The following is a 63,109-nucleotide window of genomic DNA, read 5'->3' as shown; positions in this document are numbered from 1 at the left end:
TTAATGAGAATCCCCATGGCACCTGAATTTCAAACTCAATCTTTCGTTTTTTTTATTTAAAAAAAATCTTATAATTCACAACTGAATTTATAATACTAAAAATGTGGACAAATATGTAAAAACATTTTTTGTATAAATATGCATTTTGTACTGTTGTGTTGTTACTAAATGTAAGTATGATAAACAGTACGAAATGCATATTTTTTCACAATTTTGGTATCATAATTTTTAGTTGGGAATTATAAGATTTTTTTTTCATCTAAAAAAAAAATGATTGAGTTTATAAATCCGGTTCAAGTGTGAGATTCAACTACTGTACCTACTGTACTTAGAGTTGAAAGTATCAGTCATCGCCATTGAAGAAATAACATACCAGTAATACCAGTAAAAGAATGCAGTTTTTCACAGGAGTGCATGAAATCAAATATTTATCTAGCGCTGTAAATGACAATGTTTCAGTCGATCAATGGTTTAAAGTGCTTTTAATATATGTATATAAGTACCCATTGAATGCAGCTCGAATTACAAAAAAATATGATTACTCTTGTAATTATACTGCCTACACACGATACAAAAATGCAGGCTAAATAGCAGATGTTTCTTTATAAATGTAGCTACGAGAAAGAAATTTAGTAGCAATCGATATTTTAACTATTTCTAGAATTTAAATACCTTTCAACTCTACCGGTAAATATTTAAACATTCCAGACGAAATGCTATAAATCGTAATAAGGCAGTTTAAAGGACCGCTATATCAACCGCCGTTGTTTTTTTAGAACATTTTGATTTCTAAACACTTGCACTAGAAATTGATGAGATCCAAGATAAATGTATATTTTGTCTTAACAAAAGTTTCCAATAAGTAAGTTACTCAGCGTGATTAATTTGTAACAAGTTATATGGTAATCCATCAATGCATAAGTAAGTTATAGAGCGGACACATGCAAGAGTACTTGACCTTTATATCTCTCGTGTTACCTTGACCTTTGAGGTATGAACCCGGGTCAAGGTCACTGCACATCGTCTAAAAAAAGGACAAAATGTGTAACTAGTTATATGGTTATCCATCAATGCATAAGAACGTTATAGAGCGGAAATGAGCATGTGTACTCTGACCTTTAAATATCTCGTGTGACCTTGACCTTTGAGGTATGGACGTGGGTCAAGGTTGCTGTACATTGTCTCAATAAGGACAACAATTGTACTAAGTTATATGTATCAATCAATGCATTAGTAAGTTATAGCCCGGACACCAACTGTTACGGACAGACAGACAGACAGACAGACGGACGAAGTGCATACCTATTATCCCCTCCTCACTCCATGGTGGGGGATTAGCAAGACAATGAATCATGCAAATACTACTGACTTCGGACAACTAAATGGGTCAATATGAAATAACCAGAACACTAACAAAGACTAAGAAAAATGCATAAAATATCAATTTTTGCGATCTGCTCTATTTGTCAGCAGTCTTATATAACTGGTTTCCATGGATTTACGCAAAAATTGGCTCGTTCCAAGACAAAAAAATAAAACAAAGTTGTCAAAACGTTCAATCTGTGAGAGTGCAGCTTTAAGAGAATTATAATGCAATATAGATATGTATATGACAAACTACAGAAACAATTCCACTCGTCGAAAGTTTAGACAAAAACCACATTTCCATATTTCCGTTTTCTAGCATTGTAACAGTTGTAATTGGTTAATTTGAAGTGATAAATCATTGGCCACTTTTACCAATGACTACCGTACATTTTGGTTCCACCCGTCTACATCACACCGTAATGACTAGACTTTTAGACTATAAGAATATCAAACTCAAAATGTTATTTAGTCTGCAGAAAGTTATACATGTATAACATAGTCTTATAGCACAGTAAACATCCTATACCCGAATATAACGGTAGTGTAGGTTGCCTTACTCTCTTTTGGGCGTTACAAACAGTTTCTTGTCTCATAAAACAACGATATTCATATTTATATAGATTGCGCCTTTTTCAGCGGTATGGAATTCATACAATTGTAATTTACCTTTAACATTCAAAATACTGATAACCGATAGTTTGGCATTTAAAAAACACCTTAAAATATTTTAGAGTTCATTGTTGATATTTTACCAATGGAGTAAACGTACCAGCATGTACGGGTTACATCAGAGATGTCTTAGTCGAGGCTCAATCGGCTGCATTTAGTATACACATTTGTTGTGACATCCTTGGGAGTAATATGTGTTCCTCAATACGTGCACGCACTTGTTATTGATGAAATGTCGTTGCATTTAAAACAAACTGTTAAAACGTTGCGAGACCATTTTCTGGAGAAGGGATTAACCTTTCCCCGCTCTTTTTAACAGTTGTAATGTACTTCTTTTTTTTAACCAAAAGCGGACCATTCCTACGATAAGAAGACTTCTTTTGGGGGGCATCTGAAAAGACGTCAATCTATGCAACACGCCCCTACCTTGTCCGTTGCTAGACATGTCATAATTAACTTTCCTTTCCTAGCCTGGTCATTTAGATATGATATAAAAAAGCTAAACAGGTTTTTTGGTGTGCATAAAGCACAAAATATTTTATATTCTATAAACGCATTTTAGTTTTAAAAAATATTGTAAGCATTTATGCAACACCTTATTTTTCTGACTCTGTGAGCAACAGCTTGTTTCCCGCGCCACAAATTGTCAGATCGATTTCACATTTAAAACCGATTTTGTTCGTCTTTTCTAGCGTTGTGGACTACATTTTATAGTTATTTCCCCATGGCTTTCAAAATACTGATAGCTGTCTATCAATTTAAAAATTTCAAATTACTACAGAATTACCATCTCCATTAATTTTGATATTTCCCAATGGACCAAATGTTCCGGCCGGTTTGTCAATTGTTGGTAATGCTATCATTATCGCGGAACAACTGACAGTTTTTATAACAAGTACCGCTGTTCCAGGAATTGTTTATAATAGTTCATTAATTCCTAATATAAAAACGTCGAAAGAAATCACCGAAAAAAAGCTATACTACAAGTAGAATTGAATATTCGTTTGTTTGATTTGAGTTCTAAGAATTAAATCCATGCTTATATATACTACTGATTGCATTTTTTTAACAAAACGCGTTCGTTAATAACTTACAAAGTAGGATAATGATGCAATTGGTGCACCGAATAGACAGCCAATTTGTACCGCCTCAACGGCGAATTCGGGATGTTTCAACGCGTCAACAAGATTCGTCTGTCACTGCTTTGTTTTTGCGAGCGTTATTGAATTGTCCGGTTCAAGTGAAACCAGTACAAACTGTACATGTGTTAATGATTTGTGCTGTGTGAGCCCGCCTCTGTTGTGATATATCAAATAATACGCCAAATCGCTGACCCAGGCGGTGTTTCTTTGATACGAAATTCGATTGACTGGCCATAGGTGGTTTTGGTCGGGAAAACGTTCAAGTTGATTCAATGCTTCAAAACCTTGAAATTCTAAGTTCGTAAATTTTTGTGAATAGCAGCAGTATCACGCTCAATCAACGACTAACCAGTCATCTAATAGTCCTTAAAATATTCAATATTACCACAACACCATTACACACATAAAGGGTACAAAATATTTTGATACAAGTTTGTGGGTTTCTAGACAACCTCCCCCCTGCCTCCGACCCTCTCCCACGTCGGAAGTTATTACCAAGCGATACAGTATATGCCAGATCATCGCAGTGGAGGTCGGATATTTTGATCAGCCCGATGTATCGTTTATAGGATAAAGCCATGGGTGGAGTAGACGCCAACATCGCTCATCTACCATTCAAAGGCTGGTATGGCTTAAAACTAACTGACTGTTTTGTTCAACTCAATTCTTTCTTATTTTATGGATGAGCACGTGCCGAATTCGATATAATTGAAGAGTACATCTTTTAATAGAAATTATCATTCATTTTACGTTTTAGATTAAACCCCAACTTTCTTTCACGGAAAAACGAAAATTGCTTGTTATGTAAAAACTGCATTTATGCGCTATTTGCAATTTTCGATTAAGAGCTAGCCCTCCAAGACAAATGTTGGATTTAGTTGTTCTTTAGTCCGAATTTTAATACATTGTGTCTGAGTTGAAGAAGAGGTCACACCCTGCTCACCCAATTGCCATTTTTAATGTGAAAATGAGAACTGTATGATTACATTCTTTAAAAAAAAACTTGCGATCTAGTTTCGTCCAACACGACGAGCATTTGTTTACATTACGAGCATTCAATACTCAGTGTGTGCTATGTTTGTTATTTATTTAATATTCCTCCTCTGCGGCTAGTCACAAAAAAAAATACAATCCATTTATCAAGTTCTCATATCTCCCTAGCAGAAAATTTATAGTGTATCAAATGAAAACAGTCAAAACACGACTATATGAAGAAATTGATGGCACCAATAGTATGTGATTAAAATACAATAACGAAAAGATATACATATCACGAACATCAGTAAAATTAATAGAGATATTTGAGACGTCCATAACGACTTTTACGACGACATAAGACTATAAATCAACAGAAGCTTCCTGGGCAGGCTTTAAACAATTCAAATATGTATATGTTATACTTATGGCGTCACTGAAAAACATTCAATAATCAATAAGTCGGGTTTTACGACATTTTCGGTTTCATTTTTTTCTAGATTTCACGACATATGAATAGAAGGGCTTAAGCTGCTTTATGGCAGTAAATAATAATAGGACAATGATGCATGAATGGTATTCGGGCAAAAAGGTATGAATAATGAGACTAGAAATAAGCGTATTAGTAAATATGGTTTATCCTCTAACAGGACATATTGTTTAGAAGTGGTGAATATGGGCATCATCGCTCATCTACCATTCAAAGGTTGTTATGGCTTAAAACCAACTAACTGTATTGTTTAACTCCATTCTTTCTTATTTTATGGATGATCACTTGCCGAATCTGATATGACTGACAGTACATCTTCTAATAGAAATTGTCATATATTTTACGTTTTGAATTCAAACCCAATCTTCTTGCAAGGAAAAACGTAAATTGCTTGCCATGAACAAACAGCATTTATGTGCTATTTGCAATTTTCGATTAAGAGCTAGCCCTCCAAGACACACAAATGGTGGATTTTCTATAATTTGGACAGTCTGCAGGCTGTTTTATACTGTATGTTATCTTTATGCCATTGGATAAGACCATAGGAGATTTTACCACTAAATTGTCTGTCTAGTTTATATTGCATAACTGTGAGCCATAACCAAAATAAACCCCGATACGTGACTGTAATATTTTTTTCGTAATTAAAAAGATATACTGGTCTATGGTTAGCAAGACGAAACAATGTTTTCGTCCATTCCTAAACAATCCAGCAACAATCACAATAATTTAGATGAAACGAGTTCCCTCACAAATCCAATATAGCCCTCAATACATCTGATAGTGGACGTATCTCAGCGCATTCAACATTTCATATTAGGGAGCTTAATCCGATCGATTGCCCTCATCTGAGACAAACTTCAATTAATTGAACCCATATTCCGTTGTTCTCAAAAAGAAAACCCTGGAAGTATCAATAAAATGAACGGGAAAAGTAATTAGATTTGGACAGCTCTGAGACCTTTGGACAATATAACCAATTCTGTGATAAATCCTTTTAATATCTGAACCGTAACGCCTAATGCATTTTACTACTCGACCACGGCTCAACCGAATTAAGTATTTTACGCGAATGCAAAACTGTGATTAAGGGTTTTGTAAGCAAATTATCTACAACAAACTTCTCTTCTTATAAGTATAATATAGGACAAATGTTAAGTTATTCACATTTGGTATAGTCTTGGTATAAAGCTGATTCCGTTTGCTGTCATGAATTTGGATGATTATTGTTTTATTCCTTTTTAGTATCATCTAGGTTTCAGGCTACTTCATAAAATTGAAATATTCATATTATTAAAAATAATTACGAATTTGAAAATGCATTATGGTTTAATAACACCTTACCCATATTGCCTAATTAATATGTACATGAATAACAAAACAAATATTAGCCATCACTCCTTTTAATAGTTTCATCTATCATAGTATATATCATATAACATAGATCGAGATAACATTTTGTTTTTGTATCAGGCCAATTATAAGCCTTTACATTTAGCGAAATTGCTAGGCAGTGCGATGTCTCCCACACCAGGGCCAAGAATAAATGATTCCCAATACTGCCTTACCGAGGCACAGCTGGAGATGGCAATAGGGAAGCTGGTATTGGAATGCAAATCTCCCTTGGTCCTTATCTTTCTCCCGGCCTGTTTCATTAAGACACGACACTTCGTCTTACACATCCATTCTGGGAATAGCCTCATAAATTGCCTGGAAGTACAGGAGAAATCGTTAAATACGTATGTGGCGCTTCATGGTGTTAAAGCCTTCGAACGGAACATAAAACTCGGGTTTCTGGATTAGTGTTCTTTTATCTGAATGTAATATGACTTATGGTCGAGACTAGCAAGTGATACAGGCGTTTATCTTGTTCACGAAATGTAAGTTGAGGTTGCTAAAAGTAAACGTGTGTTCGATGTTTTGAATGTTTGTCAAATGTAGGACAACGAGCAAATGTAGTCAAATACGTTAACAAATATGGTGTTTTTGTCATTATATTTGAATTCTTTCATTCCACATTTTCAAAAGATATAAAAAGATATTGATGAAAGAACGTCTAAACAGATGTGGCGCTAGCAAAGCAAAACAAAGAGAAATACCAATAGGGCAATGATTTCTTACATAGAATGTAATTTTGATAAAACAATGTTTCGATTCCAATATATCTGTGCTAAGGTGTATGGTACAAGTTGTGATAGCTGAAATGATGGAAATTTTGTGTTTAATATAAGGTATAAACGGATGCTTCAAGGAGACACATAGTCACTTGTTAAGGCTGCCAATTTTATTGCATTGTATTCAACGATTTGATTTTTAGCTTTGCAACCGAACAATCTTCTTTTTTCTCTTTTCCTTCTAGTTTGCAGTAGATACTTGCAGTTTCTCAGCGGCTGCTGACTGTCTGTCGTCAAAGCTATTTGATGTTTATCAATATGTATATTGAATTGGGCTGTTTTTTCATTCTCTTTAAACAATGATAGGTAAACGCTATTTAAAGAAATTCTGACGGTCGTCAAAGCTATTTGATGTTTATGAATAATTATTTTTAATTGGGCTGTTTTTTTCATTCTCTTTAAACAATGACAGGTAAACGCTATTTAAAGAAATTCTGACTGTCGTCAAAGTTATTTGATGTTTATGAATATGTATTTTTAATTGGGCTGTTTTTTCATTCGCTTAGAACCATGATAGGTAAACGCTATTTAAAGAAATTCACTATGAAAATAAAGATACAGTCATGTTTTTAAATTTGGTTTTTAAATACAGAATTCTTTACACAGAACATACATCAAATATCAAAAATAAAATGTTAACACATATTCGATATTGTAAATGTACTCTCGTCTTGAAAAAAAATGCTGCTGCTACGCCATGTGCTTTACACTGAAAAGTGTTATTTGAGGCTAACATGATCTGATTCGCTAATGAAACACATTCGGTCTGATTGCCAGCAGGTAATGCTTATATAAAGTCAATGTTGTAGTGTCGTCATATGTTGAAGAGCTCTATTTCTGCAATACGATTCATCTAATAATCTTCAATTCATATCGTTAATGCAGCCATCAATAAATAGCAGTTGAACAGTTATCACTTCATGAAACGTGCTCGCAGGAAAATATCATTTTCTTTGTCTTTATTTTCAGCGGATAAATCTCCTTCGATCACCATATTGTGACGGATTTATTATCTTCTAATCTGGCTGCCTCATCTGCAAGGTAACAAATCCATATAAAATTCATTTTGCTAGCTCGTTATTAATATGTATGTTGATGTTGTTGTCAAGTTGTTTTTTGTTGTTGTTATTGTTGTTGTTCCTGTATATAAGATATCTTCTAAAATATGTTAAGCGCAAAGTTTGGTATGGGTAGCATATTTTAAATCTAGATACCTCGGCGTAATACGATCACCTTATTTATATACATATATTGAATAACATAGGTCCTTAAACAAACTTCAACATAGATCATAATATTTGAAGCACACAACAGTCAGTATTCTATCTTATACGGATTCGGTATACGTGAGTGATTGATTGATTTTGTGATTGGTTGATTGAATGATTGGTTGAACAATTTAAACACACTAGGTATACATATGGTAATACATAAAAAGATAAAATGACAGCATAAGAATACAGCTACAATTTACAATATTGAAAATATATTATACTCTCAGGATCGCAAAAACTTATCACATAATGCTAACTTTTTTACCAAAACTATTGTTGATTACTTAATTTACGTTGAGTGTGATATAACAAAGGCTATTGTTGATTACTTAATTTACGTTGAGTGTGATATAACAAAGGCTATTGTTGATTACTTAATTTACGTTGAGTGTGATATAACAAAGGCTATTGTTGATTACTTAATTTACGTTGAGTGTGATATAACAAAGGCTATTGTTGATTACTTAATTTACGTTGAGTGTGATATAACAAAGGGCGAACAATGAAAGCCCCGGAGCTTGTCCGCAATGATCTAGCGAATGACTTAGTAAAGATATAGCAGCTGCGTGACATTTCTTACCATTTATTTATTCTGAAAACATGCGATAATTAGTTGCAATCATTGATATCGTGGCATTTTACTGTTTCAGCGTACAGAAGGTGTGTACGCTTATTTATACTCGCACAAGGCGAGGCGCATTTCCGCGAGTTCTCCCATAAGATTGATTGTCATTTTAGTTTTTTTAGCATAGACAGAATGTAAACCTGGTAAGAGCTACCCTGGTTCTTTAACGTGCACCAGTGCATACAGTGTCACACAAAACCCACATTTAACGCCACTCTCGGAAGACGATTAGTATTTTTAGTGGTGCGGCGAGGATTCGAACCTGCGACCCCTTGAGTGGCAGTCAAGTGTGTTACATCTAGACCACGGATCCGCGTACATTATAACAAGGTTATTGCATTTATATCAACATATCTGCACTAGTTCCGGCGCGGATAATTTTTCAGAGGATACACGTATTTCGAGTCTGCAACAGTCTAAATAAGGATTTTGAATCTGAGCTGCAAGATGGCGGCGAGACGTAAATAATAATATGATTTTTGGAACCTGTTTTCGGTAGTATAAATATTATATTTCCTAAAAATCATGACGCGCATTACAAGCTTTTAGGTTACGTAAAAAATAGTTATTGGAAGGAAAACCTTCAACAAGTTTGATGTTTACAAATGTATGAATCGAAATCTGATACTTTAAAGGTCATTAAGCTAAAAATACATTATTTTTGCAATGGTTTCCGCTTTAACATAATTTAAATGTAGTATTGAAATTTTCTGGCGCCTTTTTTGCTGTACAATAGCCTTTATGGTCGTTATCTTTGTTAACCACCTAAATGTGTGCTGATAACAGTTTAACCACGTTTGGGTATCTGAGCTCTATGAAATTTGATAGATTCAGGTTCAATTGTTGTTGCTAATTCTTATTTTTTGTTGCAGAGATCTTGACCTTTACGTTAGGGGCGCCAATTGCAGCAGTCCTATGAAAGTCAATAAACTATTCCCACATACCAAGTTCGGTCACAAAATGTCAACCCTAACTTAAGTTTGTTCAGTACAAAACGGTTATCTATTTTTAGTAACAGTAACTTTGATCTTTACCCTAGAGCCCCCAAACGCAATGCCATGAAAAATCTCCATAAACTATTCATATCTATCAAGTTTGGTAGCTATTTGTCAACCATAACTAAAGTTTTACAGTACCAACCGATGTTTTCTATTTGTAGTGACATTGACCTTGCGTTGCAAAAGTTTCATACCAAAAAGAAGCAAGAAACGTTTTAAATATGATTTACAGGATATAGCGTCAGACGTATCTGTTAAAACATCAATCAAACTTTCTGTACGAAAGCCTTACTCAGCCTCTCTAAAGAAAAGAAAGGTAAACGGAAGATTTCTGACAGTTTTAACAACGAGAAGAACAATGAGCAGATATATAGTCTACTGAATAATACTCTCGCTTTACCAATGCTTATATTATTATCATTTAAAGTATTGCCACCTCCCCCTCCCCCAAATTAGCAAGTGATATGTTTAGTAGATTTCATCATTACCTATAGGACATTCCTCAATGCCAACAACGATTCTATCTACGGATTGAGATCAATCTGATGTCAGTTTATGCAAACAGGAAATTTTAGCCGGACAGGGTTAATATCAATAAAGTTACCTTTTCAATCAGACCATTTGTGTTCCTAAGGTCATACTGGCAAAGGCGAGCAAACGTGTATAAGAAGCTTGTTTTAAAAACATTTATAGAATACGGACTGACAATCAAACACACAAACCTATATACAATTATATAGAAAGTATTCAATATGTGGTGGTATAATATCATAAAGTGCTCACAAGTTCAATTTGTCGCACAGATTGCTTTCATTTATGAATGTTTGTCAAATTTCATTCAGCTGAGATGCCCAGACGTGGTTAAACTGTTATCAGAATGTATATTATTACAGTATAGCTAAAAGACACAGAAGACAGTGACTTAAACAAGATTAACATTGGATAAGTCTTAGAATTTTAAAGATAATCTTTAAGTCGGCATCTTTTTAAATCAGTTTCAAATCTGTATTTTTTTTTAAAGAAGAATATCTTTGAATTGAAAATGCAATTTCACAATACAAATTACTTTTAGCTTTAATAAAGTTGTAACTTTATCCATAACATGCCTAGCAGCTGTTTACTTGAAGTATTCTTTATTATGCACCTCGAAAATCATTCCCTTCTGACATATTTGATTTTCCATCTCTTACATAACTAGATGTTGTGTGCAACAAATTGAAAAAGTCTGGCATATAAATAATCCGACTGTTTTGTTCCTCAGGGAGTTTATTATATATTTACACCATATATCCCAATAATAGCATGTTTGCGATATATGTCCTCGTTGCATTCTCTTGTCAAATACATTATATAATGAAATTGAGGTTTGTCTAAGCTTTCAAAAATATGTAAATGGCGGAAGATGTGGCTGCAACCATAACAACTAGCGAAAATACTTTTAATACATTTGTGATCTTGTGTAACTGCATGTGTGTATATCAGTTGTGCGATTACTTACTAGTTTCATCTAAACACCGAATTGCTGAATGTTATTAACTGGTTTTACAAACTGTATACAAACAAATATGTTTACCTGTGAAAAGAGTTTTTCCGACTGCTGTGTTCGCTCAGTATTTTTACTATTTTGTCAAATCGCAAGAATACTCAGCTTGAGTGGTGATGATGATGATAATGATGATGATGATGATGATGTAGTTCCATGGGAAACCTGAAGTATTTTATAATTTAATCTGATTGTAGAACTGAATTAATGTACCTAGGATTACGCATTATACTAGCAGTATCAACTGGGTATTTTGATGTTTAATTCCAAAGCAAAAAAATCCAATCTGCTCTGTTCTGCTGTATTCTTCTGTTCTGTTCAGTTCTGTTCGGACGATGAGTTAAAAAAGAAAAATAATTTTGACTGCCTATGAACTTTCTTTATGATTTAGTGTTATTTAATTACTAAAACGGTCCATATCAAAGCCCATTATGATATACTTGATGATGTAATTTAGGATAATTTTGTATTACTTCATATTTGTTTTTATGTTTTTGATTGTTTTATCAACTCCGATTCAATTTTGCTAGAGCAGTTAATTTAGTTTGATTGTGGAATTTCATAGACTAACTGGTAGGTTTTATGTTCATACCAATCAATATATTGCCTTTTTAGAAATATATGATCCCAAAACATAAAATATGGCTTCCTTTGTCAAGTGTTTATCTAGAATGCATCGCGTGACCACAGGCATAATGCTTTGTTTGATGATGACGAATGGACCATTAAGTTTCTGTTTCAGGGGAGACTTTGCTACAATTTGGATCTGGATTAAATGCCGTATGATTGATGGTTGAAAGAAACGTTATTTGCAATTATATCTGACCTTTTATGTAAATAATGATCTGTGGCCATATTTTCAACACAGTTTATATTTATTACAATGCAAATGATATGTTGGTATTTTTGAGAACGTAGTTGTACCTGAATCCGAATTTGTTTGACAGAGATATACATGATTATATTTTGTAATGAGAGAGTTGAGTAAAAAATAATAATTGCATGTGGTACTATGGTAAAGTTAGTTCAGCGTGAGGTTGCGAATTGACTTAAGTGTTTTTGTAGTTTTGAAGTCCGTTCTGTTTTTCCAATTTATCTAATGTTGATACATGTAGTATGTGTGTTCACAGTTTGATGTCGGTAATTGTATTGGTCTTTACATTAACAGATTCTGCATACTAGAATTAGTATTTAAAGTAAGTACTTTTCTTGTTATTGCAGGATTTTTTTTTTCCAAATGATTTACTTGAGTGTTTGTTATCTTTACCAAGATGTTTTGATGACACAAGGTCGGAGAAATATCTGCATTCTATGATATCGAAGCAAAATGAAGTTTCGTTTAGTATATAATAAATGTTTTACACTGAACTGTTATAAGCAAATGGTAAAAAGAAGCTTAGTAGAGTGCTAGGTACATTATATTTACAGAGATATTTTTTGAGAAAGAGTCATCATATTGTTCTGGCTATTAGCAGTCTTAAATTGCATGCTTCGGAAATGTTAATTTCCATTGACAGATAGGTCAATATTTCTATTTATTTTACGGCTTCCTATAGTATATCACATAACAGTTTTGAATATTATTGATTGTTTAAAAAATTATTTTGTTTAATTATGTATTCTTACGTTTTATTTCATTAAGTAACAGGCTTATCAGATAGAAATATTATAAAGCTTTATTTTATAACTTTTCAAATTTACTAAACTGTATGCTCAGAAAAAATCATGTTTATAAATTACTCGAACATGTACATATTTCAATTAAAACTTCAAATTTCAAATCGAATTTGTGGTTTAAAGTTACGCGGTTATTTATGTTATGATACTTGCTTCCAACAGTATTCTTAGCAACAGAAGAAAATCACTCGGAAATATAATGTACCTGATACAGTATTTTTGCCGGTGCCCTGTATACTTTTTTAGCAACTTAGTACTATTATACTTATATTATCGGAAAATTTATTAACATACTTATCGAAAATATTTATTAATGTCATGTTATAAAACACTAATTGAATTGTTTGTTGGTCAATAGTCAATAATCGAAATTTACCTATTTACCTATTTAATGGAATATAACCACTCACTATCACCCTCTGACGTCATGCAATTGACAATAGGCTACAAATACGCAGCCATATTGAACTACTGCTCAAAATTGAATATAAAGATTTTTTCTCTTGATTTACTAATGAATTTTAAGATTCTAGTTTTTGGTCGGTATAATTACATAGATATTGACTGGCTTGAAGGTCATCCTCAAGGCAGTCAATATGTATATTATGTCAGAATGTTTATTTTTTAACGAACGATGAGGGGAAAACGGAATTAGAGTAAAGGCATGTTGATCAAACCCTAACCCGGAATAGTCCACCCTCATTGAATTTAATGAGCTCCAATCTAGGCAATTTGTTTGCTTTTTTCAACTGTATTTTGTAAAAAGTGCACAACCTGACTCGTGAAAGACCTATTCAAAAATCCGTAATATGTACAAACACAGCAAGACAACCTACGTCTATGTCAGGTCCTAGCCACTTATACTATACTGCACTGGAAATGCAATCAGATTTTTGCAACCAGCCAAGAAGCATACAACGGGTCGAACATCGACAGAACAATGGAGACAAGAATAATACAGTGTTGTAATCATCGTGGAAAAAGAATTCCGATAAATTGGGCTGACAAATAACAATATGGATGCATTTATACATTATTTTACATTACAGTAAATTGGTCATAATCAGAAACTATAGATTCTCCGCAATAGGTATTCCACGAGACTAGTTTTGTCACCTTTCTTGTAACTTTTTATGAAAACCACGCAGTATATTTCTGTCGCTTTTTTGTGAACGGAGCCAGGGCCGTTAGAATTATGAAATTAGCGACAAAATGCCTAAAATTGTGAATTCATCATCGATTTTTCAAACAAAGAAAAAACAAAGCCGTTTTAAGATCCTGGGTTTAAAGATTTTAAAACTGCATTTAAACATATTTGTACCATTTGAGTAGTTGACGTGTTAAGAGTTGGAAACTATTGTTCTTGTGTTTCGTTCCAATTATTGTTAACTTGGAGTCCATTTTATTAAAACAAATATGCTTTTGAGATTGTGAATGGTCGACGACCGAAACACACAGTAAAGAAGTCATCATTACATACAGACATTGCAGACGATTCGACAGCATGAAAAAACGGGGACACGTAAGTTGTTCTACACTAATAAATTCTGGCCTTGCTATGGAAGCTGCATGACACGGGGACGAAAGATGGATGATGGCATTTGCCTGCAAAATTCTAAAAAAACAAAACAACAAACAACAATTCAGCATTTCACATTAATAATGCCATCAAAAATATTTTATGAATGAGCTCTAGTTATTCCAGTGCTGGACGTTTTTATTAGGTATAAAAGCTGAAATGGACGGCTGGCAATGTCAATGGAAGATTCATGATATTAGAAACAGTGTACATGTCCTCAACCGCCACTGCAGAAGGATGTACCTTCGATGCAATAAAAATGATATGGACTTGCAGTAAAGTTGGTTCATTTGGTGCGAAAAAATATATTCTAACTGGAAGAGTCATCAGAAATTCACAATCAAACTCTAACTTACTTCAGAGTTGAAAGTCGAGGTTAAATAGTATGAACTACTTTTGCAAGAGGGGTTGACCTTGCGACTGTTTAAGCAAACTTTCGTTTTACAGGAGAGGGCGACATTTACACAGCACGGGTATATAAGTAAGCAATGTAAAGGACATGGATGAACAAATGTAGCCAATAACAGCATCTCAAAAAGTTATAGAGTCTCATAGAAGAGATAAATAGGGCAGAGGTGTTCTTATAAACCGACGGATAAACGCTTGGTAACCTGGATCCCCATAGGCTGGAGCATGTATTACTTCCATGCGCTCTGATCATCGCCAATCCAACATAAAGGTAACGGTGTCCAGCTTGGGGAAATCTAGCGATGAATTATTAAGATAAAGAAAACAATGAGAAACAGAAACAAAAATATCTTCATTGACAGCCGACAAATATTGAATGTCTTTTCTCAGGAGACATTACAATTGGAAACATTTCGTTCATCTCCGCGCCTGGAAATAAATTATACAACCTTGAAACCCCTCCACATACAAATGAAGAAAGCAACGGAATGGTTGTCCACCTGCGAAAAAAATGGAAGTGAACAACACGAAAAAAAGACATACTAATAACGATAGGATCATTCAGAAATAGGAAGCAAAAGGAAATATGAAGTATCAAATTAGCAATCAAATGTTAATTTTGAATTAGCAATTAAATGTTAACCAAAACTTTCAGACAACGTCTCAGATCAAAACGAAAAATGTTCATCACCTTTAATATGGTTGTCGAGAGACTCAGATATCTTAAAAAAATAAAGTCATATAAGTGCAGCACTTCAGAAATCTAGAAAATCTCCACTTCTGTGAAAATAACCTTCTCTGGACACACCAGGGAATAACAAGAAGCAAAATACTATTCTAGGAATGTGTCAATACAACTAAATGACGCGTAATAAAATGACCAACAGCACTTTTGACCTGTCTTATAGTGTCTAGTGACGAATCAAGGTTGGAGAATTCATAAGTGAAAAAAAGCATCCAGGGTTAAGTGTTGGCGGAATCTGACTTTATGGAAACCATAAGGTAAGAAATATGACTTAATGAAATAACCTACTGACCCTTGTTACACTTAAAACCTGTCGGGAAATGGGACCAGTATATTTGTAAATGCAACTAAATACGATATCCTTACATAATAAAGAAACTGCATTAATATTCCGGTTCTTTAATATCCACATATTACCCAGCTGTTAAAATATCTTAATTCTGAAAGTGTCACATGTTTTGAGGAAACTATGTTTTAAGTATATTCGTATATCTATGTTTAGTCGGCGTCGTTTCAATATCAGACCCGGCTGTGTCTATTGCATGCCTTGCAATGTCATCTTATTTATAAGGCTTTCTTTTAGTTTGACGCTCCGTTAATGTACTTCCTTTGGTCATATTTTGCAGTGAATCTATTAGACTCTATACGCTTGAGACAATATATAACTAGTCTGAACACGAAATTGTTGTCTGCAATAGTTTGCCTCGCTGCGTCTTTTTTAAAATAAACAACATCATATTAAAGTGTAGATTTGTCTATGTTTCTAAGGTCTCTAACAAAATACGGTTGGCAGATGATGTGGCAGAACCTCATTATATTTGGCGAATAAACTCCGGAACTATATTTGTCTGCTTTCCTGATTTCAAAAGATAGCTATATGATAGGAAGATATTGACGTGAAGCCATCAATGATCACGAACGCTTTCAAAGCAAAATACCAGTTCTATGAGACACTTGAAATATTTTATTAGTTGATGCCAATTGTTACAATTGTTACAACCAACTGAATATACTGATCCCTCGAGAGATTTAGAAGTTGTGGTTCTAGTATTGAACAGTGCACGTTTTGTGTTTACTGTATAATTAAATTGGATGTTGGCGTTCAATATGTTTTTTTTAAAGCATTACAGCATTTACTTGCCAAACCATTATTCTTGAAAATGTATAAATGTAATAAAGCTCAATACCAACAAACTATGTATATGGGCTCAGAATCCTTGTAATATACACTTGGAACACCATCGCAACCCGCACCAGTATCAAGTAATTCCAATAAAACAGGTAATAGTGTAAAATATGCCATATAAAGGTTTCTGGTAATTGGAAGATGTAAAGGATATGTTAAGAGTTGTCGTATAATACACAATTTTATGTATTCCTAGACGAGTTGTATTAAATTTTGTACTATATGATAACGACTGTCAGATTCTTTTCATCACATGGTTTCCCCCCTAAAGTAACGAAAAGCATACCTGTTTACATGCATTGATGAAAAACCGAATGCCACGAACTAAAAAAACAATGCCACTTCCCATGAATTGCAGAAATCTATTAACCGTTTCAAGAAATTTTAAGAACAAATTATATCAGATCGTTTTGACGCGGTTTAGATGAAGATGCATACTGTAAGATGAACACTGAGATGATATCCAGCATTAATAATCGCAAAATAAACACTACACTTTTCTTCTTTTGACGATTTGCTTACTTTTAAAAGATGACGTCACACCGGGATAGATGACTTCCTAATGTTGTAATAATTTTATGTTCGTCTTTTCCTGTTTAAAAAAAAACAGAGGGTGACGAAGGGTTTAAGAATGATTTTATTGAAATACTTATTCAATTAACATTTATCTAAAAAAACAAATTGTGAAATAAACATATGAATTACTGGAATATTACCCATTAAGCAATTACTATTTACAATCAAATTGTTAACACACATACGGAGTGGTTATTCAGCGCATGCGTAATGCAGATGAATACGTGGTGGTTGTGTTTAACCGAAAACAATGTAGTTTATCATGCGATAAATATATAAGCATAATTGTCTTAAAACAAAGATAACTTCACTATTTCTTCACGATTTTTAATGAAACATAGCGCAGTCTACGCCGCTTACGAAGCCACACCTTCAGTCTTTAACCAGAATTTGATTGCAAGTTTAGTTTCTTTAAACACTGCGACAAACCGTTTCATATTACGGCCGTCTGACGGAGCACTGTCAAAACATTATTTTTGAATCAGGTTTGTCGAAGTGATTTCGGAATCAAAACAATTGTGGGGCTCTTTAAGCGACATAGACTGCCCGTTGTTTCATTTAAAATGGTTTTGTAAATGAAAAGTTATCTTTGATTTAAGTCTTCGTTTTAAGCAAATTATTGCCTTCTGATGTAGCATATATGACGTCAATTATCACGTGGTATACACGCACTGTATGTATACCACAGGGAAACGGGATAAACGATCCTTCAATTTGCATGGATAATGAACTACCTCAATACCAGACGGAACGCTAAGGGCGCCAGGAGTGTTTAGGAGAGAGAAAATCCCTACTTGGTGTTCCATCATCATTTAGATAATTGATTTCATAGCTTTGCCAAAGCAGTTAATTGAGTAAGAAATCATAAATCTGATTCAGGAATTCAACTGACGTACTGTTTCTGTAGAAGTTGTAATATATCAAAGTACACTTTGTCAAACTATATTTGTGGGCTCATTCAATACGTGTTAATCAAGAATATATGGTTGTATGATGACGGATAGATAACTTTTTTCTAAGTTTATATTCATATTGAAATGTCATTTATTAGTTCATGACAGCAACGGTAGCCTATTGTCTTTACGGAAATTTTATGTAAATTATGATCATATGTATACTGATTGATTAATGAACTATATATTTTCAATCAAATTCTTTTTAATAATTATTTCAAATAAGTAAATCAATAATCTGACATAACTAAGACCTATTGACCATTGAATGACAAAGCACTTGGTTCTCATAATAATACATGTACGAGCCATGGTCACAGGCATTTATGTCGTATTTGTAACATCATCTCCCTTCTGTCATAAAGCTTTGGTAAGCGCAGATATTTGGCAGTGTTGCACCTACCAGTGCCGGTGCAGGGAAAGGGATAAAGGCAGTGTTACACCTACCAGTGCAGTGCAGTGCAGGGGAAGGGATAAAGGCAGTGTTACACCTACCAGTGCAGTGCAGTGCACGGGAGAGGATATAGGCAGTGTTGCACCTACCAGTGTCGGTACAGGGGAGGGGATATTGGCAGTGTTGCACCTACCAGTGTCGGTACAGGGGAGGGGATATTGGCAGTGTTGCACCTACCAGTGTCGGTACAGGGGAGGGGATATTGGCAGTGTTGCACCTACCAGAGCAGTGCAGGGGAGGAGATATTGGCAGTGTTACACCTACCAGTGTCGGTACAGGGGAGGGGATATAGGCAGTGTTGCACGTACCAGTGCCGGTGCAGGGGAAGGGATAAAGGCAGTGTTACACCTACCAGTGCAGTGCAGTGCAGGGGAGGGGATAAAGGCAGTGTTACACCTACCAGTGCAGTGCAGTGCAGGGGAGGGGATAAAGGCAGTGTTACACCTACCAGTGCAGTGCAGTGCAGGGGAAGGGATAAAGGCAGTCTTACACCTACCAGTGCAGTGCAGTGCAGGGGAGGGGGTAAAGGCAGTGTTACACCTACCAGTGCAGTGCAGTGCAGTGCAGGGGAGGGGATAAAGGCAGTGTTACACCTACCAGTGCAGTGCAGTGCAGGGGAAGGGATATAGGCAGTGTTACACCTACAAGTGCAGTGCAGTGCAGGGGAAGGGATATAGGCAGTGTTACACCTACCAGTGCAGTGTAGTGCAGGGGAAGGGATATAGGCAGTGTTACACCTACCAGTGCAGTGTAGTGCAGGGGAAGGGATATAGGCAGTGTTACACCTACCAGTGCAGTGTAGTGCAGGGGAGGGGATATAGGCAGTGTTACACCTACCAGTGCAGTGTAGTGCAGGGGAGGGGATATAGGCAGTGTTACACCTACCAGTGCAGTGCAGTGCACGGGATGAGATATAGGCAGTGTTACACCTACCAATGTCGGTACACGGGAGGGGATATAGGCAATGTTGCACCTACCAGTGTCGGTATAGGGGAGGGGATATTGGTAGTGTTGCACCTACCAGTGCAGTGCAGGGGAGGAGATATTGGCAGTGTTACACCTACCAGTGCCGGTGCAGGGGAAGGGATAAAGGCAGTGTTACACCTACCAGTGCAGTGCAGTGCAGTGCAGGGGAGGGGATATAGGCAGTGTTACACCTACCAGTGCAGTGCAGTGCAGGGGAAGGGATAAAGGCAGTGTTACACCTACCAGTGCAGTGCAGTGCACGGGAGGGGATATTTGCAGTGTTGCACCTACCAGTGTCGGTACAGGGGAGGGGATATTGGCAGTGTTGCACCTACCAGTGCAGTGCAGGGGAGGAGATATTGGCAGTGTTACACCTACCAGTGTCGGTACAATGGAGGGGATATAGGCAGTGTTACACCTACCAGTGTCGGTACAGGGGAGGGGATATAGGCAGTGTTACACCTACCAGTGTCGGTACAGGGGAGGGGATATAGGCAGTGTTACACCTACCAGTGTCGGTACAGGGGAGGGGATATAGGCAGTGTTACACCTACCAGTGTCGGTACAGGGGAGGGGATATAGGCAGTGTTACACCTACCAGTGTCGGTACAGGGGAGGGGATATAGGCAGTGTTACACCTACCAGTGTCGGTACAGGGGAGGGGATATTGGCAGTGTTACACCTACCAGTGTCGGTACAGGGGAGGGGATATAGGCAGTGTTACACCTACCGGTGTCGGTACAGGGGAGGGGATATAGGCAGTGTTACACCTACCGGTGTCGGTACAGGGGAGGGGATATAGGCAGTGTTACACCTACCAGTGTCGGTACAGGGGAGGGGATATAGGCAGTGTTGCACCTACCAGTGCCGGTGCAGGGGAGGGGATAAAGGCAGTGTTACACCTACCAGTGTCGGTACAGGGGAGGGGATATAGGCAGTGTTACACCTACCAGTGTCGGTACAGGGGAGGGGATATAGGCAGTGTTACACCTACCAGTGTCGGTACAGGGGAGGGGATATAGGCAGTGTTACACCTACCAGTGTCGGTGCAGGGGAAGGGATATTGGCAGTGTTACACCTACCAGTGTCGGTACAGGGGAGGGGATATAGGCAGTGTTACACCTACCAGTGTCGGTACAGGGGAGGGGATATAGGCAGTGTTGCACCTACCAGTGTCGGTACAGGGGAGGGGATATAGGCAGTGTTGCACCTACCAATGTCGGTACACGGGAGGGGATATAGGCAGTGTTACACCTACCAGTGTCGGTACAGGGGAGGGGATATAGGCAGTGTTACACCTACCAGTGTCGGTACAGGGGAGGGGATATAGGCAGTGTTGCACCTACCAGTGCCGGTGCAGGGGAAGGGATAAAGGCAGTGTTACACCTACCAGTGCAGTGCAGTGCAGTGCAGGGGAGGGGATATAGGCAGTGTTACACCTACCAATGCAGTGCAGTGCAGTGCAGGGGAAGGGATAAAGGCAGTGTTACACCTACCAGTGTCGGTACAGGGGAGGGGATATAGGCAGTGTTACACATACCAGTGTCGGTGCAGGGGATGGGGATATAGGCAGTGTTACACCTACCAGTGTCGGTACAGGGGAGGGGATATAGGCAGTGTTACACCTACCAGTGTCGGTGCAGGGGATGGGGATATAGGCAGTGTTACACCTACCAGTGTCGGTACAGGGGAGGGGATATTGGCAGTGTTGCACCTACCAGTGCAGTGCAGGGGATGAGAAATTGACAGTGTTACACCTAGCAGTGACGGTGCAGGAGAGGGGATATTGGCAGTGTTGCCCTACCAGTGCCGGTGCAGGTGAGGGGATATTGGAAGTGTTGCACCTACCAGTGCAGTGCAGTGCAGTGCAGGGGATATTAACAGTGTTGCACCTACCAGTGCAGTGCAGAGGAGGGGATATCGACAGTGTTGCACCTACCAGTGCAGTGCAGGGGAGGGGATATTGGCAGTATTGCACCTACCAGTGCAGAACAGGGGAGAGGGTATTGGCAGTGTTGCACCTACCAGTGCAGTGCAGGGGAAGGGATATTGGCAGTGTTGCACCTACCAGTTCAGTGCAGGGGAAGGGATAAAGGCAATGTTACACCTACCAGTGCAGTGCAGTGCAGAGGAGGGGATAAAGGCAGTGTTACACCTACCAGTGCAGTGTAGTGCAGGGGAGGGGATATAAGCAGTGTTACACCTACCAGTGCAGTGCAGTGCAGGGGAAGGGATAAAGGCAGTGTTACACCTACCAGTGCAGTGCAGTGCACGGGATGAGATATAGGCAGTGTTACACCTACCAGTGTCGGTACACGGGAGGGGATATAGGCAGTGTTGCACCTACCAGTGTCGGTACAGGGGAGGGGATATTGGCAGTGTTGTACCTACCAGTGCAGTGCAGGGGAAGGGATATTGGCAGTGTTGCACCTACCAGTGCAGTGCAGGGGAGGGGATATTTGCAGTGTTGCACCTTCCTGTTCCGGTACAGGGGAGGGGGTATTGGCAGTGTTGCACCTACCAGTGCAGTGCAGGGGAGGGGATATTTGCAGTGTTGCACCTACCAGTGCAGTGCAGGGGAGGGGATATTTGCAGTGTTGCACCTACCAGTGCAGTGCAGGGGAGGGGGTATTGGCAGTGTTGCACCTACCAGTGCAGTGCAGGGGAGGGGATATTTGCAGTGTTGCACCTACCAGTGCAGTGCAGGGGAGGGGATATTGGCAGTATTGCACCTACCAGTGCAGTGCAGTGCACGGGATGAGATATAGGCAGTGTTACACCTACCAGTGTCGGTACACGGGAGGGGATATAGGCAGTGTTGCACCTACCAGTGTCGGTACAGGGGAGGGGATATTGGCAGTGTTGTACCTACCAGTGCAGTGCAGGGGAAGGGATATTGGCAGTGTTGCACCTACCAGTGCAGTGCAGGGGAGGGGATATTTGCAGTGTTGCACCTTCCTGTTCCGGTACAGGGGAGGGGGTATTGGCAGTGTTGCACCTACCAGTGCAGTGCAGGGGAGGGGATATTTGCAGTGTTGCACCTACCAGTGCAGTGCAGGGGAGGGGATATTTGCAGTGTTGCACCTACCAGTGCAGTGCAGGGGAGGGGGTATTGGCAGTGTTGCACCTACCAGTGCAGTGCAGGGGACGGATATTTGCAGTGTTGCACCTACCAGTGCAGTGCAGGGGAGGGGATATTTGCAGTGTTGCACCTGCAAGAGTTTTCAATGTTTTGTTCGCGCTTCCAACAGACCTTTTAACTGGAAGATGATTATTATAGATAAATTATTGTCTTTCTTAAGAGAAAGACAATAATGTATCTGTGCCATGCTCGTAAATATTACCACCAGATGTCTAAAAGTACTTTCATTTCGAGAGACTTTTCTTGACATTTTAGTTTCCTTCAATTATCCGTCTTAAATTTTTAATGACTTCGCTTTCTTAACACGTTTTGGTGGAGTTTCTTAGTTTCATGGTTACACTTATCAAATACATCTTAGATAAAATCAGTGGGGGGGGGGGGAGAAATAATTTTACCGCTTGCTTTATATAGAGAATAAATGTTATAAACTTAAATTACCAACATCTAAATTCGAAATAAGATGACGTGATGATAACTCCATACATAATCAAGAAAATAACCTTACAAAATGCTATCAGGTGTCGAGTATCATGAAATTTCAAATGAGTTTTCTAACATACGTCCCTTTGTCGTTGTTTATACTGACTAGTTCCCTTAAAAGGGCTAGACACCAGATGGTCCCAAAATCGGCAAATACAGTCTTTCCTCAAAACAAGCATAGAATTGTCAATATAAGCTAGAATTATGCCGATAAAGTATCATTTTTCAATATTAAAAATAATATTTTGTCACTGTCTTAGCTGAGTTTATCCGTTTAAAAATAACGCAAAATGGTTTCCAAGCTTAAAATCTGTATATTTAGCATGTGAAAGTCACGTGACTAGTGCAGATACATATACCGACGCTGTATTAAAACTCAAAAGTTACTCGGATTTACGTGGAAGACGGGCCCAATTTATTTCGAATTGGAAAAATACGCCAAAAATGAGAAAGATACTATCCACCAAACGTACTGACTAATGATATAATGCTGCGTGGTTCCACCAAACGTACTGACTAATGGTATTAGGCTCCGTGGTTCCACCAAACGTACTGACTATTGATATAATGCTGCGTGGTTCCACTAAACGTACTAACTAATGATATTATGCTCCGTGGTTCCACCAAACGTACTGACTATTGATATAATGCTGCGTGGTTCCACCAAACGTACAGACTAATGATATCATGCTGCGTGGTTCCACCAAACGAACTGACTAATGATATAATGCTACGTGGTTCCACCAAACGCACTGACTACTGATATAATGTTACGTGGTTCCACCAAACGTACAGACTAATGATATTATGCTCCGTGGTTCCACCAAACGTACTGATTAATGATATTATGCTGCGTGGTTCCACCAAACGTACTGACTAATGATATAATGCTACGTGGTTCCACCAAACGCACTGACTACTGATATAATGTTACGTTGTTCCACCAAACGTACAGACTAATGATATTATGCTCCGTGGTTCCACCAAACGTACTGACTAATGATATTATGCTCCGTGGTTCCACTAAACGTACAGACTAATGACATTATGCTCCGTGGCTCCACCAAACGTACAGACTAATGATATTATGCTGCGTGGTTCCACCAAACGTACTGACTAATGATATAATGCTACGTGGTTCCACCAAACGCACTGACTACTGATATAATGTTACGTGGTTCCACCAAACGTACAGACTAATGATATTATGCTCCGTGGTTCCACCAAACATACTGATTAATGATATTATGCTGCGTGGTTCCACCAAACGTACTGACTAATGATATAATGCTACGTGGTTCCACCAAACGAACTGACTACTGATATAATGTTACGTGGTTCCACCAAACGTACAGACTAATGATATTATGCTCCGTGGTTCCACCAAACGTACTGACTAATGATATTATGCTCCGTGGTTGCACTAAAAGTACAGACTAATGACATTATGCTCCGTGGCTCCACCAAACGTACAGACTAATGATATTATGCTCCGTGGTTCCACCAAACCTACTGACTAATGATATTATTCACCGTGGCTCCACCAAACGCACTGACTAATGATATTATTCACCGTGGTTCCACCAAACGTACTGACTAATGGTATTATGCTCCGTGGTTCCACCAAACGTACTGACTAATGATATTATGCTCCGTGGTTCCACCAAACGTACTGACTAATGATGTAATGCTCCGTGGTTCCACCAAACGTACAGACTAATGATACTATGCTCCGTGGTTCCACTAAACGTACTAACTAATGGTATTATGCTCCGTGGTTCCACCAAACGTACTGACTAATGATATTATGCTCCGTGGTTCCACCAAACGTACTGACTAATGGCATTATTCACCGTGGTTCCACCAAACGTACTGACTAATGATATAATGCTGCGTGATTCCACCTAACGTACTGACAAATGATATTATGCTCCTTGTTCCACCAAACATACAGACTAATGACATTATTCACCGTGGTTCCACCAAACGTACTGACTTATGACATTATTCACCGTGGCTCCACCAAACGTACTGACTAATGACATTATTCACCTTGGCTCCTCCCAAGTTACTGACTAATGATAATATGATACGTGGTTCCACCAAACGTACTGACTAGTAATATAATGCTACGTGGTTCCACCAAACGTACTGACTTATGTCATTATTCACCGTGGTTTCACCAAACGTACTAACTAATGATATTATGCTGCGTGGCTCCACCAAACGTACTGACTAATGATAGTATTCGCCGTGGCTCCACCAAACGTACTGACTAATGATATTATTCACCGTGGCTCCACCAAACGTACTGATAAATGATATTACTCGTATGTTCCGTGGTTCCAACAAACGTAATGACTAATGACATTATTCTGCGTGGTTCCACCAAACGTACTGACTAATGATATTATTCTGCGTGGTTCCACCAAACGTACTGACTAATGATATTATGCTCCGTGGTTCCACCAAACGTACTGACTAATGATAGTATGCTGCGTGGTTCAACCAAACGTACTGACTAATGATATTATTCACCGTGGTTCCACCAAACGTACTGACTAATGACATTATTCTGCGTGGCTCCAACAAACGTACTGACTAATGATATTATTCACCGTGGCTCCACCCAACGTACTGACTAATGACATTATTCACCGTGGCTCCACCCAACGTACTGACTAATGACATTTTTCACCGTGGCTCCACCCAACTTACTGACTAATGACATTATTCACCGTGGCTCCACGAAACGAACAGACTTATGACATTATTCACCGTGGTTCCACCAAACGTATTGACTAATAACATTATTCACCGTGGCTCCACCAAACGTACTGACTAATGACATTATTCACCGTGGCTCCACCAAACGTACTGACTAATGACATTATTCACCGTGGCTCCACCAGACGTACTGACTAATGATATTATTCACCGTGGTTCCACCAAACGTACTGACTAATGACATTATTCTGCGTGGCTCCACCAAACGTACTGACTATTGATATTATTCACCGTGGCTCCACCAAACATACTGACTAATGATATTATGCTGCGTGGTTCCACCAAACGTACTGACTAATGATATTATGCTCCGTGGTTCCACCAAACGTACTGACTAATGATAGTATGCTGCGTGGTTCAACCAAACGTACTGACTAATGAAATTATTCACCGTGGTTCCACCAAACGTACTGACTAATGACATTATTCTGCGTGGCTCCAACAAACGTACTGACTAATGATATTATTCACCGTGGCTCCACCCAACGTACTGACTAATGACATTATTCACCGTGGCTCCACCCAACGTACTGACTAATGACATTTTTCACCGTGGCTCCACCCAACTTACTGACTAATGACATTATTCACCGTGGTTCCACCAAACGTACTGACTATTGATATAATGCTACGTGGTTCCACTAAACGTACTGACTAATGATATTATGCTCCGTGGTTCCACCAAACGTACTGACTATTGATATAATGCTACGTGGTTCCACCAAACGTTCTGACTAATGATATAATGCTACGTGGCTCCACCAAACGTACAGACTAATGCTATAATGCCCCGTTGTTCCACCAAACGTACAGACTAATGATATTATACTCCGTTGTTCCACCAAACGTACAGACTAATGATATTATGCTCCGTGGTTCCACCAAACTGACTGATGATATTATGCTCCGTGGTTCCACCAAACGTACTGACTAATGATATTATTCACCGTGGTTCCACCAAACTGACTGATGCTATTATTCTGCATTGTTTGATCAAATGTACTGACTTAAGAAAGTATGCTGCTTGGTTCTGTTAAACGTTCTGACTAATGAGATTAAGTTGTCCTGGTAAATTGCAAATGCAACTCATACATCTATGTTTAATCGCGTTGATAGCAATAGTAGCGTCATTTATTTCCTCAATAATTTGCAGGCTTAACATGGTAACGCAAGTGTATGGTGTTGAGTGATATTTTGTTTCTTCTCATCCATAATAGATGATATTGCTTATGGATAACTACTTAATACATCAAGTTAGTTCCCACAGGACTAAATAATTGAGAAAATATACAATTTCCAGATTTGTAAAAGCGCTTTAAACCGCTTCTAATCAAACCACCATTTATTAATAGATGACTTATAATATCGATGTATGATATAGATGATGTGATTGTAGTAAGGATGCGGGCTGTGTATCCAACCTGGGAACTATACTAAGCAGAGTGTCGGCATGTTTGTCTGTGAATATCAAGTTATTATAGACTAGTCATGTTTGTTGTCGTCAAGTAGTTTTCAGTTTCAGTGTTCAGGGTTTTAGCATGTATTTAAAAGGGACAGGGTGTTGCAGAAAGGGACAGGGTGCTGCAGAAAAAGGGCAGGGTGCTGCAAGAAAGGGCCAGGGTGCTGCAAGAAAGGGGCATGGTGTTGCAAGAAAGGGTGTTGCAGGAAAGGCCAGTGTGTTGGGGGTATAAGGGGTGAATTTTCGGACTGTGAACAACTTTTTTATTTTGATGTGTGGAATAAGAGTAGTATAGGATTCGAATGCAAATTAAATTGCTTTTTTATATAACTACAATCGCATAATGAGCTTTAAAAAGGGAAATAATTGATTATCTTAAGAATGCATGTCTACTCTACACTATGAGTTCTCTCCTGTAACTCATTAGAATAAACCCCACTAGTGTTTCCTTATTTTCTTCAAATCAATCAAACTTCAGTAAAAATAACGTTACTGTTTGGCTTAACATATTAACATTATTATTGGGTTATGTCTTTAGTCATTACCAAAGTTTGCCTTGCGATTTAGTGCTGTCATATTTGACTGATTTCAGAATTTATGGATCATAATTCATGTCCAAGTTAGCATTATGATAGCATATGCACCCTGTATGCATTCATTTCATAACTTTATTATCTTAATTAACGTTTATGATGCACAAATTATGTTTTTATATTTGCAACGGGTAAAACGGGTATAATATAATGTTATTAATTAGGTAATTTCATATTGGCCTAGTTATTTGTCCGAGGTTAGCTGTATTTGCCTGAGCCCGTAAGGGCGAAGGCAAATACAGCTGACAGAGGACAAATTACTGGGCCAATATGAAATCACCTAATTAATAAGTATTTTCTTAATTAACTATTACTATTTTGGTTAAAAACATTCTTATAATTTACCTTTATTACACTGAAGCCGTATTTATCCCTTATTCATTCATGGTGTCTGCTTTTCTAAACTTGACTTTGCTGATTTTGACATGCATCCTTATATGTGCATTGCACATACTTATGAATAAAGCACTGTACATTGTAAAGAAGCATGTCTTTTCGTCTTAATTTTATATATCGTTTGCCAAAACGTCAAATGTTTCACCTTCGTTGTCCATTTTGTCGGTGTACAAAATCATAATAGTCGTAAAATCCACCAACGGGTTAAATATACTGTAACTGTTATATCAAACCGTATAAAGTGGTTCAATCATTAAATAGGTTCAAGTATTCCAAAGAGGATTATACGAAGCACAAAAATTTCAAAACAGACGGAAACGGAAAACAAAATGGCTACCTTTAAAAATAATTACCAGCGAGTTTCGACAGCCAATGAAAATGGCTCATTTCTCAGATCCTATATCAGGCGAGTTTTATAGCCAATCAAGACGGAAACTCATATTAGCCGAGTTCTGTTGATATTTGCCGAGTTTGGTCGATATAGAGCGAGTTCTGGCATATATTGTCTTCAATTGTCTGGTATTGGTACCGCAATTGTCTCTGTATCTCGTCAAATACGTAATAGTTGATTAATAAATATATATATTCATTTTAGAAAAAAAATCAACATTAAACTTTAATTTCAAGACCGTTTTTATACTGCCCTCAGTTAAAGAGGGTCAAGTTTAAGCCAACTAAATATGTTTTGGGCTGACCTTTGCAATACGGTTTCACGCTTTGAGTGTGCAGTATATGCTAATGTCTACAACTGATAGCATAAGCTGAATTATGGGTATGATTCAACAGTGTGTGTATACCACGTGATAAATTGCGTCATAAATGCTACGTCGGAATGCAATATTTTGCTTCGAATGAAGAATTTAACAAAAGATAACGTCACTATTTCTTCGACGTTTTAAATGAAACATAGCGCAGTCTACGCCGCTTAAGGATATTCGATATTTTACCAGAGTTTTATTGAGCGTTTAGTTTCTTAAAACACTTCAATAAACCTTTTCACAATACGGCCGCCTGATGGAGCACTGTCAAAACATTATTTTGGAAACAGGTTTGTTGAAGTGTTTGTTGAAACTAATCAAACTTCGGTAATAAAACGAATGCGGGGCTCTTTAAGCGACATAGACTGCCCTTCGTTTTATTTGAAATGGTGTAGTGTTGATTTAAGTATTTATTTGAAGAAAAATGTTGCCGTTGACGCAATTTATCACGTGGTATACACACTGTTCAAGGTTAACAAATTATTCACGACGACGACGTTAACCCCCCCCCCCCTCCCCCCCCCCCAGCTAGGTCTAGTTTATGGGATCATGTGTCCTCACTTAACACAGCTCAAAGTCGAGGCGGTTTCATTTTCTTGCGAATCAAAACGGGGCCGAATAAATAAACCGACCACCTCTGGCATTACTGTACCCAATAAAGTGTAGAGCTTATAATGGTAACGACTAACTAGTATTTGTCTGTGTTTTTCAGAGGAGTTTTCTCGATGGAGAAGGAGGACCTGAAGAGACAGGTGGAGATGTTGCGGATCCACAAGGACCTCCAAAGGATGTTCGTGTCAGACGCAGTCAAGGAGTGAGTATAGAAGATACAAGATACACGAATCTTAATTCAAAGTCAGGTTTATGTTAACAAGAAACATTAGCTCAATGAGCTATTTTCCGACATGAATAATAAACATACGTATCATATAAAAAACAACATAACAATGAGCTTGTGACCTGGAAATAAAATCATTTAGGTTAATATGAATAATATAAGTATTTAGAAATGCTGTTCAAAGTAAGATGGATTAGAGCATTGAAAATAGTGATAACATCAACAAGTTTTCTCGGTTGTATGGGCAATCCACAGGCGCTTGGTTCCGCTAGTTGACATACCACTGTGAAGTGGTTAATTCTTTCAAGAGTATAAAGGATAATCGTATACACTTAAATAGCAAAATTATAAGTAACATTATATGCATGGGAATTACAGCATTTGTTGGTCAAGTTAATTGGTAAATGCGAGATGGTTATGCTTATTTTGGACTTCATTGTGCTAATAGTGTGAACTTTATGAAATAAAATTGACGTAAGTCTTTTGTTCTGTTTTATATTCTAAGAGTATGAAATGACGGTTAACAATATCACTGCACGAAAGACGCAGATTGAACTTTGCAGTTAATGGTCTATTTTAGTATTTCAATTAGATGTATTTATGTAAAAACATGGGGGAATGGGAAATTTGCTAAGGGCAGAGAGAGAGAGCCGGAATCGAGTTTCACACACAAAGGGCGTTATTTCTGAGACATCCAAACGTAATAAACTAAAATCAATAGTGCCAAAGAAAGCGCCCCAGCTGTCAATACGATTTTCCAACAATTTCTCTGTGTTTTTTCTTGTTGCCCCCGAACACATTGCTCACAAAAGCTATTACCATTCTTTATAGCACTCTTTACATAAGATATGTCTGTAACCATATATTATTAAAAGACCAGATTTTCTCTTTTTTAAATACAAGGATAAATTACGGAATCATTTGACAAGAAAAAGAACTGGTCATTTTGTACAAGAATATAATGGAATAAACTATTTAAAAGTGGAACAATATAATTTAGTGTATCATAGCAGAGGACTTCAACTCATATGCATGTAAATTAAGTGACTTTGTCAATACCTTTCCTGTTAAACCTTTTAATGATAGGTATTATATGTATGCGGTTGATTTTACGTGCTATCATAATGATTGTCATATGAATCAATACATGAAAACTTACAAATGACACGAACGAAAACGGAAGAGTCAAGTCCCCAATCCAATGAGTCAAATCTATCAAACCTCTTTCAGCTTTGCACCGGGGGTAAATTGTGCCAGTTTGATTTTTGCCTTTGTTCACACATAGTAACCACTAGGCGCAAAATTGTCATAAACCCAGTTGTTGAGTCCCATAAGGTTAACAAACTAACGTTTCATTGAAGTTGTATCACCAATTTATGATCCTCGTGCTAGATTAAATTAGGTCAAGGATAAACATTCAGCATTGTATTAGGAATATTTTTCAAGAATTTTAATTGCTTCCGGAAGAGGAACCTTGCGTTTAATTGTGCATCTCCAATCTGAAAAGCCTTTTCTCAATGTACCGTTACGGATGGATCTGTCGTTTTGTAACATTAAAGATGATATCGTGTCCACATTCGAAGCTCCTCGGCCATTTTTATCGAAAATAACCTCGGATGTATGCCGATACATCAGTAAAAGTAGTTCACAATTTGTTTAATTATATCATTAATTAAATGTAGTGTTTTAACTTATATTTATTGATCTAAGTTTAAATTGATTGCCAGTGATATGTATTATTGCAAACATAATTAAGATTCCCAAGGGTTAAGTCTCATTAAGTTTAACTGCTAAATTTAATTACTGTACGCGTTGCAGCGGGCTTAAACATAACGATTACTGAGTATATAAAACGTCAATATACATCCGAGGTTGTTTTCGATAAAAATGACCGAGTAGTTCCGAATGATCGTGTCCACACACTCTTTCACCTATAGTCTGGTCGATGGTTTCAAGCATAGGTTAAAGAGTGGGCAGCGATTATATACGTCAAATGCTACTGTAAATGTCTGTTATTTTTTAAGTTATGATTCTCTTGTCGATGGTGGTTATGTTATACAATATTTTAACAAAGCTTATAAATGTCAGACAGACAGATATTCTAGTTCAACTTTTCTCACGAATGAAAAAAATAAAAAAAGGTTAATATAAAGAAACTGAATCTAGGAAATATGAGGGGTTGGTACCGTTTAACATTTAAAGGGAAACACGTATTCAAAGAAACGCTGTCATAAATTAATGTCATGTATAACAGTGGTAATAAGAACGATCGTTTTTATTTTGTTCAACATTCTTCAACCGTGAAAACTTCCGTTGCAGGCTATGGGTCGAAATAAAAGTTCAAATTGAAAACAGTTTGTAAAGTCTGTGTTTTTAAATTTAGTGTTATTCATTAGGACAAATACAATTCTTTGCTATATAAGAGGAAAACTAGAACTCCGTGAATCGTATGTGTCATCTGCCAGGAGCGCCAATAATTTGTTCTAGTTATGTTCAACATGACCTTGAACTTTGAACTACTAACCACACAATCAATATAGGTCATCTACTTAATATGACTAACGTCCTTTCGAAGTGACCGTGACCACCTTACTTCATCAGAACTTCCTGTTTGACTTTAGGAATTAAAGATCGCATGAATGCCCCCGTAATGAATTTTAATCCTTCGATTAAAACAATTGAAAGAATGTGCGTTCATCCAACGAAGTGCAGTAGATGTGTATTTTTATAAATATTCATCGGTGCTTATAAAAAGTTATTATCTTAGGGAATGGCAATTTTGCAGGAGGCGGGTTGAAGGACCGAAACACAGAGTTTCCAAAAAGTATTATGTCACTTTAAGGTTCAACATTTGCACAGCAAAGTACATGTGTCAATTATCCATGTGCAAGTTTTATGAAGCCAAGGAAATTTACGTAGGAATATTTCCATGAAATAGTTAATAACGTATTTGGATTCAACGCAAAAGTGCTATAAGATTAGGAGTTTCACACACAAATATGCTTGGCACTATTTTATTAACAACATTGTGTAGTGATTGTTTCTGTTATAAGAAATATATTGGATTTAATGTAACCAGGGATTGAATTTAAGTCAGTATTTTACTGGCTTTCATTTTTGAAAATATAATATTATGAAGCCGCGGACCATTTCACACAAAGCAATTTCTTACTGTCAAGATATTTTTCCGCTTCAGTACAAACAGGATTTAACATTCAACTAATCTCTTATAAAATGTTGCTTCGTAGACCTCACTCAACTCCGTTTAGTCACTCAGAATAATTATGATGTATGTTTTACACTGACAATAAATTTAAGAGTTATCACGTTGAAACTTGGTACACATTATTACCATGATAGTTAGAAGTCCGTTGTGTTCATGACCTGCGGCTATTGCGTCTAATAAGTATGTGCCCTTGAGTATGATTTGTACACTTAATGATATATTAGAGTTTGACCAAAGTTTGAGAGGCATCACTCTGATATCGGTATACATTGCCACCATGATGTGCTATAGAGGCTGACGTACCCTGCAGCCATTTCCTCTTAGAGTAATATGCCTTTGAATATGAGATTTTCACTTTGAGATGTATTGGAGTTTGTGTATCGAAGTTTAAGAATTGCCACTCTGGTGCTGGGTACACATAACCTGCATGTTCGATATTAGTGTCTGGCATATGTTTCGTGACTTACAGTCATTTCGTTTTAGAGTTATACGCCATTGAATAAGATTTTTTCCCATTTGGCTTTTTTGGAGTTATGGAGCAATGGAGCGAACTTCTCCTGCATTTGTAGAGATAGTACTATCATGCTATTTGGTAAACATTACCAGCATGATGGGTAGTAGAACCTTGCGTTTTGTTTTGTTATATTTGGCTTCAAAACATGTAGCTGTAAAAGGAAATATGAACTAACATTTTATATTCTATCAAAGATAATCAGACCTATCATGTCAGACACAACACTTTTACTTTTCAAAACGTCTTTATCAAGTGAACTGCACGCGTCAAAGCATCGCGTCTACATGGTACATATAAACTATTCTCATGCGACATATCAGATATACACGATTTTATTTTTAAAAGCATTTGTCATAAATTTATGTCACTGAAAATAATGCTTAACTTCGTAGTTTTATAAGTCGGATTTTAAACGATCTTGAGTTAGCCCTTTGCATTAATAAGAAATGGGCACAATTGGGTGAGTTGCTGTTATTCCTGTAATTATGTTACAATGTCTGATCTTTAGCAGATTTTGAGAAGTATATACGAATTGCCTGTTAATTTTCAGTATGATGGGTTTTATCGACCAAAACATTAATGAAGACGGACTGATTATCCCGCCTGACAAGAAGAAGAACCCGTGGGATAATTCCAGGAAATGTTCAATATTGTGAAATTCATTCATGTTTATCAATCACATATATGCTGTCCTTATGGGAACAGTTTCTTTGTTATTAATACGAGTATGCTTTTCGAATTTTTAAAGTAGATGCTACAGTGGTTTGATGAATAATTTTCTAGATTTATTTGAAATCAGGAACAATAAAAATGTTTTCAATGTAATCGTAAAGAAGCACTTGCAATGCAATATATATCCACATTTCCGAACATTTATCTTGCATTTATAATACTTAACGATCTAATTCGTAAATATAAATTGTGCTGTTAAGTTAAACATAAACAAATGATCCAAATCGTTTCAATTCTATATGAATGCATTTATTGTTCTTAGCCTTTATTGTCCTATTTGTTGTACCTGGTATACGTTTTGATTATTCATATTTGTATAATGTATGTTGTATATACCGTAGAACATTGCGAAGGTCATTTTAATCCATTCATATTTTTGTCAAGATTGCAACATTAGAATGGCAATTTACATTCCAACATGAGTTATGATTCCATTTTGATTATTTTCCGATCGTATTTTGAAATAAGATACAAATACGATACGGGTATTCTGTTTTACCAAACACCACTGTCTTAGAGTGTGAAGGTTTAAATGAATATTTGTTAATAGTGTTACCTTTATAATATCATTCGAATTAATATGTATAATTTGACAAAGCAGATATTTTGCAAACTAGAGACACCTGTTGACAATAAAAGTATTTTTTAGATGATCTATCTTAGATTTCGGTAACAGATTTGGGCTTTACCAGTGAAATAACAATAGTAGAAAGTACATGTAAATCAATTATTGCTCCTTCTCTTTCATCAAAAATGAATACTTCAATTTTGAACGACAAATTATGCCAAACAAAATGTTTCAATAAAATTATGTTTTTCTATTTCTATGAAATAAAATACGATCTAACACTTTAATCAACACTAATCCTCTACATATTTCCACCTTAAATATATCGCATTATCAGTTTCGAAAAGAGTGTTCTTGTTTTTATTGTTATCCAATATTTAATGCAATCGAACTAATATATTTTCTGTTTTCATTTTTTTTGTTCATTTGTTGGTCACCTTTGCTGAATGATCTTCATCTTTACTCATACAGTGCTGAGAGCGTTTAAATATGAAAATATCTTGAAACGATCTGCCTCTATTACAAGTACATTGAATTGTGGTTTTGCATCCACGTATTGCCGTTTCCCGACGAGTCGAACTGTACGCATAACAAGGTTTTGTAGAAAATAATAAAAAAAAAGAAAAAAAGAAATGTACTGTCATTTCAAGAGGAAAGTGCTCCTGCATGACGAATCTTAAGCAGAGCCATTGCTCGTCCACCAGCATTCACATTTGAACGCCTCTTGCATTAAGGTTATCAACCTGTTTGTAGAAGTTGTCGATGTATCAACATTCTTCACTTTGTACAAATCGTGTTATTGACATGTATAATAAACACAACATTGTTAAACGTCTATAATGGTGTTACGGTTTTCCAAGTTTGTAATCGCTTGTAAGACCCATATTATGTTTGTTGTGAGTTAAAAACGGTGTTTATGCTCGCACATACAAGAGGAAAAAGAGGTCAGAACTCCATACCTATTTCATCATATTCCGTTTACTTCCAACTACGAAATGCTTTGATATTTATTTCTTTATGTAAGCAATCTAGTTCGTATGTACGAGGGTTGTCCAAACAGTAAATGACAGCAGTTTTTCCTCAGCTTCTTAACGTGAGATTGCCGTGACACTTTTTACGAATGTTAGGTGTTTCTGAGTGAAAAACAACAAGATATATTATACCAATTAGGTATTATTCATGACTAACAGTTCAAGGCGCACGATATAAATCGAAATTTCGCTTCCAAAAGTTGTGTTTGTTTTTAAACCAATGTGTTATATATGTTGGCAAATGATTTAAGAAATGATATTCTAGCTGTTCATTAGTGATAACACGTTAATGCAAATCAAACTGAAGGTGGATTTCTACAACAAAATTGTTGAAATAAGGAAACAATATAAAAAAAAACAGTAATGATGCCGTTGGACGATAAGGCGGTGCAGTAAAGTTGACTTTGTGAAAATATCCTTGAATGAAGTGGCTGGGTAAGAAATACTGACTACTTAAAAGTTTATGTGAACAGGGCATTTCATTACGCTAAATTAAGAACGGAATCTTGGAAAAAAATATGAGGTCATGGCAGCCAGGCAGACAAGAAAATAAAGTCACTGGCAGTGATCATAGTTTGACCTTTACAGAAGGCTGAAAGGCATTTGGAATCGAAAACCCTTTCGTTCGTAGGATTCTACATAGAATTTATTAAAGAAAAAAAAGGTGATAGACTGAAGCATTCCAAACAACACGCAAAAAAGGTTTTGGTAATAAATTGCATTGGCGATATATATATCTTACTTTTAATTGGAGTGCGCCTCTTATAGTCACTGACCCATAAACCGTTGGGAATTATTATTATTTCAAAATGTTGAAATTTATCATTTTGAAGAACACTCGTAAAGCTTTTCGTTTTATCATATGTTCACCCAATAACGATGTATTGTTTTGGTTCTTATATTCATTAATTATAATTAATCATTGTATTGATGTCGAAAACATTTAATGCAGAGCCTTAGGCTTTCGAAAAAAACCAGAAATGTGTTAACATTTTTTTCTCTCACCTGATCTCGAGAAATTGTCAGAGAAAAGTCGAAGTACTATCAGACAAACCATAAATACAACAGATTCTTCAAAAAAAGTAATACAATTCAAGATATATAAATACTAGCAAACTTGTAGGTTAGAGCAGTAGAAACGAAAATTGCAGCGGATTCAACACGCACAATTTCTCAATACGCCGGAAACAAGATGGCGGACGAGTCCAAAATAAACACTGGATACGATCTCGGATAATCTCGCTCTCTATACGCGTTAGTTCATCTGCTCTTTATAGGCTTAGGAGAAAGATTCAAATGCATGGTTTATAGCGTAGTGGTGCTTTTTAAATGTACATATTTTTAGCAAAGGCCTTTAATAGTTTCACTTTGTTCGTAAAAACGACTGTGGACGTTTGTTAAGGGACAGCCCTCGTCTCGTACTCGTCTGTTTCTAAGAAGAGGATTATTTCAAAATGACATTTTATTACTTCAAGTACTAGGAAGTCCACGGAGGTACACCGTTGGCAATAAGGAAACCAAATAAAACAATTGGATGTTCGTTGTTTTCACAAGACTGGTTGGTGTTAAAATTCAGGTTTTAATGCGAGATACGTTATTTATCACTTTATATTTTACAATTTCCTTAACTAGGTAAGGTAAAATGTTTAAAGGGCCTTATTTTTGGGTTTTGGCATAAATTATAGGATTAAGCATTGTTAATATAAATTGTTTAGATGACACAATATTTTTGTGAAAAACTACAGAACCAAGCTCAGTAGCCATAAGTTTAAAGATAAACCACGTTTAATCGCACAGGGAAAACGCCAAAACATAGAACACACACACAAAAAATCACAAACAAGAAACATGGAACAACAGCATAAAACTCCACAAACATCACAGTGCATTGTACTCTATAAAAAAATAGGTATGTTTATCAAGGAGTGTTAGGTACCGCCTTGGAACGGTCAGTAAAATGTAAATTTACGGGGGTTTAAACAAGTTTACGTGCACAAACTTCACTCTTATCCCAACAATACTGAATAAAGTAAAAACGTAAAAGGTAAATCTTATCAAAGTATGCATAAACTTGAGGAAACTTAATGATAAAACAAATAATAATAAACTAATAGGTAAACGCCAAGTATTTCAATGATTAGGGATCATAACAAGCTCGATTTATCCCGGTCATCGTTCAACATATACAGACCAGATCTGAATACATCATGCATTACGTATCAGGTAGAACCACACTCATACAATCTTTGTTGGGAATACTTACAAGGTATTGTTCGATTTTAAATGATCGTTTTCGTCTGAAATGATGGCCCGCCTTAGACTTTAACATTCAGAACTCCTCGGCCATTTCTATCGAAAACAACCTCAGATGTATTTGGACGGATGACATACTCATAAAGAGGTACGTTTAAGTCCGCTGCAAGTAGATCGCGTAGTAATTTATAAATTTATTTATATATTTTATTTATTTTATTAATTGTTATTTATTTTATTTAACTTTATGACTGAACTCTTGGGAATCACAATTATGTTTGCAATAATACACTTCACTGACAATCATTTTAAACTTAGATCAATAAATACAACTCTAAAACCCTACATTTAATTAATGATATAATTAAGAAAATTACGAACTACTTCAACAATTACAGATGTGCCGGCATACATCCGAGGTTGTTTTCGATCAAACGTTGGCCGAGGAGCTCCGAATGAGACTAAATTGGTTTATTGACTTTCAGTGTTAATAACATTAATACTCGGCGCTTCGTTTTTCGAACAAACGGCATTTACCTTTTCTGAAGATGACTTCATGGTACATACACAGCTAAAACGCAAAATGACTGGAAAAATTGTCAATGGCATTGTGATGCGCTCAAACTGTGTTTGAAACATTTTAATGAAAAAGGGATATGTTTCGGGCATCTTATTTAATAGCTTTCTACCCGGGAGATCTAAAGAATACATATTGGCCTTAGATAGAAAATAAATCTTGGTAGGCTTCCGTGGCAGTTCAGAAAGATCTAGAGCCGCTCGTATTGGCGCATAGAAGCAATGGATGTCAATAAAAGTTGAAGATCATGGATGTGGAAATAAAGCAGACAAGGGATCATTTCCTGTACTTAAAGGTGTTGTTACAGTAAATCAATGTGGAGATTTTCCGCTTCCAATATACAAGCCACATAAAAAGTTATCATGCATAGGTGCCGTAAGAGTGCACACAACCTACGCTTTGTTAGCCAATACCACAAATGCTGGTAAAATGAATATATGGAAAAGTAACAGAGGAATAAATTTTGGATATTGAAAAATTCAATATAATTCAAAATCATTTGTTTCAGTCATATTGTATCAATTGAATAAGTTCATCTAGCGTTGTTTTACATGGTAATTCGAAATTTGAGCACATATTAAAAGCAGACTTTCTATTTGCGCAGTTCCCTTACATCGAAGTAATAAGCAGAAAAGCAAAATTGCATGAAATACGCGTACGTATAGGTTAGAGTTCATTAATAAATTTCTCCGTGAATTAGTTACCCAAGGGAGCGGAGCGCAGCGCAGCTATAGTGGTTTCTTATTCACGACGAAATTACTTAATGAAGTCTCACCAACAAAGTGTGAGCCCTTTCCAAATTGCATCAAGCACTTCAAGATATTGTGAAGTAATTTAAATCAGCATTGACACTGAAATTGCGCTTTTGCATACGCAGAGAGTAGGCGTGGCTATATGAGTATGCGCAGCTAAAGCAATTTACTTAATCTTGAAGAATTTTCTTTATGAAACAAGAAGCGATTCTTCACAAATAAGAAACTAAACATTATTAATAGCGCCCCTGATTGACCGAAAATGTAATTTTCAGGGCAAACACTAAAATAAGTCAAAGCAAAGTACTTCCTGGTGAGATGATTCGTCCTTTTTGCACACACATATGCGCATACCTGCGATTATGTATTTTAAACAACAAACATTTTACAGGTATCTAAATAACGCCATTGATGAATGTTTGGGTAACCATCTTTGCAAAAAAAGAGTTAATAATTGCGACCATGGAAACGACCGCCAGAAGGAAAGCGAGTATTTAATACCGTTTATCGATGATATTGGAATTGCCTGTCACTCATCAAAGAACACGAGAAACATTTTCTTTCGATGTTTGTTTTCCTGAGCAACAAGTCACCTGAACAATCTTAGTTAAAAGCTGCCTTAAGATGTGGCCATCGACAGCGCGTTTGAGTCTCGCTACTGAGTTTTAACACTTATGACTCCGCCAAATCAATCGCCAGACGGATTCCGATTTACGAGGGTTGTCCGGAAAGTTTTGAGACTGCATTTATAAAAAAATAAACCACTCATAGAAGACATTTAAAATTTTATCAGCGGACAGTTTTATCCAATATAAACAGATCATGAAAGTTTTATCAATATAATACGAAGTGAACGTATACAACAAACATTACAAAACGTCACGCCATTTACAGTTTTTCAAAATATGCTTTTTCTGCACGTACAGACTAATGGTGGCGTTCAACCCATTGCTTGAATATCTGTCCGTACTATTTCATGATATTATGAACAACTGTCGTTTTAAGCTGAACGGTGTCGCCAATTTCCCTCACTGTCCTGCGCCGGTCTTCTTGTAACATGTCGCGCACAGAATCTATGTCACTTTCACTCACGACTGACGTCCATGCTGTAACATAATGATATTATTTACGTTATTTTTATGATATAATTAGCTTTTGATTAAATGGATATTTGTCTTCATACTGAATGTTTAGTAATTATTGTAGGGCAAATTTGATTGTCAATGAATGCGGAAGTGGTTGACAGCCGACTTGGTACAAATGCGCTTTGGATTGTTATGCTGTCACATTTGCCTCAAATTTATATTATTTAAGTTGGATCATTTTCTATGTGAAGCAGAGACAGGGCCGAGGTCCTTTTTTGGACTGAAGATAACTTTTGGGATAACTTTTGGGAGCGAACGATGTTAGTCTGTCTTCTAGTAGCTCACTTTTTGTAAATAGAAATGTTTAAATTGTAAACGTAAATAAAAGCATGGACTCGGATGCATTGTCTTTATGTTTAAAGTGAACAAAGTTAAGTGGACACTTAGAGAGTTCTCCGTAGTGTTACGCTACACTGCCCGTCATGAAAACGTCATTGTCACTGAAATACCAAAGCCCTTATTGGCTTTGTTGTTAAGAAAGCTTCCTTAAGAACCATTAAATTAAAATGATTCAGTTGTTGGTTTTATTCAGTACATGCGCATTAGACCTAAACAACTAATGGTTAAAAAACGAACCAATAACTATTACTTAGATTGCGCGCTGGAGCATACTTGCTCCTTAATGAGTTTCTTCTTCAAATAATCTAAATAGTCTAAGTTTATTAATTATTATTTCGGTATTAACTTTGTTGATGCCGTAATAACTTAACGTATGAAAACTGTGAAAATTTGATATTTTCACTTCAAAATTAGGAGTGAAAAAATGATCTTAAAGAACTTTTTTTAAATCCGTTATAGTTACTTCCCCTTGATCACAACAGAACACTTCACTTTGTACCAGAAAATGATGCCAAAAATTATTTTGGAACTCAAGAAATGTTGCAAAAGTTTTAAAAAACATATGTTTGAAATTGAACAATTAAGCGTTTGTCAGAAAAATGGAAATCCAGTTTTTCGTACGTTTTTTAAAACTTTGGAGCTGAATGTTCGAACATTCAAATCAAAGTACAGACTATAACAACTGCTTAAGCATAATTATGATGCGACCATTGATAAAATACCTTGTTTAACAGCCTGTCTTTGTAATACGTAATTACAAAATTCCCGGAAAATTCACACAACAATTCACATATTAACTGATTATTTTAACGCCACCCACGCTTCAAATTTGTCAACAACCTAACCAGGTTTTCATTCTTTCCCGGGGAAAAGACCTGTCTTCAAGCAAATCATGTTGGTATCTGACAGTGATAGATGACTGAATAACCATGTTTCGTAACCCTAAAACGAAGAAAAATGTCTTAAACCGATGAGTGTTCGTAACTGTTGTGGTAACTCTTTCGTTCGTTCAAATTTTATTTCAAAAAATGGCACCGTAGTAATTTGGACAATTAATCATGCCCTGTTTAATTTGATAGTGTTTTCGTTAAAAAATGGAACATAGATGAACTAATAAAAGATCATTGATTTTATGTTCATGAAATTTTGGCATTTAAAAACGAGTGAATAATAAACTATAAAAAAACATATCGGAGAATTTTTCACTCACGAATCGGACATACAAAATTAACAGCTACGTCATCACCTATAATTTTGCGCGAGGGCAGTCCCGCGGATAGCGGCGTAGAAATCACTATTTTCAAAAAGAAAAAAAAAAACTATTAAAATACTAATAAACTCTGAAAATAAGCATGAAAGGAATATAAATATTTCAGTGAAAGATCGTATTCATAGAAAAACAATATTTAAATATGATACTCTTGAAATTAATTAATCTTACATTGAAATCAACAAAAATCCTCTATGTTATGTTTTATCACAAGCTAAACCTTCCTCCGGTTTATCAGATATGACGTATATTTTGTATTTCAGAGGTGTAATAAGATATTCCTCTGATTCTTTTGGTCGGGCAATAGATGAAACAATAGTGGCTTTATTTGCAATATGTACGCAAGTAATGCGGTTCCTTCTAGTCTTAGTGGTGAATCTTGCATCAGTTTTCTATCGAAAATTTAAAAATAAAAAACTTAAGACATTAAAACATTATAAATTATCCCATCCTCAACTATGTGTTATTGGATGGCCTGTGACCGAATCTTACTTCAATTTTATATCGAAAATTTAAGAATAAAAAAACTTGGCGCATTAAAAATTTATATGGGGGAAATTATGCTTTTATGGTGACCTGTATCACGTCTCGTTCGGTGTGGCCACCAGATAAGCGTCCTATCGTAATATTCCATTTATTGTAAACCTACCTTTACAATTATTCCTCCTTATTTTTTTTGGTTTCAATTTTATATAAATCTAACGCCATCAGCCAAATGTCAAAACATGGAATGGCTTGCGCGTATGAATGTGTTACGTATTTTTGTGTATTGAAGTTAAGGGAGGCTACTCCAGAGAAACGAAATCAGAAATTACAGAATTCACTTTATTGAGCAAATTAAGAAGAAAATATTTTATATCTCAGCCAAATAAATAATATTCTTATACGAAAACAATCATCAAATGTCACAGCACAAAAAATAACAAACATAAACGGTACTTATTTTACGAGTTTTTGACAATCATTATATGCAGAAATGAGGGAAGTTCGTGAGTCAATCGCTAATTCTATCGATGACGCGAATTCGCCTTCTTCTTTGTATTGGCGAGCTGCTCATGTTTATGATAATGCTACAATTTATGAATGGCAAACATCTATCTGTCTAGATAAATTGGAAGTGTTCTCTGCTTCGACCTTCGTGCTAATCCTCATGTTTCTTTGAAGAACCATGTTCCTGAATATTAACAAGCTTATGGAGCGTGAGTAAAGTTAGATAAGTTTATGTATTATGTATTTTATATAGAAGTGGACAGGTTTAACCGGGGTTTTTTGTCACGCTATTTTCAGCAACACGAAAGTAGTTCCGAGACTACACACGGTACTCGCATGATAAGGAATCAGAAAACGACAGTATGGTGGTACGGATTTTTCAATACGGCGTGCTGTATTTTCACTGTTTTATATGGAAAAGGAAATTGATTTTATATAAAATAAATGTTATCCGATCCTCAACTATGTGATGTTGGATGGCCTGTGACTTACTTCAGTTTTCTATTGAAAATATAAGAATAAAAAATGACGCATTAAAAATTATTTTACAATTATTGTGTACCAAGTTTATACGCCATTATGTCGATGTCGTGATGTTTTGATGTATTTCTGACCGGGCTCAACATGTTTTGTTTGTGTGTATTGAAGGTTAAATTAAACTTAAAGATTTGCCGCGCAGTATATTCGTTTGAACCATTAATTACAATCATATCTATATAAGGATATACTATTATAGATGTTTGTTTTTTTTGTTATTATTTTCTGTACTTGTATATCGGTATCATAATTGTTTTCGTTTTCCATTGAGTATGTACGCCGACTCTTATTAAATATTTAAGCTGGCAGAGATGACCTCATTGTTTCCCTCCGTCTTCAGATAGAGTTGGGATCTCTAATCATTGAAGTACTTGGGGTTTACCTTTTCGTTTTTTTATTATTATTTGTTTTATTGATAAGTTTCCTCAAGTTAATGCATACTTTGATAAGAATTACCTTTTGCGTTTTATCTTTATTATGAATTGTTGGGATAAGAGTGAGGTTTGTGCACATAAACTGGTTTAAACCCCCAGTAAATTTACATTTTACTGACCGTTCCAAGGCGGTACCTAACAATTCTTGATAAACATACCAATTATTTATATATATATATATATATATATATATGGTATTTATGCACTGTGCTGTTTGTAGAGTTTTGTGCTGTTCTATGTTTCTTGTTTGTGAATTTGTGTTCTATGTCTTTGGCGTTTGCACATTGCCACTAAACCGGGTTTATGTTTAAACTTTTTGCTACTGGGCATGTTTCTGTAGCTTTTTGATGTTAGTTATATGTTAAAGCTGCACTCTCAGAGATTAACCATTTTTACAACTTTTTTTATTTTTTGTCTTGGAAAGAGCAAATATTTGCGTCAATATCTGCAAACCAATGATATAAGACTGTGATCTAATCTTTTGTCAGCAGTCTTATATCCCTGGTTTCCATGGATTTTCGCAAAAATTGGCTCGTTCCAAGACAAAAAATAAAAAAGTTATCAAAACGTTCAATCTGTGAGAGTGCAGCTTTAACACACTCAGCGTGCATACAGATAACCTCTGAAGAAGCTTACATGTCTTATAGATCTAGTGTCATTGAGCAAGAAATAGTGCACAGCAAGATTCAAATAACTGATGGTAGATACAACTTGTAGAATACAGCTTGGTTTGTGTTTTTGGATTAAATAGGAGTCTTCAGCAAAATACATTAATATAAAATATATTAAACAATAAAATAATTTGTCCTTATTTCGGGACGCCTTAAATCATGAAAGGGAAGCTGATTTTCCATGCCGCAACGTTTATTTCTAAATTTTAACTCTCCATGTTACATGTTCCAATCATACCACAAAAATGTTCGTTCATAATGCACCAGTCAATTGTAACCACGGCTCCCCTGGTCCGGGAATAGCGGGGACTTTGACTTTCGGTCCAGCAAAGCCCGGGTAAAATCCCCGCCCTGCGGGGACGAACTGCTGGTTAAAGCACCGCCAAATGCCCCCGAACCCCAGTGACCATAAAAAAGACCATTCTCAGTTAGTTTTGGCGCGAAGACAAAACCAACGCATTCAACCGGCACTGCGGGGCCACTATGAAGGTAATAACACGGCCCATTTCCCCGGCTATCCCCGGTATTCCTCCGGACCTTGGAGGGCCGTGGTTACAATTAACTGGTGCATAAAATAGAATATTAATAATATTAGTTTACACTTCGAATATGGTTGATAAAAGTAACATGCTCCATTGTAGCTAATAATGGTAAATCCTCCCATGACGGTGTTTTGCATGTCATTTGCACTAAAGAAAAGACATGTGGAGGATTCCCTTAAGTGTTGTAACATGCCCTGACACCAAGATGAGTTGAATTTAACTGTAAAATGTCAGCAGTCCGTGACTTTTAGTTTGTCCTTTTTTGTGATGAGGTAATTCCATGATTTTGTTATCATTATGTATGGTGTTTGAGACATACAGATACCAAACCATAATTTATATGCATGTAGCAGACACTGACTGGGCCATACGACACCCATTCTAAAATACAACAGTACATATATTCAAATTAAATAAAATAAAAAGGTAAAATTTTAACAAAAATAAAACTATCGTTATGATAAAATTATATTTATAGCATCAATATCATGTTCATGCATGTGAACTAATATTAAATAACTATATCTCTTCTCTTAAACTGATGATCAAGTCATTGCGAACAGCTCCGCTTGTGCATAGACAGCTTGGTGGCAAACGTTTTGACTTTTTAAGAGTGTAGCGTCTGGCGTGGACATCTAAATTGTCCTGAAGTTGACGTCTTTCTTGAAAACCCTGACCATAAATGTCGCCCATGGCGGAGTCACAGGACACCTTATTTTGAACGCAATATGAGTTGTATCTTATATAAATATTAACAAAAGTTAGGTTAGAAAATGACATTTTTTATATGGACACATATTGTAAAATCCGTTAAACCCGTTTGAGACAACGGCGACAAAACTACAGTGAAGTTACATTAAGAGAATAATTTATTTTTTTAATGTAAAATTCAGAAAATCAAATAAATGTGTTTCTACTTCATCATGCCAATAGTCACGTGATCGACAGCCGTGTTTTCTGTAACATTAATCATTCGATAAATGATGTAATATTGACAAGATCCAGAATTTTTTTGTTTCAAATTAGTGCTATCATTACTGTACACTAATGTATTTAGACAATGGCACATTTGTTTTACTTTTTAATAGTCATACCACTAAAACAACAGGCGTGTGCTGTTTTCTATTCTTCAAATTGAAAAGTTATGGGAAGGAAAATGACAAAAAAAATTCGTAGATCATGTTTGTGAAAATGAATAAGAATAATTTCCTGTGTTTAATGGTTAATTACCAATTTACCACGCAACTGCAATAAACACTGACAAAATAAGTCGTTATGCATAGGGATCGTTAAAACGTATACGAACCGTATGCTCACTTTCCCAATTCCGTACATTCTGGGCTTAAAGGCTTGTCCCAGTTGTGTCCAATGTATACTAAAAGACAAGATCTACCAGAGAAGACACATGCCCGCCAGATTATGAATACTTAAGGCCATGTATTGACCATATTGGAATTGATTGTCAATCATCTGAGAGCCTTGCCTAAATCAATCGAAACAACTGCTGTTGTCATCACAAATGAAACAAATTGGCTAAATATACACGGAAAATAATATGCATTGCATTCAGTAATATAAAGTTATCTTTAAGATGGTCTCGTGGGTTCTTTTTTAATTTGGTCTGGGAATGTTGTATTTGCACAGGACTTTGTGCAAACAACATAGCTGATATCAAATCAGCCAATTTATGACTGTTTCATCAATTAACTTTGTATGTACTTTAGCATTTCATACTTATATGGCATTACATATATGCATTTAAAACATAGCTCAGTTCAAATTAATGAACAGTCAATTACGTACCTCCTTTATTTGCTGAAGAGTTCCGTATTGGTTCATTTTTCAGTATGTACCCTGTTTTTTTTTCACAATAATTGTGTTTACAGCTATTATACACGTTAAAAAAACTGTTTCCGAATATAAAAAAAGTAGTTTGAGTATAATGAATAGTTGCTGCTAGTTCATAGTTCCAACCTTGATGATGTTAATAAAATACATGATATGAGCATGCTAAATTTGCTAGCACAACTACAGGTATAATACGACTGAAGGTGGCACGAAAAAGCGATTTTGAAATGTCCATAATTGGAACAGAGTTTCAATTTTTATTCGGGATGGATCCAACATAGGCGATTTGGAGTATTAGGGGGTGCAGTTGTTTAAGCGCGACATGCGCCCCGTCCCCAACCCTAGCAATATATGGTATTATACGTGAGGGGCGGGTTGGGTGTTCTTAAGGCTAACTCAGTTTCAATGGTGAATCCTAGTGCATTCTATTAAGATGAACTTGGACGTATGTGCGTAGTCAATACTATTCTTGCTGACACTGTGAGGGGGTCTCCAAACAAAAGAAGCTAAACATATTCATTATTGATGGAAATTATTATCAAAGAAGACTCTTCTTTGGTTAAAATAGAACAGAATAGAACAGACAGTTACAGAAAAATTATTTTCCACGTATACACACGGGACAATCTTCAATATCTATAGGGCTGTTTTCATCGCTGAACGAAAAGGGACGAGTGATGTGGTTTCTCTTACTGATGACGGAAGCGAATTCCATAATTAAAGATTTAAAGCTTTATCGTCTTATAGATCCCTTCCATACATATACGTGTTAAGCTCAAGAGTAAGGAACGGTGCTGAACCCCGTCCTTTTTAATGCACCTTAATGTCCAAATTAAGATACTAATGAGCACCTTTAATTCTGCCTTCATAAAATCAAGTGCTAAAAACTGTCATAGATTTTGTTCAGTTTTGATAACAACTTGTAATTAGATAATAAGTACATATACAAACTTAACATATTTTGTATTTTGAAATTAATTCTTTTAAACACAATCCCTAACATCAAACGTTTGTCAAATTCATAATGTTCCAAATATACACAGCTGTTTATAATGTGTCATTTTCCTTTTAGCTCCTCTTCTCAGAACACCATGATATTTTTTTAAACCTGGTTTAACCCGGTACACCTTTTTATGACATGAAAAACAGGGAGAGGACAAATTTACCATTGTAAATGTTGCCCCATTGGTAAAGTTGTCCCATTAAGACTTTATTTATAAACATATATTTGCCACCATGGGCAAATTTGCTATAAACGCGGTTGTTTGAAAGCCAGACGCCGTTCACATTCAATGAACAAACTTACGGTTCTCTGAAGTGGTATCATCGATTTAAGCTCGACGTGCTACAGACGATTAAGGGCAATAAAACAGATTTAGCACTGGATTTCAAGCGAATGTTTTTGTCTGGTATTTCTCATCCAAATGATGAATCCCAAATTAATTTGTACCACGCAAGCCACGAAAGCCATTACACAATCTGACGTTGTCAATGGAATTGTCATTTTTAACAGAAAGATGATAGTGTTGCCACACTGAGGTTGACCTAATTCTTGAGAAGAAAGCTTGATTCGGTCAGGGGTCAATGTCAACTTCAATCGAAAACATATTTATAGTCTTTTCTTTGATTTAATTATCTTGTTTTTTCTACAGTAATTTAAAAACGTGCATACATCGACATCAGTGATTTTTTTACTAACAAATTGACGCCGAATATCGGCCTTTTCACAATCGCCAAAAACACTAAATTCACAAAAAATATGAAGAAAAATTCACAATTCCCAAGAGCTACATGTGAACAACGTGTTTTTCTATTAAATCGGCGTAAAAACTCGTAAAAGTTGTGTAAAACTTTGAAGGTTTTAGTGGAAATATTTACCGATCGGCGATTGTGAATTCGCATACACACAGAATACCGAATGACGGCTTTTATCGATACCTGATCAAGTAAACGCACGCTCCTAAGTAAAGCGCTGGCCGTAAAGCGCTCGGTCACGCGGAGCAAAATGACAGCAAAATTTGTAAACAATTTGAGATTTATCGGCAAAATGTCAAGAAATGGCAAGTATTATCAGAAAAACATATAAAAGATCCACGCTGCCGGTACACCAACAATATTTTCCGCTTTTAAACAGATGATATTTATCTGTAACTCTTTGCATTTAATAAATATGCAATTATCTAAGTTTCATTGTTGTTTATTTTCATTTTAATGTCTATACTGTACAGGCACTACTAAATCAGGCTGTTTGTACGAGTATAACACTATTTTATTTCAGAATTAAGATTTAAATGTTCTGTTAATTTTTCACAATTTTGAACTTAAACGCGCTAAAATTTCACAAAAGAAAAGGCATGGGCTGTTTCACAAAAAGTGAAAAAAAATCACTGATCGTTCAATGACTGCAATAATGTGTATTCATTATAGACTTATTAGTGAAAGAGCACACAAGAAAATGCGTGAAAGAAGTAATGATTAACGTCGTTTTTTTCAGCATTGAATGATAAGATTGCTTGACAAGCAACATTCGACATTTCGCAAATAAATAAGGTGCTGGCTTTACAAACAGTATTTTATAATGAGAACGACAACATGTTTTCATCATAAAAAATGCACATGTTCTCATCATGAGAATTTCAAGCTGGCTCACCAAAGAACATTGATTGTCAAGCTACCTCGAAAAAGGATGAAAAATATAGATGGAAATGGCCAATATTACGATGACCTCCGGACAGTGTACATGGATATGCCACTTCCGAAATCCAATTAAAGTTTCTTCTAGTAGCTCGATCCGAAGGTTATCCGAGAACTCGAGTACCGATTTTACTACTCGTTTTCATCACTACAAGTAAAATTTGACTTTCAGAAAGTGTCGACAAACTCACTTTTGATAATATGAATGTTGCGTTTGCTCGAAAGTTATTGAATGAAAAGAAAATTATTGTCGTATTGACTTAAAAAAACATATTTGTATCTAGCTCGACAAAGGGCATTTGACATTTGGTGTTTAAGAGGAATCGACAAGGGACATTCAACATCAAAAACTGTTTTGAAGAACAACATTTATCGAAAGTTATATAATTCAGTGTGTGTGTATACCACGTGATAAATTACGTCATAAATGCTACATCGGAAGGCAACATTTTGCTTAAGAAGAAGAAATAGAACAAAGATATCTTTTCTTTTACTTCACGAATTTAAACAAAGGGCAGTCTATGCCGCTTGAAAAGTCCCGCCTTCGTTTTATTTTCGGAGTTTGATAAGATAATTTAGTTTCATCAAAAACTTAGATAAACCTGTTTCCAAAATAATGTTTTAACAGAGCTCCGTCAGGCGGCCGTTTTATGAAAAGGTTTGTCGAAGTGTTGTTTTAAGAAACTAAACTCTCAATCAAACTCTGGTAAAAAGATCGAAGGCGGGGCTTTGTAAGCGGCGTAGACTGGGCTATGTTTCATTCAAAACGTTGAAGAAATAGTAAAGTTATCTTAGTTTAAAGTTCTCACCCAGCAAAGTATTGCCGTCCGACGTAGTCTTTATGACCCAATTTGTCACGTGGTATTCACACACTGTAACTTGTTGAGCTTGATCTACGACGGACATTGAATGTTGAGCTAGCTTGACAAACAACAGGCGATAATCAAAAAATGAATGTCGGGCTGGCTCGAGAAAAGATATGTGACATTCAAAAAATCTGAGGAGGGTCGTCGCAGGACATTGAAAGGTGAGCTAGGCTATGTCGACAAACATAATATATAAACTAACTACTTACCGAAAATGGATTTCGCTCTGACTAAACAAGCAACATACAAAGCCAAGCTTCCAGGCTTGACTAAAGACGGCCAATTATTTGAGAAATGCTAGATATTTTGAAATACCCAAACACAGCAAAAACATAACAATATTGAATTACAAAATTGTTTTCAAACTTTCAATACGTAGTATGTTTTTCTAGAAAGCTTTCAAATTGAATATCGAATGTGAATTTCAAGCTTTTTTTATTCATTTTGTGAATGTCGGATGTTGTTTGTTGAGCCAGGAAATACATTATCTGAATGTTCAATGCCCTTAGCCAAGTCAGCTCGTCATTAATTAGCACAGCCATGCACATAAACAGATGTCTGATGATAAAGGCTTTGTCGTTGAAGCTATGGATTGTTCTGGTATAAAATGACGAATGATTGAAAACAAGAAACAAATGACAGATCATTCAACATTTATGGCCGACATAGATACTTTTTGGTTGGTAGTTATCCAATGTTTATTTCTAAAATTAAGTTGTAGGTTGTTTAGTTTTCTATTGTTTTTTATTAGAGGCGATTTTTTTATTTTTGAAACATGGTGGAAACGTGATCCAAATAAAGATACTAACATGGGAGGCTGCAAAATAATGGGTCCCATGTAGATGTCCATGCACGAGGTTCCCGGTTTCAGTCTATGACATGTTCCATTTTTAATACTTCAGTTTTTTCCTTCTCACGTGAAATACCGTAATAGTTGTTGTATAGCTGTTATAACAGATAGTCCCCAAAACAACACTGGAAAAGGTCATAGGTTTAAACCGGGTAACTCGTGCATGGACTTTTGACCGAACAGCGGAAAAGGTGTTTAAAAGACGCATTTGAATATTATCACATCAAAAAAAATCGTCTTCAGATTGATGTGTAGAGTATTGATTAAGAATTGTGGAAAAGACATCACAATTTGTTCATGATTTTGATGTTGAAAATGCCTGCCTGGAATAATTTGCTCAGTTCTTATGAATTTTCGTTGCAAATATTCTGGATTGGAGCCACAACTTTGCTGCTTCATATGTAAGTATTTTTATTTTTATTTGCGATTGTTTTCAAATGTATAAGATTGGAGAGTTATCAGCATGTAGGCTGCATGTTATTGTTGCATTTGTATTTTTGGCATGTGTTTCGTACCCATCGATCTTTGCCATTTTCCTTCGGAGTTGTTAAACTTCTGGCCATTGAGCCTTTCGAGTTTTTTCTGACATTTTAAACAGCAGTTATGCTTTATTATTTTATGCTAGATCGTTAGTAGGAGTGATCCCTATAATAAATCTGAAGAATAAATAAATAAATTTAGGTTAAATATCATTTCTTTTTCAACAGTCATATGACACCTGAAAACTTACAAAATGATAATAAAATATATGCATTCAAGAGGTGAAAAACTACAGAGCTCAGTAGCGAAAAGTTTAAACATAAATCCCGTTAATGGCACAGGGTAAACGCCAAAGACATAGAACACAAACATCACAAACCAGAAACTTGGAACATGGAACAACAGCACAAATTCCACAAACAACACAGTGCATATATATACTGTATAAAAAACTATGTATGTTTATCATACATGTTTATCATATCATATCATACATGTATAGCAAATGTTTGATAAAAACAACCTTTTTGAACAAACATTTTTTATAAACTGACTAAAGAAAAAAGAAACATTAAGTTACAAATTTTTTTGTCTTATACCATTATTACAAACCTTTGTACATAATTCATTTGTATTTAATAGCGTGTTCCCCAACTCTTAGGTTAAATCTGTGTTTCTTGAGACCCGATTGATCAACGTTCAGAAAAATAGTTTCGGAGGATGTTTTCTAAAATAATCTGATTTTTTATAAATCGTTAAACTTGTGAATCTAATGACAATTCATTATATATTACAGTAGGAATGATAAATTATGTTGGAACTGTATCTAACCCAACATGCAGTAACTTAAGTCATTGTCTTAGGTTAAGTTTGTCACTGGTCGTATTTAGAATAACTTGATTATATGTAAATTTCATATATATTAATTGTATGAATAATAATAAAACTATTTGTTTCTTAATTTGACTATGACCATATAAGAATTTCAACTTCAGTTAAGAAATTACTTATGATGTTATATTAATATCAGCTCAGTTTTGATTATCATATATCCTGGGATTTCTCTTGATGATCCAAATACCTGTGTCACACCAAACTCATGACTAAAATATTTAACCTAAAGTTTATAATTGTTTTAATACAGTTTTAAGTGGTAAGTTATTTGATCATTTATCCGTTCATCCGTTCGTCCCCACGGTGTCCGATCAACATCTGAAGAACGTTTAGACACAGGGTTCTTTAACTTTGTAGGTAGGTTGGTCATAACCAGCAGATAAAGCCATTTAATTTTGAGGTCATTTGGTCAAATGTTACGTTGTGGTGACCTTAATATTATTTTCAGCTGAAGATAGGTTTCTGATAAATATATGAAAATAAAACTTTCTAGTTATGTTGGTCATTACCATATAAAATCTATTGATTTTGAGGTCAGTGGATCAAATGTCAATGTTGTGGTGACCTCCAGTTGAAAATCGGCTAACATTTAATATCTGAAGAACGCCTTAAACTTGGTAGTATGATTGGTAATGACCAGAAGATGAACACTTTATTCACTTTATTGGAAAGTACGCCATGACGATGAACCCTATTACGAGGTCAGTTGGTCAAAGGTCATTGTCTGAAAATACCCAGTTTTCTATCGATAATTGAAAACACACTTAGGCCGTGAAACCTCAAACTTGGTATAGGTCGCTAAAGCATGACCAGCACCCTAACTGTTTTGACGTCAATTGGTCAAATAGTTTTACCTTAAGCTAAAAAATCCGGTTTCGTTCATAAACCGAAGAATGCTTGCATCCAGGTTTTTCATACTGGTGAACTGCATCTGCTTCCTTTAAGTCAGTTTGCCAAAATATTCGCGGCTTCTTTGATGCTTTGCATCAAAATGATTCTTGTTTTAAGTCTGAGTTTTAATATTAAGACGACGCATGTGTATTGGTTTCTCGGCGTAAAATTGTACTTATCAGCCTTTGACAGTTAGATGTAGATTTTCTATGATCAGTGTAAATCTGTCGGGATCCTCGGCTTCTGGCGAAATTTCTCAGTTCAAATATACCAGGAAAGGAAGCGAGAATAGTCTGTCGTGTTTAATCCTCCAGTGCCTATTTCTTCTACGTGCAGCTTTATGGAGGTAGTTTAGGAAACATGTTGTTTTATTTTTTTTGTTTTCAATTCCAATAAATGTATAATACCAAGAAACCAAACCAATTACGTTATATTGAATGCAATGTGCCTGAATATAACAGATGTGCACCATGTAAAATACAGTGAAAATAAAAGTTAGACGTTAGAAATGTTACATAACATTATCAATCTTCTCTAATAGCTACGGAGCTGCGTTCTGCATGAGTACCTTGCTAAAAGTAGCGCTGTAATGAGTATTCTTAACATGTTGTGCGGTTAATTAAGTGCGAACAAGCTGCGTTTTTGTGTAACTACGCAATTTAAATCATAGAAAACGCAATTGATTTAATATCGAAGAGCAACAAAACGCAAAATAAAAAGCATAATAGGAAAATAGCTTTAAAATGAAGGCCGCTGAATCAAATTAATACATGAATATATGTGTAATTTCATTTTGGTTAGATACAATCGATTAAAATAGAATCGAGTTCTCGGATTCGGACAGATTTTTTCCCCTGAAAAAAATATTGAACACATTCTATTCATTATAATAGTTTCGTTATAAAAGCCTTAAAGCTGCACCCTCACAAATTGAACGTTTTTGACAACTTTTTTTTTTGTCTTGGAACGACTTTGCGAAAATCCATGGAAACCAGTGATATAAGACTGCTGACAAAATATCAGATCGCAGTTATTTATATTTAAGTTCAAAAAATGATGTTGAATGCATTTTTCTTAAACCGATAGTAACGGTTTAAGCCATAAAACACTATCTTTTGATGGAAATATGAACATCTACGATCTGATTTTTGTCAGCAATCTTTTATAATTGGTTTGCATTAATTTACGCAAAAAAATGCTCCTTCCAAGACACAAAATAAAAAGTTGTAAAAATGGTTTATCTGTGAGAGCGCAGCTTAAAATCGACTCTTACTTGACTTTTTTTATAAACCTTTTATTTGCATAAGTATACGCTTACAACCTTTAAAGCTGCACTCTCACAGATTGAACGTTATGACAACTTTTCTTTTTTTTTGTCTTGAAAAAGACCCATTCTTTTCGAAAATCCATGAAAACCAGTGATACAAGACTGCTGACAAAATATCAGATCTCAGTTATTTATATTTAAGTTCATAAAATGATGTTTTATGCATTTTTCTTAAACCGTTAGTAAACCATAAAAAACTAATTTTCGAATAGAAATATGAAAATCTACGATCTGATTTTTGTCAGCAATCTTTTTCAATTGGTTTGCAAATATTTACGCAAAAATTTGCTCTTTTAAGACACAAAATAAAAAGTTATAAAAACGGTATATCAGTGAGTGTGCAGCTTTAACCATTACATACACTTTTACAATTAAAATCAAATTGCTTAAAGCGCTGGCAGGCTTTCGGCCTGCTACGATATATGAGTCAAGTTATGTAGTGCCGAAATATTTCTATTTTGTCTCCGAGTAATTTCAGAGTCTTGGGCATGTTGCACATGAATATTTATAAACCAATAATATAGATATGTTCATTTTGTCCAATGAGGACTTAAATTGAGGGTAATATCAAGAAAAAATAGTACATACAGGAAATAAATAATGTTTGGGTGATTCGATCCAGAGAAATTTTGCGACAGGATCCTGTCATAATAGAAATAGATCATAAACATAAACTTGATGAACATATACAAGTTATATGGTTATTTAATACAAAGCGACTTTGTGTATCGGCTGATATGTTATTTACCATATGTACCAGCAATTTTGACAATACTCTCGTTTGTTTTAAGAAAACCAATTTTCACTGAGAATGATACAATACACTCGACCCCTGGTCACCTTCATAGTAGAACTGTGTGACTATGTTGATTAGCAGAGATGAGGAAGGCCGAATATCGTCTTAAAGATCATTTCAAAACGAAAATAGCTGAGAATTGCAGTGGATGTTTCTCATAATAAACGATTTACGGCGATTGTACAAAGTCGTATTGCCAATACGTGAAGGAGACTTTAGGTGCGAGTGATACATTTTGCCAAAAATGTGAGCTTGTATTTTATTTTTCCTATTTTTGAGAGATTTAAGTGCCGTTTCATAGATGAAATAATGAAAAAGACGAGGTGCTCCCCATACAATCATTGCCACCTCGTGTTGGGCATTTTTAAGTTCGTCTTCATCGGCTTGAAAAAAATGTCACGGTCAATGTCAGCATATTCTGAGAACGGGTCATAATTACGCAAGTAATATTATTTATTTCAAGTGACCTAAGATAGGTTAACTTTGGTGAATTGAGTGGGCTTCGTTTATATAGATTAATTAGAGAGAGGTTATTCAACTTTGCGTGATGTCTGGATCTTGCATCCTCGGCACCGTATTTATAACATTTATGTTATTATGCATGTTATGAATATACTGCGATGCCAAGGATGCGATCTAGCATTTCGACACATAATTCAAGACTAATTTAGACATCGTGTGTGCAATAGCATTAAGGATGTTTCACTTTCACTCCGCTGTGCACCAGTACTCATCCATTCATAGAAATCACAAAATAAATATCCACATTGTGCAAACTGCCGAATATAGACATTCGTGCAATGCTAGTACGGGTGTTGTCTTTTTTTAATTTATCTGGTGTAACTGTGCGAAAAGTTTACTGCAACGTGACTCGAAGACATTGTAGTCATTGACTAGTAATGTGGTCGAGCTGAGTTTTAACCACTTTATAGAGAGAAATGATGGAGGTGAGAAGATATGTTGTGGGCATCCACTTTCATAAGTAACAGCTTTTTGTCCATAAATCCAAAAAAATATATATATTTGGCCTTAGATAGAAGAGAAGGCAGTTCAGAATGATCTTTAACACATCGTGCATCGACTGTTAGAATCTCAATAAAATTTAAGGACCATGGAAGTGAAAACACAGCGAACAAGAAATCATTTCCTGTTCCTGCCGGTTAATTACCAATACATCAGCGCGGAGACTTCCCGCCTGCATTTTATACCACCCACATAAAAAGATAAAAGAAACCAAGCATCGCTCACACATGCAAAACATACGCCGCATTGCTTAGTTATATTAATGACATAAAAGTGCACATCTTACATTATTAAATAGTGATGTATACGATCTAGGAATCACCATCTTATATTTGTCATTAAATATCAAATGGTAATGCATTATAAAAATAAAGGAATTGAGTACTATTTAAATGCGTAACAAAATTTCTTAAATTCCATTTGTGTCGCGGAGAATGGAAGTAATGATATTAAAATACAGCCAAGCAAGAATTCGTGTCCTTAAGTGCAACAGTCATAAACGCCGCCACACTTAGTAAAACCAAAGTGCATTTAATTAATAACACATTTATCTACCAGAGAAGACGCCTGCCTGCCGGGATGTGAGTATTTTGGGCCGTTTATTGACCATATTGGAATTGCCTGTCACTCATGCAAAAACCTTGTCTTACCAAGCGAAAAAAAAATATACAACGGGATTCGATTTCCTTCTTCGTCTGATTTTTAGCAATACACCATGGGTATTAATAATTAATGATGTGGCCGATGAAACTTGATTACTCTCGCTTCTTGGTCAAAATGTTTTGCAAATACACCAATAAGTGTTTTGTTATTTTTCTGTATTAGTTGTTTTTGCTCAGGAATTATTTTTAGGTTAAAGACATAATTGGAGAGCGTTTAAATAAAATTGTTTTGGGCTCAAAGCCCCTCAATACATTTTGACAAGCACACATTGAGGTTTTACCGTTTACGTTTTTAATGTATTCGGGGTTGTTGGGATAAGAGTGAGGTTGTGCATACAGACTGGTTGAAACCCCTAGTAAAGTTACATTTTACTGACGGCGTTACCTAACAATCATTGATGAACACAAGTAGTGTTGTTTTTTTATATATAATATATATGCACTGTGTTGTTTGTTGATTTTTGTGATCTTGTTCCATGCTTCTTGTTTGCGATATTTTTTAGTTTTGTGTTCTATGTCTTTGGCGTTTACCCAGTGCCATTAAACGGGTTTTATGTTTAAACGGTTAGCTACTGAGCTTGTTTCTGTAGCTTTTCATATAATTGTTGCGTTCAGATTGCAGTTTACAATGACGGTTACATCGAAACGTGAAACAAAGTTTGTATTTGTATGTATCTTAATGACCTAGAAGACGAGTTTTTGTTCTGAGTGGAGCCAAAGGCATTAATCTTAATTCTGTTAACCTTTTTTTTATGTGTAGATGACATTGTAATTTTTGTTAAAACCAGTGTAGAAATGCAAACTTATCTTAACATTTTAGAAACTTTTTGTAGTAGATGAAAGCGTTCTGTTATAAAATTAAGAAAATACTCAAAATGTTGTTTTCAGAAAAGGCGGTAGATTAGCGCAAACTATTTATTTTCATTATGGTGATTCAGAAATTGAAATTGTACCAAATTATTGTCATTTGGGAATGTTATTTACGCCTGGAGACTCCTTTATTGAATGTCTGAAAACATTGCAATGATAGGCAAATAAAGCAATTTTCAAAATGAAGAAATATCTTTAAAGTTTTTTTTTTTTAAATATCCACTGAAAATGTGTTAGATTTTTTAAATGAGTTAGGCATATCTTATTTCATGAATGTGAAGTTTAGAGTTTTTCCCGTGCAAACAATATAGAAAGAATACATAGTATGTTTTGTAAGAATTGACTTGGTGGTAAAACTTCTACACAAAACGATTTCATTCATGGAGAACTATTTTGATAGTTTGATTTGTATTCGTAAAACATGTGTTGGTAACAAAAATGTATGCATAAGCTTATTTTGGCGTCGAGTTAAGGATGCTTTTATCAAACATTAATACAGCAGATTAGAAAACTTAAACTAGAGTATTTTTTTTTATAAAGTATTTGCAAATTTTGAAATGTAATCATATCTTGGCCATGTCCCCATTCAGAAGCATAGAATGGCACTTACGAAGTTACGTTTGTCTTCACATGGGCTCGGTCTTGAGACTGGACGTAGGAGAATCGTACCTAGAGAAGAACGAATAAGCGATACATGTTATAAGAAGACGAATACCAGTTGTTATGTGAATGTATATTTTATAATGATAAACGAGGTAAATACATCAAGAGATACTATAGAGAAAGACCAAGTATGTTCAAAACTGTTCAAAAGTTAAGATGCAAATGTTGTGAAGAAATTAGCTATATGATTTGATGATTTTGAAATAAGAAATACACATACCCAAATCCAGGCCAAATTAAGGGAGCCCTAAATTGCTTTCATGTTGGTCGATCAAATTATATAACCAGTGTCATAAACATGTTTATTCACTATTAAGTGACAAGTGGGATGCTATATATAAATGTGTGTGTGCGTGTGTGCGTGAGTGCCTGTGCGTATGCGTGTGAATATAGTTATAAACATAATATTATTATCAGATTGGTATACTGAATTAAGATAAAGTTGTTGTCTTATGATATGTTTATTTATTTATTTAATCATTATTTTGCTCGCCAAAGTTATTTTTATTTACGAACATATTTATCATATAAATTTGATCATTGGTCACGTGTTCTTAATCGAATATGTGTTTACACGTGTTTATAGTAATAATGTTTAATGATTTGCAGCAGAGAACTAATTCATAATCGATGCATTTAGAAAATTATATTGAATTATAGTTATTAACAATGCGATATAAACCTATTTATAAATCTGTTCCGCCATACATGTATATATAAGCCATTGAATTACATTAATCTTATCACGAGTCATATTGGCCTATTTCAAATGCGTATGTTCAATTTCTTTCTTCTTCTACATGCGATTCTCATAAGTAATACTTAAACCTATAAGTACGTAAATTACAAATATCGGCTGTCAGTACGTCAATAAAGTGAATCTGTAATGTCAAAGATGACTGTTTGTGTTTCAATATATAATATAAACAAATGTTTATTAAAGCTATGCAGTGGTATATACCAGTAGTAAAAGAAATTGTGCAAGGTATGAAACTTGGTTTAAATATGACCCAAATAGTTGTCCATCTCAAGTTTCTTCCATGTAATTGATGCATTTTTGTTTCATACGGGTATGCCTTCATAACATGTGACACGAATAACAGAATATTTAAAAGTGTTTTTTTTTCTGAATATTTCATTTAAAACTATTATATTTTGCATTCTATGTAACTTTAATTCGGTATCTAAATCGGTAAAAAAATCAGTGCTACCCACTTCAGGTTGTTAAATTGCAATTCATAAAAACGTATCAGATGAGAAAGATCCTGTTGCATAACAAAACTGCGGAATCGAGAAGACTTCTGCATGCAGTTGCACTACTGTCATTCATGGAGTGCTGTGTGACAATGATTGAATCAAGCCTCGTCGGCAGAGGACATAACAAGCATATGAAAGCTTTTTTGAAAGTTGCATTTTGCTTCCAACATGTGTCGTAATTTAACAAAGTTTGACATTCCATTAAATATATATTATTAAAAGTTAAAGAAAAGTCATTAAAAGCAAAAGACAGACATGAATGTTAATACTTCTGATAGTAAAACGTACAGTAAAGCATGCAGTATGACCTGAAAGAGGGCCAAGAACCTGATCTAGGACGTTTTTGAGCTCAATGTGACAACTGTTGTGATTGGATATACGTGGAATGTTTGTCTAAAGCAGTTGAAGAGATTGAACCTTTCTTCTGTCCAAACTGCAAAATGATGGTGTCCTGCATGTAAGCATTGGCGATTCTATAAACCGGAAATGCTTTTTATTAAGCAGAACATGAACTCTAAAATGAATTATAATTATTACTTTGAGGCAATCAAAAGTCAGAAAATATATGATGTTCATCTTTCCTAAATTCATTTCAACTTGCCTTTTTGATCATTATTTTTCAATCCACGTAGCAACACTAGAAAACGCGACTTGGTTTCACACATTTGCCAAAAACGTGTTTGCAGTTTTCCAAGAAGTGACTTTGATTCACGCTTTGAGGCCGATCTCTTATTCATCCATCTTTAAATGAGAGAACAAATTCCTTCAAACACTCCGGGGTAATCCGTGGCTCCATACGCTCTGAATCCAGATGGAAACCGAGAAAAAAACACGACGGTTGAGTGTTCACAGGCCTTCTTAACATTCTCCTGCGCACCAACTAAGTCCAACGTATCCGACAAGGCACGGTAAGAGTGTGGCGCGCGGGAGGGTGCGTCAGCACCGCACAATTAAACTAAATAATTAACTTTTGGCCATCAAAACAATATAACGGATCATGGATGTTACTCGCTGACATATAAAGGCTGCTAAACGTAGTCCAAACGGAAGTGCACAGTCTTTGTAAATTTTAATGCGCCATCTTAAAGAAAGAGATAAGATGAATATCACTAGGAACAACGCGTATCTAGCGATATGCGGTGAAAAGTATGTTTTTAAACATTAATTCCCCAAGGCCCTTACGCAAAATGATGCCCCCCTAAGGAATCAACTGTTGGAAACGTAAGTTTTATGTCCTTATATGTCAAGTACATGTTTTTGTGGGTTATTTTAATATTCCACTGTTTACTGAAGTAAATGTTGACCAGCTCAAGTCAACGATCACTCGGCAGCTCGATTTATCTTTCTCAACGGAATTAAACATCGAAAAGGCCAAGTCTCAGCAAAGAGGGTTCTGTTCAAATGGACCGAGAGTCAATGAATTTATCAACATTCAACGGGAATGAATAGCCCCTTTGTGATTTATTATGTCCGATACCGCTGAAATGTCCTTAAAATAGCAAATAAGAAATCCATATTTAAGAAAGTCACATATTTTATAATTATGATAATTCATAATCGCAATAAAGTAATGTTCCAGTTTGTCTTCAACGGTATTCTATCACCCTTGTAATTTGGTAAACCAGAGTTAAACACTCAACATCATGAAGTTTAAAATGTTCTGAAATTCATGATTCATTGTACAATTGATACCGTCACGAACATTAGGCTTAAAGTTCTCAGTTAACGAACGAAGAAGGACTCGGAGACGTAAAATTGCTAAACGCAAATCGATTTGACTCTTCAACAAACATATATTCCGGATTTTACGAAAATTTATCTGACGAAGATGAGAACGATTCACAGCCCTGAAAACGAAAAGGATTATGACACAGTTCAAAATATTCAGTTCGATTAGACGGTAGGCAGGCTTGTTTATTGGGACAGGACCCAAGCTCTCTGGATGGTGTTGTAGATCCAGATCCTTCAAAAAACACGTCGCGCGAACGTGCTTCACTGTGCGTAACTCCGAACCTATCTGCACAGAGAGTAGAGACTGGGCCATAGAGAGATCATTATATTCATTGTTTTTATTGTTTGCAAAGTTGACTCGGAACAAAGGAATGAGGCCAGAGTTGAGTTTTCTTAACTTGAATGTCACATTTAGTGACTT

General features: G+C 35.8%; 1 long non-coding RNA gene across 1 annotated transcript; it reads left to right on the top strand.

Moving 5' to 3' along the window:
- Nucleotides 1-6,317: 6,317 nt before the first annotated feature.
- On the top strand, nt 6,318-36,118 carry LOC128224034 (uncharacterized). Its single transcript, XR_008259418.1, has 4 exons — nt 6,318-6,524; nt 7,788-7,859; nt 30,130-30,231; nt 34,546-36,118. It is a non-coding gene; the product is annotated as an uncharacterized LOC128224034 (long non-coding RNA).
- Nucleotides 36,119-63,109: the final 26,991 nt, after the last annotated feature.

This window comes from Mya arenaria, chromosome 2 (genome assembly GCF_026914265.1).
Source record: "Mya arenaria isolate MELC-2E11 chromosome 2, ASM2691426v1".
NCBI classification, from domain to species: domain Eukaryota; kingdom Metazoa; phylum Mollusca; class Bivalvia; order Myida; family Myidae; genus Mya; species Mya arenaria.
This window is presented reverse-complemented; position numbering and strand designations above follow the sequence as displayed.